Raw genomic sequence first — 72,089 nt, forward strand, 5'->3', positions numbered from 1 at the left:
TGATTGCCTTTTAATGTTCATTTTTTCTACCCTGGATTGGCATATAACTTGCATTCGTCCTGTGCCAAACCCTGCCGTGTGCTTGGACTATGGGATTATAGCTATGTACCAAAATGCCTAGACTTTATAGAAATTTTAATGTGAAATGTATTTTGGACTTTACAGAAGAGACTATGGTGATCTTACACACACACACACACACACACACATACACTCACATACACGTATGTATATAAATATATGACATATTTAAATATATATTATAATATATTATAAACACATATAATATATAATATAAATGTATATTTAAAGTTTAGGAAGTTCCTTTTCCATATATAGAGAAGGTAAATTTAAGAGAATCTTGTAGGTTGTTGTTGTTGTTGTTATTATTATTATTATTATTGTTATTATTAATTATTTTATTATTTTAAGAATTATGCTTGCGGAGGCCAGATGCATCACCCTTGCCCTCTCCTCAGAGCTGGAGCAACAGGCAGTTGTGAGCCACCTGATATGAGAGGTAGGAGCAGAGTTCAGGTCCTCTGGAAGAGCAGCACCACCCTTCACCTCACGGCCATGCTCCAGCTCAGGAAAGTGTGTCTGTGGCAGATCTCTCAGAGAGCATGTCAGTTTTACTAGCATCTGGGTCCTGGAATGAGCCAGCCTCTTGTTCCTCCGTGGCTACTTAGAGGAGAGGACATAAGGAAACTGTACCTGGGAGGGAATCCCAAATGAGACACTGCCTCCGTCAGGTTGTAGTCATGTCTGTTGGGTGTTTTCTTGATTAATGATTAGTGGTGGGAGGGTGCAGACCACTGTGCGTGCTACCACTTCAGAGCAGGTGGCCCTGGGGAGAATAAGCAAGCAAGCAAGCGAGTCAAAGATCAGAGTTCTGGTAGGTTCTGCCTAGAGCTCTTGCCTGGTGTGGCGGTTTGAATAGGTTTGGCACCCATAGATTCATGTGTTTGAATGCTTGGCCATAGGGAGTGGCGCTGTTAGGAGGTGTGACCTTGTTGGGGTGGGTGTGGCCGTGTAGAAGAAGTGTGTCACTGTGGAGGCAGGGCTTTCAAGTCTTAAATGCTCAAGCTATGCCCAGTGTGAAACACAACCAGTCTCCTCTTGTCTGGCTTTGGATCAAGATGTAGAACTCTCAGCTCCTTCTCTAAACATCATGTCTGCCTGGATGCTGCCATGACGATAGTGGGCTAAACCTCTGAAATTGTAAGCCAGACCCAATTAAATGTTGTTCTTCATAGAAGTTGCTTTAGTCACGGTGTCTCTTTAAAGCAATGGAAACCTTAACTAAGACACCTTGATTTCTTTGATGATGGGCCATGATGTGTAAATTAAAACAAACCCTTTCTTCCCTGAGTTACTTTTGGTCAGCGTTTTATGATAGCAGTATTATTATGTCAAATAGTCATCATTTCTAGACAGATTTAGTAGGCTTCCTGAATGTGCTGTGAAGGATGTAATAGCTGCACCCCAATCGAAGGGCAGAAATTTAAGGCAAAACTTATCCTCTATCAACATTAGCACTTTGCTTGACAATTGGTTCTATCAATGATGTAATTTAAGATGGATTCTAATGTGGAAAGCTATGCTCCTGATGATATAGCTGCCAAGCTTCTAGAAAAACAAAAGGCACCAAGCCATCACCGGTGGCAGTGAGTGTGGCTGTGAAATTCGGTTGCTCTGGAGATCTTTAGTCAGTGTCCCTTGTAAGCCTTTAGGCGCATAGACAAATCCTCAGGGCAAACTCACCCTACACATCGAGGACATAAGATCTCGTTCCAGTTCAACTTTCTGGGCCATAGATGTACAGAGAACTATACTCAGGGGTAAATAGAAGAAACTGTGACGAGAGAAGAAATGCCTCAGGACTGCTCGTCATCCTGCACAGGCCCTCGGGTGAAAATGGAGAGTCATGTGCGTCCACAGGCTGGACGGGCTAAGGAGGGATGCTGTCCCCTGAGCAATGCCCTGTGTGTTCCTCAGAGATCTGAATGTCAGAGTGAAAACAGAGGTAGGCTTTTCGATAAACAGCCTGCGCATCTGTAAAGTAAAAATGCATTTTATGTTGTTAGTGTAAGAAAATGAGGGCTGTGCCGTAGAGTAGACTCATAATTAAAAAACAGGCAGCAGATAGGAAAAGATGTTGCTGTTTTTAAGATGTAAGTTTACAGTTCCCTTGTGTAAAGTTCAGTAAGATATGGTATGTAGTATATATGAGGGAATGAGAGGATGAATGAATAAATGGAAGTTCTTATAATATAATGTAGTACACTGAGTCCCCTACTATGGTAGTTTGAATAAAAGTGGTCCCCATGGGCCCAAAGGGAATGGCACTATTAGGACATGTGAACTTGTTGGAATAGGTGTGGCCCTCTTGGCGGAAGTGTGTCTCCACCTCTTTCTGCTGCCTACAGCTCAAGATGTAGAACTCTCAGCTCCTTCTCCAGCCCCATGTCTGCCTGCATCCCATGATGCTTCCCACCACAAAGATAAAGGACTAAATCCCTGAAACGGTTAAGTCCACCCCAATTCCATGCTTTCCTTTATAAGAGTTTGCCATGGTCATCGTATTTCTTCACAGCAATAGAAACCCTAACTAAGGCAGAAGTTGGTACCAAGGACTGGGGTATTGTTGTGATAGGCCTGAGCATGCTTCTGTTTTGATGAAGGTGAACTTTGGGACATTGGGTTAGGAAAGCTGTTGTATGCTTTAAGTGGGGGCTTATTGGGCCAAAAGAGAAAGAGCTTGAAAGGCAGTGGTGCTGATGGGGGCCTGGCTCCAGAAGATTCAGAGGAAAGAATTTTCAGTGTGTGGCCTAGAGACTGTTTCTGTGATATTTTGGGAAAGAACATGACTGCTTTTTGCCATTGTATGAAAAGTCCACCTTAGGTTAAAGTGAAGAGCTTTGGCTTAATTGCATTGTCAGAAGAACTCATTTTTTCTTATTTATTTATTTTTATTTTGTTCGTTTGTTTGTTTTCGAGACAGGGTTTCTCTGTGTAGTCTTGGCTGTCCTGGACTCGCTTCGTAGACCAGGCTGGCCTCGAACTCACAGAGATCCGCCTGCCTCTGCCTCCCCAGTGCTGGAATTAAAGGCGTGCGCCACCATCATGAAACAGCCTAGTACAGTCTCTGTCATGTGTTAATTAGCGTTCAGTCTTATGCAGATCTATAACGAAAAGGAGCAAGCTGAGCAAGGAAAGCTACAAAATGTACTATTTGCGGAGGAAAGGTGGCAGCAGGAAGTGGAACGAGATAAAGAAAAGCCGGATGTTAAATGGAATAAAGGGAGTGGTAAGCTCAGGGCAAAGCCACACCCAGCCTGTGTGTGAACTTGTGAAATAAAAGTTTAGGGCCAGGGGTGGTGGTGCACACCTCCTTTAATCCCCGCACTCTGGAGGTAGAGGCAGGTGGCTCTCTAATTTTGAGGCAGCCTGGTCTAGAGAGTTCATTCCAGGACAGCCAGGCTTAGGTAGTGAGGAACTAAGGAAAGCTGCTGAGGCCAGGCATGTGTTAGTAGTGTCTCTGCTGTGAAGATGGAGCCTGGGTTGCCTTGGAGACCTCAAGATGCTGGAGATGCCAGAGTCCTGGGGTACCTGTCTAGGAAAGCTGCTAACAGGGAGTTCAACCAAAGAGAAAGTTTGCCCAGCTGGTTTTTGGTCTTGCTTTGGTCCAGTATTTCCCCATTATTCTCTTTTAGCTCCCGTTGGAATTGTAATGTATATATTGTGCATTTGTGTATATTGTCCAATTATATGTTGGGAGTATGTGATCTGCTTTTTCATTTTGATCGTACAGGGGATTACAGTTAAGAGATTGCATGATTTTCAGAAGAGACTTTGTACTTTGGACTTTTAAACAAGTTTGGGGTTCCTTATAGACTATGGAGACTTTTGAACTAGGACTAAATACAATTTGCGTTATGATGTAGATATACGCCTATGGGGGCCAGGGAGTAGAATGTGGTAGTTTGAACAGAAATGGCTCCCATAGGCCCGTAGGGAGTGGCACTATTAGGAGGTGTGGCCTTGTTGGAGGAAGTGTGCCTCATGCTCTTTCTTCTGCCTATAGATCAAGATGTAGAGCTCTCAGCTCCTTCTCCAGCACCATGTCTGCCTGTGTGCCGCCATGCTTCCCGCCATGAGGATAATGGAGTAAACTTTGAGCTGTAAGCCAGCCTCAACTAAATGTTTTCCTTTCTAAGAGTTGCTGTGGTCTCTTCATAGCAATAGAAACCCTAACTACGACGCCTACGTACATGATACACGCTTATTTTAACCTCCCCTAGCCAAAGGAACAACATAAGCAGAGCTCATATAATCTATGCAGTTCTGAGTTCTGACTTCTATGCATCTGATACCACACTAAACCCTAAGAAGTCATCAAATAACCTTACTTTATTGATTGTACTTTTATTTTAAAAAGGAAATGTTGTACTTAATGTTATCAGACAGTTATCATAATAAAAGAGGACTAGTGTTATTGAAGTTTTATTTGCCTGGAAACCCTTTGGTTGCATGAAAGGAAAGTTTAAAGAAAATATTTTACCTCTGAGTTTCAGTTGGGAATGTCACCCAGATCTCTCAACCCAGCTTTGAACTCGAGTCTAAAGAAGATGTTTGATCGTCTTTGTCTTTCAACTTGACAAAACGTTCTTCTCCTTTGAAGTGCACATTTTGTTTTATGTGTGATTGTCAACCAATTTTAGAAATGTAAAGCTCTTGGGGTTAAGATAGGAGTCTTTTTGTTTAACTGTTGAACACCCTTCCAAATGTCTACCCTACTGAAGTGCAACTCCAAAAATGCTGCTCGTAAACCTTTATTCTCCCTGTGCTGGTTTGGAAATAGTGGGAAACACTAGGTGTCTTCACTGGGAAGATTTAAAAATAACGTTGTTGAGTTTTCATTTCGATCCAATGCATTGGCAATGGTTTATATTCACTAAGAGACTGACATTCCATCTGGGGAGATGGCTTGATGAATAAAGGACTTGCTGTGTAAGCATGGACACCCAAGTTCCAAGCCCTCAAACTTGTGTGAAAAGCCTGGCTTGGTCTGCAGTGTCTGTGACCTCAGTGCTGGGGGTGGGACATGGGAGTGAAGAGGAGCAGGAAAGTCTCTGAGGCTTGCTGGATGCCAGACTGGCTCTAGGTTAGGCAAGCAACCTTGTCTCAAGGGACTAGGATGGAAAGTGGTATATACTTGACAGCCTTCCTCTGGTCTCTGTGTGTAACTTCAGACATGCATGTGCAACACACACACACACACACACAGACAGAGAGACTGAGAGACAGAGATAAGACACACAGAGATAGAGAGGGAGACAGAGAGAGAGAGACAGAGAGGGAGTGATGGAGACACACACACACACACACACACACACACACACACAGAGAGAGAGAGAGAGAGAGAGAGAGAGAGAGAGAGAGAGAGAGAGAGAGAGAGAGAGAGATGGTAGAGAGACAGAAATGGCAGAGAGAAGGCAGGAGGGAGAAAGTTACGTGGCTGATACTTAAGAAACTTAGAAGGTCTGAGTGAGGCCTTGAACATGTAATTATGGTCTTATGGGGACAAAGTCATACTTGTTCTCAAATGATCAAAGGATCTAGAAATAATCAGATTCTAGATATTTGTAGAACAAATACTCCTCTCTCAGAGAGAGGACCAGAGAAAGAAGACCAATATATACTTTGCTAGTCAGGATGTATAGGTACTTTGCAGGAACTTTCTAGATTGAAAACCAAGAAAAATTTTTCCAAATGCTTAGAACTTGCCACCTTTGTCCATTATTCACTCTCCTGCTAAAGAGGGTGAGTAATGGGCAAACAGGAGCCATAATGAAGATAAAAAGATGACAATGAAGACCAACGCAAGAGAGAATAATAATTTACTAGTACCCATCACATGAGTGACACATAGAACAAAAAAGAGGGCCAAGTCCTGGTTAAAAATGATCCCTTCTGACCCAGAAGTTACTCCGCAGTAAGAGGCCTCTGACGTTGCCTTGCTTTTTGTTAATAGACGTGAGCCTACTCTGACTGTGGGCAACCAACTCTGCCTATCGCCGTTTGCTTTGGCAGAGAGCCATGCCAACGGCAATCTCGCCATTAGGAAGCATGCACTAAGTGCTAATGTAGCCATTAATAGGTAATAACATAATTATGTGCAGTTCAATAAATGCAATTGTATATCGCACTACATCGTGGATAAAATAGCATTAAATGATAAAATCAGATCACTTCCTCCTCTGGGCTTTTGTCATTCACTCAGTTGCCATTTTTAAAAGGCACTTCATTTGGCTGGCTTTCAGAGTGTGAGACACTGACCTCTGTTTATGTTTCAGTGCTGAGGGAAATGTGGAAGTAGGTAGGATAGCATCCACCGAGCCTGCTGCTCTGTTAGCAAGGCACCATCATCACATCACGGAGGTGCTGCCCTTTAAGGAAGGGACACTCATTGCTCTCAGCAGATGTGGGGAAATAAGGCAAGGCAAAAGGGCTGTGACAGAGAGAAAGGACCAGATGTTCACTGTGTGTGTGTGTATGTGTGTGTATGTATATATGTGTGTGTGTGATGTGTGTATGTGGTGTGTGTGTATATGTGTGTGTGTCAGTGTATGTGTCAGTGTGTGTGTGTACGTGTGTGTAGGTATATATATGTGTGTGTGTGGTGTGTGTGTGTGTGTGTGTGTGTGTGTGTGTGTGTGTGTGTGTGTAATCCTTGCAGGTCTCCTAGGCTCAGAAGCAGGGCAGGATCTTGACTGCTCGTGGCAGAAAAGCCTGGAGGATCTGGAGACACACATGTGTCTCTTAGTAGCAGGAGCACAGGAAGTGGGTTTTGGGGTTTAGGGCACCACTCCTCCTGTGCATTCGCCTTAGGGGCTCCCAGGAGACGCTGCCTGCCACTGAGCTCCAGGATGCTCTACTGAGCACCAGCTCCTAACACCCATCACTCTTCCTTTCTGCACTATTTTATATAAGTAGTGGTAAGTGCCCTCAACCCTCAGCCTTTGCTTTCCGGTTCCTCTTACCTCGGCCACCCTTTCTAGCCTCCTTTATTACTTTCTTTCTCCCACATCTAAATGTTGTCAAATATGTAAATGCGCACATCCCGCCTCCTCCTTGTCCGCTCCTGGCTTCCTTTCTATCTGCCAAATCTATTTTCGAAGTTCTCTTAGATGGTCCAAAGCAAATGCACCCATGATTTTACACAATTCTACCTTTAGGGATGTAGGTGAACTAGCTTTGAATTTGTGTTTCCTTGCGGATGGACAGCACGCCTTATAAATCCTATGCTGTGGCAGGAGAATGGGGACTATAGAAAGAGACACCAAAATTAACGGGAAAGAAGACAGCTGGCAAAGGATGAGGATTCCCCTACTACCAGGGCTAAGTGCAGTAATCAGCTGTGAGGACAAAGTCCCAGTACACAAAGAACAGACTTTGTGGTATGTTAGGTTTCCATAAAGGGGCATGTGCCTTGTGTGCCTTGTGGGTTTCCTTAGCTCACTTGCTTGTTTGTTCCCATTGCTGGGAGTCTCTGCCTCCCCTAACAAATAATTTGTATTTCTCTTTCTTTCTTTCTTTCTTTCTTTCTTTCTTTCTTTCTTTCTTTCTTTCTTTCCTTCCTTCCTTCCTCCTTTCTTTCTTTCTTTCTTTCTTTTTTTCTTTCTTTTTCGAGATAGGATTTCTCTGTGTAGCCTTGGCTGTCCCGGAGTCGATTTGCAGACCAGGCTGGACTCGAACTCACAGCAGTCCACCTGCCTCTGCCTCCCGAGTACTAGGATTAAAGGAGTCCGCCACCATGCCCAACCTGTATTTCTACCTTTAACTACATACCCATGCTGCAGTCTGTTGTCCTGGGGCAGGAGAATCTGCAAACTGTGTGGGTCTTCCTGAGACTCAGATCTTGGTAGGAAGATATTTTTTTCTCCTGTTCCCACAGTTCATCACCTCAGTTCAGGACAGAGTTCTTCATCGCCATCCTGTGTCTGTTGCTTGCTTTAGCCAAAGTCAGCCCTCTGCTTTCTCGTGGTAGTTTCTTGTCCCTTGCTCCCTATCTCTGTAGTCCCACTTCTCCTCCTTGTATCTAGGGATGAGCTTGGCAGGTGTGTTCCCGTCTACAGAGTCTGCTCTAGTAGCTGCCCACGAACAAAGTGCTCTTTGCTGCCTTTGAGTGTTTTCCCCCTTAATCCAAGAACAGTAGCTACTGTGATCTGGGGAAAGCACTTTCAGATTTATTTCCATACTCCTGCCTTGGAGTGAATTTTTTAACATGATCTTCAAATTACAGGAAGAGAAAAAAATTTGTAAAATATTATGGGGGATGAGAATTTAACACACCAGAAGGCAAAGAAGGGAGAAATCCGTGTAGAAAAGGAGATTTACTCTAAATCCTAGGGGTTACGAGCTATGTAATTCAGGGAGCCGTCCAACCCCATTCCAGATTTGAAAGGCATTAGCCTCTTACGTCTGGACTGACAGGTGGTGGCAATAGGTGAAGGCCTTCTCCCTGGGGTTTAGTGTCAAAGCACACACTCAGTCACATTCGGCCACACCACTTCTTGGTAGGCGACTTCTACCAGGTGACAGGTTAGGCCCGCAAATGGCTTGAGGTAACAGCCCTAAAACTGACTGAATGATATAATCATTTTCCTCACCTCAGAAAGACTTAAAGCTCAAAATTTAAAATAAATAAAATCTAAAATATTGTTTGTAAAGGCAAAACACGCACACGGGATATATTACATTTTCCTCTTTAATTTTGGCTTCCAAGGAGGAAATTTAAGTTATAGTTCTTTTTTTTTTTTTTTAAATCATGATTTTAAGCTGGATTCCTGGCCTTTTGGTTGTCTTTTGTTTGTTTGGCTGTCTGTGATGGGTTCCTTCAGATCATAGGCTGCTTTTGAACTCCCCATGTGTCCACGGATGATCATGGGTTTCTGACCCCCTTGTGTTTACCTCCTGAGCACTGTGAATACAGTCGATGCCTTCACACCAATTTGTGCCTTATGAGATGCTGGCGTTGGGAGTGTATCTCAGTGATGTGCCATCTACCTAGAAATGGTCTTTAAGCTTGCAAAAGTGTGTTGCTAAGCAAACTTCCTCTACCCACTTTCTCTCCCCATGAGGGCAACAAGTTCTCAAAAGGAGCCTGCCATAAATTTGAATCATATACCGACAGTATAAAAAAAAAAAAGACATGTTTATCACTGGCTGAACATAAACAAAAAATGACAGAATTAACAAATCTCCCCACAATGATTTCACTATTTACATAGTTTTTTTTTTTTTTTACTAATTAAGCTGTTTTAAAAGCAATTCTTTCCCTGGCTTTTTGTTTCTGACAGAATTGTTATGCCCTTAAGAAAAAAAAAAAAGATGTTGACAAAAATCTTTTCCTTGGTAACAGACCGAACATTGACTTGAGACATGTTGTCAGTTAGCTGTCTGTGGAGCGAAGGATAAAAGCTTTGCGTTAGTCCGTCTCTCCGGGGCATTCCACTCACTGTTCCTCTATTATCCTCACCGCAGCCCCGAAACGTGTATCATATTTATTCCACTGTACAAAGCAGACATATAAAGGCTGGGCTGTTGATACAGATGATGATTTTGGACCTCAAATACTAACCCACAACTCTCTGAACTCAGAGCTTCTGTTTCATCGATTTATCCTTCAATTCACTTGATTTTGTACAAATAGAGTGGAGCTCTTTATCTCCTACATAAGCGGTGCCACTGACAGGAACAAAAACCCAGCTGCTCGTGTTTTGATGGACGATGGAAGCCGAAGGGGTGGCAGCCCTTTAAATTAAAGGCTGTGACAAAACTTCCCAAGCACACGAGTATGAGTCCTTTAAATACTGCTGACAAATGACAACTGGTGGCATGCTGCTGGCTCAAAGACTTCGTAACCTGATAGCGGAACTGTTTATGTGCAGAAATGATACAAAGATGCTTTCACGATCTCAGGGCCTTTCTGGAAGATATTGTGGGTCGGGAGATCTGGCAAAGCCACCTTCAGGGAATTAAAAGATGTCCACACGTGGTGCATCCTAGCCTGTAAAGCGCATTGACTTAAGTTTCAGGGAATTTGAGATTGTGAAGGATAGAAAATACTTTTTTCTCTTAGTGGAGATAAATAATGTGGGGTGTTGTCTAGTGAATTTTGGTGCTCTAGTTTGGAATTATTATAGAAGGAAAAGCATCATTATTTCATAATTACTAAAGGCTCAATAATAGGATCTTCTTTACTGGTCAACTTTTCCTCAGTATCTACTTAGCATGCTACCCAGGATGTGCCATTTGCAGACCAAATGAGTGTATCATTCCTCATAGGAAGTTTGCAAACAGTTTTCAAATGGAAGCAATACCATCCCGCCAGTGGGATGCTGGGGAATGCATATGCATGTCTGGAAGTCTGGCCTTTGCTGTGTAGGGTCAGTTTACGCATATCATCCTGTGAGAAGAAAAGCACCGCATACAAGAAAGAATTATTCCACACACTCTATGAATGTCCACAATGTTCCTCTCCAACTTGGAGAAATAACTCCTAAACTGATGGTTCCAAGATCTTTCTCAGTTGATTTTCTGGATCAGAAATGATACATTTTAATGTGTGGCACAAACGAGGAAAGCCCCAAGTCACTGGACCCTTCCACATCATTGCTATTCTGCATGGTGCCCTCTCTAAGAATCTGAATATGCTGGCGTCTGCTTGGTATGCACATTGTAAGGCTTGTGCACCTCTAGCAAAGAAATGTGTAGGGTGTCCAAAATCATTATGTCCTGGCAAAGAGATAAGTTCATTGTCTCTAAGAGCCAGTTATATGCCTTTAGAGCACAGCAAAGAGTAAGCAACACAAACACACACACACACACACACACACACACACACACACACACACACACAATCAACTACACGTTGATAGTTATGATAGGGATTGCAGAGCCGCTGTGCAGCCTGAGTTCCTCCCTTGCTGGGCCTCCTCACAGGGCTCCTGGAGTGTCCTTAGGGCTCTCTTAGAGCTAGTATTCTAATAACCATGGGAGAAGTGGCAGTTCTTTACTCTATCGGCCACACAAAGCCACAGTGAGGCAACGGTCACTTGATGTAATCTTGGCTGGTCCTCACCGCAGCCATCTAACCAGCTTTCTGTAGCTGATCAGGAACGAGCTGATTACTGGTTCATAGATCCCAGCTGCCCAGGATTCTGGAGTACAGTCCAAGCTGCTCTACCAGTCTTTGATTTAAGGAAAAAAAAAATGAGAACATGAGCTAGAATTATCAGTCCCCAGGCAAAGCTGGTGAACATCCTGCCCGGCATGGTTAAGAGCCACAGTGTAGATGCTACTATGCATTTTGAAGGGAAAGACTGTGATTACGTGATGTCCACCTGAGCAATCCAGCACAGAGTCCTTATATGAGGGGAGGCATGGGTCTCGCAATGGCCACCTACGTCTTAGTGAATCAGGCCACTGGCTAAGGATACAGCCATTTTTCTCTTTCTTTTACATTTTTTAATTTTTATTTTAAAAATTTAATTGATTGTTTGGGAATCTCACATAACGCACCCTGATCACACTCAGTTCCCAGTCCTCCCAGGTTCCCCGCCCCCCTTGTAACCCCCTTAACCTCCTCTCAAAAAAAAAGAAAAAGAAAAAGAGCAAGTTCAATTTTGTGCTGCCCATATACTCACTGAAGCATGGTCAAACTCTCCGTGGCCAAGCCCTTAAAGAAAACTGTGTTCTCCTCCTCCTCACTCCATTCAGAAGCCGTCAGTTGTGGAGAGCTATGCGTCAGCATCCTTATCATAATCTTTAAGAGTTCTCTTCAATGGCTTCCTGTCTAGGCTGTTACTTTATTGGAGGTGGGGTGAGGTGGGGGTAAGGGTGGTCACAGAAGCCTTCTGTGTTTCTTTCAACTGCGAGTCCGCAAAACCCTTAACTCTCAAAAGAAGCTTCCCTGTCCTTTACAGTCATTGGGAGCACACATCATAGAGACTTCTACATGGTTTCTGTTGACATCCACGAGGGCCACAGACACTCACATGTCCCCCCTGTGGTAGTACGGCCCATGGGCATCAACACAGATCTTGGCTGCAGCATGGACCACAGACAGCAATGTGGTCCCACTGACATCAACATGGCTTTGGGCAGCAGCCCAGATCATAGATATGGGCCTTCAGTGGTGACGTGGGGCACGGACATCAACAGATCCCTGGCTGCAGCAGGACCACGGACTCCAACATGGCCTCAGGTAGCTGCACAGGTTACATTTATTTTCTAGGAACCGTTAAGAATCAAGGACCAGAGTCTTACCCGGTGCTTCCGTTTGGAGCACAAATAGACAAGCGGCCAGATTTTAGCCCAAGACCCACTTCAGACTTCTGACCTCTGGAACTGCGCTGAGGTGATGCCTATCTGTGCTCTCAGTCAGCATGTTCCTGGGGCCGTGTTGGAGCAGCCATTGAGAGCTCAGTAAAGGGGGAGAAGGGGGCATGGTTCTGCTTTGTGGAGTGGGACTAGGCATTCTCCCTAGGTGGTGCCTCCTCTGCCAGCCCAAAGACTCCCAGGAGTCGGCGCTGTGTAGGAGTGACTACATGTTTATCACCTGCAGCTTGCCTTTGGCTACTTTGTGGGATCCTCTTACTTTCACTCTTCTCCACCCCGTTTCTTCCACCCTTTCAACACTCTTAACTCTTCATAGAGGAAAGAAAAGAGATCCCTGAAATAAAGTCAGGGGTCAGAGGTGGGTGACATTATCATTAGACTACTTCCTGCCAACTATGGGTGTCGCGTTCCTTGGGGTCAGTTTCATCTTTGCTGTCAGAAGATTTAATTCTTTCTTCTTCTTGTCTCTTCTTTTTGCACATGACTACTTAACAAGTTGCAAACAACAGCAATCACCAACCAACCAACCAGCCAACCAACCAACCACCATGCCTCTTGGGGCCTTAGCATTTATACACCTTCTGCAAAGTGCCCAGAATTCCAAATATTATATAATCACAGAAACTCTCTGCAGCTTGCAGAAGCATGCCTCTCTGTGTTAGGGCACGGGGCAAATCATAGTCAGCTGCCACGAAGTAGCCCCATATCCCCACACCTGCGATTAAAACAGAAACACATTCTTATATTATTTCTGTGTTTTTTTTTTAAAGCAAAGCAAAATTCCAAAATTCTCAGCACAATCATCATTGATTGCGTGTTTTCTGAGCTTTTGGGCTGTGGTCCTGCTCTGCCCCCATGAGAGGCTCAGAAGAACGCTTGACTGCATAGCTACCTTGACAGAGGAACAGGAGAGGGAGAGACAGGGAAAGAATCCATTTCAATTTTCCTTTCCAATGGTAGCAACAGCAGAGCCCGCTTGAGACTGGTGCCTTTGAATTGAGGAGCTCTCAGGGCACTTAAGTGGAGGCTGCCTGGTGCTTAAACAGTGCAGGAGTATACAGCCTGCAGCTCCAGAGCCAGGAGCAGGAGCTAAGTCTCACAGGCCTCATAAGTGCCCGGAGAAGCTATGAGAACAGAACAGGCCCCTTGTCAGCAGTGTCCATAAAATAAGTCAAAGTTGTGAAGACACAAAAGTTTGTTACCAAAATAAAGCTATATTAATTATCAAAAAAAAAAAAAGACTGGAAAACTGGAGTCATACTTGATGCCTGTAAATTAGCCTGTGGAGAGTGAGTTTTCTCAGAGATGGCTTGGAAGAAGTTATTGACACATGGAGCAGAAGCAAGCAAATGCTTCAGTGCATTGAGATTTCCTTTTCCATTCTAGGAATTGAACTCAGAGCCTTCTGCATCCCAGATTAAGCTGTCCCTATGAGCGACCTCAGTCAGACACATCTATTCATTTCCACACTGACCAACACAGTGACAGTGAAAGTAATGGCAGTCACTCAATGATTATCAACATATTTTGCTGTTGGAAGCCAACATCTTCACATTAAACCAAATTCTCAAGTCTCAATTGTGCTATGTCTCTCTTGATTGGATCTTTGAGCTCTTGGTAATTACAGGATTTTAGACACAGCCATCTGTGCCACAAGCATGACTGCTCAGCCTGTAGTATTACAGGGAGCCTTTAATGACTATCATTGTGCTGGCTAAATCAAGAACAAAGTGGAAAGAAATGAACACCCAAGTGTGGCCTATCGAAAGGAGATGACATGTTGTAGGGAAAGCAGGACCAGAGACAGATGATAAACTTGAGAGAAGAGGACAGTGGACATTTGTTTCACATTCATCTTTGAGAGTCATCTGCTGTCAACTGTTTGGGTGTTCATAATGAAAGAAGTGAGAGACAGCCAAGTTGAAAGAAAAAAAAACTGACTCTGTAGATGAAACAATTTTTTGTAGCGAGAACTATAAAGACGCCACCCAGGAACTGTTAGAACTAAGAAACAAACTCAGTGATGTTTCAAGGCAGCAAACCAACAGATGACAGATGAAGGGATAAAGAAAATGTGGCGCATACACACAGTGGGATTTTATTCAGACAAAGAAGAATGAGATTCTTACGTGATGAGGACGGAGCCTGCTACTCATCTGGTTGTGTGGATCACCAGGCTTGTGTGAGTCATAGAACCAAACTGCACAAATTACAGTGCTATGGGCTTGGAGTTCAATGTTCCTATTAATGAGCACCACCTATTATGTGCGTCATTTAAGGCAGAGAAAACACATGAAGCAAGCTTGCACATTGATAAGACGGCGAAGCTGTTTTAGACAGAGGCTCTTAGGAACTTGACCCCCATATTCCTCCCAGGAGCATAGTCAGTAATTTTTGCTAAATGAGTCTAAGGACTACAGAAAATAGCCAGCATGAAAGGATGATAGACTATACAGAAAAGCTTCATGCGAAAGGGAAAAGGTTAGAAAATTGACAAGTCAAGATAACAGCCATGGCAATGCTAGCAGAATGATGCTGTATGTGTTCATTTTAACTTAATTCTCAGATATTTAGCATCTCTCTGGTAAAACTTATCTTAAATTTAAAAAATACCACACGTTGAAAAGACTAACAAAATCCATTTTTAAAATCTTCTATTTAGAGTCAACTTACAGCAATATGCAAACATTAATTCATTGCTCTAAAGCTTTACTTCGTTTATAGAAAAACAAAACAAACAATGAAATCTTTGTTTTGTCATGAGTCAGCTTGAGTGCCTACTTAAATCACCAGATTTGATTATTAATGGCTTTCCTCCAAGTCAAATTTATGCCTACAAAATGTGCCAAAGTCTTAGATGCACATATTATACTAATCGAGCTCTGGGATGGATACTAGAGTTTATTTTATCTAGTTTCCCATTTGATGCTTTTCGCAGAATCCAAGAGAAAGGCTCCGATTATTTTAATGCATCCAATAAAGAGATGTTTACAAGCACATGGTGCCTGATTGGTCCATTACAGTTGTTGTAACTGTTTCTTCTCTCCACCCTCCCTCCTTTACCCACCTCTCTCTCAGTGTTGTATATGTGTGGTGGATGAGTCATATGTGAATGTATGCTCGTGTGTGTGTGTGTGTGTGTGTGTGTGTGTGTGCGCGTGCAAAGAGACCAGAGGAAGACACCCCCCTTTATCACACTCAACCTTATTCCTTTGAGACAAACCCTGTCATTGAACCTGGGTCTGGGACGGCAACCGGCAAGCCTTGGTGATATTCCTCTCTCTGCATCCCACGACAGTAGGGTTACAGGAAAGTGTGCAACCATGTCTGGATGTTTATGTGCATGTTGGGGATTTGAACTCAGGTCCTCATGTCTGCACATGTGCGGTTACCTTCTGAGCCGTCTCCCCAGACCTAGTTGTGAATACTTCCTATGCGTACCTATACTCCAATCATAATCTTTCTTTTAAAGTATAGGCATAAAGGCCGGGCGGTGGTGGCGCACGTCTTTAATCCCAGCACTCGGGAGGCAGAGGCAGGCGGATCACTGTGAGTTCGAGGCCAGCCTGGTCTACAAAGGGAGTCCAGGACAGCCAAGGCTACAAAGAGAAACCCTGTCTCAAAAAAAAAGTATAGGCATAAATCAAATTTACTTTGTAGAATATAGCTCTTCAGACACCGTACGGGGCTGGGGGATCAGCCATGTTATTCTTGGGGCTTCTCTTCCCTAGGCTAACCATCCTTAGGAACAAGTCCATTTCTTATCAGAACACGTCTCCAAGCCTCCAGGCTCTCTCTTGTCTCCTTGCGCCCTGCTTTAGCCGTGTTCCTCTTGGTGCCAAGAAACCAGGAACCGAGCAATAGGTGGAGCCCTGCAGCCTCAGCGAAGGTGTGGCGTGATGTTCTCCGCAAAAGAAACCCCACAAAGCTCTGGTGTCTAGCGGCTTCTTGTGACAAGTAGTTTTAATTGTCAACTTTACTTGGTACAGTCGTAGAATCACTGGAAAAGGGAGTCTGTCCAGGGACTGTCTGGGTCAGGCTGGATCTAGACATCCATCCATCCATCCATCCATCCATCCATCCATCCATCAATCAACTGGTGTGGAAAGTCTCCGCCCACAGTGAGAGGCACTCCTTCTTCCTCAGGTTTGGCTCCTAAACTGTATAAGAAAAAAGCAAAATGAGCACTAGCATGCCTGTGCCCCTTTACTTTTCCCCTTACTGCTTCTGTTTTCAAGCCATCTTGAGTACCCCTAATGCAGGGTCCTAAAGCCTTCTACTATGGCACTTCCCATCCTAACTCCCTCCTTGAGGACTTCCCAGATGACTTCCCAAATCTCATGGCTTCTCGGTTTGTCTGCAGCTGGAGCGATCTCTCTGTCTGTGGGGTTGTGCCATGCCAAAATGTTGTTCGGTTTTTTTTTAAACAAAATTCCGAATGTCTCATTCTACCAATACAGACTCGGGAGCCAGATGCAAGGGTGAAATCCTACTAGCTCAGAGAGGCAGAGAAAGCCACCTAGCTGACCTTCCTCCTCTGTGGACATCACAGAAGGAAAAGGCCCCTTCTCCAAGCTGTCTTAAAAACCCTTTCGCTCAGTGTCCGTTCTTTCTACTTCCTGTGTGTCTCTCTATCCTCCCCCAGACTTCCTCTCACTCTATGGTTTTCTTTTTCCTATGTTCAGGTCCTGTCAACTGATTCCTTGCTCCGCTGCTTGACTCAGGATTAACTTTATTTAATCCTGTTTACAGAAAACTGGTGTATTCAAGGTGTGTGCTAGGACTGAGCCAGACCACAGTTGAAACAAGTTTTCCTAGTACAGAATCTTGGGGTTTACAGTGTGATCACATCTCCTGCAAGGCATCCGTTCTATCTCTGCTCTTGTCGGTGGGCATGAATGGATGCTTCTAGTTCCTTCTGCACGGACTCCCTGCAACGATGGACTGTAACCTGGCATTGTTGGTTAAAACAAACCTTAAATTGCTTCTGCCCAGGCCATTTGGTCACAGCAACAGGAACAAGGACACTTCCAGAATAAAGAAGTTTGCTTCACAATATGACCTTTTATAAGCTATAAGATCAGTCCATTATTAAAATAAGAATTCACTTAAACGCATATCTTATTTAAAAAAAAAGACTTATTTATTTTTTATTTATCAGTATACAGCATTCTGCCTGACTGTCAGAAGACCTGACCACTAGAAGAGGGCACCAGACTTTATTACAGATGGGCATGAGCCACCATGTGGTTGCTGGGAATTGAACTCAAGATCTATGGAAGAGCAGACAGTGCTCTTAACCTCTGAGCCATCGCTCCAGCCCTTAAATACATATGTATATTTTGTTTCTAGTTTTCTAAATATTTTTTATCAATACTAAATTTAAAAAAGTCATTCTTTTCTTTTTTAATGGCAACCAAGCTTTTATATTTTAAGTTCTTGCTCAGCCTACTTTCATGGAAATTGTGTTTGTCTAACACTGTTTTCTATAGAAAGACTCCAATTCAAACTTTTCAAATTCTCAGAAGTATGCTTTTTTCACATCACACAAAAATGTTTGGGCGTGTGAGTTGACCTTGTGCTTTCATCCTGTGTGGAAGGACTAGTGTTTTCATCGGTTAGAGCTGCTTACGAGCCGATGTGATGGTTATGTTCCCCAAGACTCCTGGCTGAATAATCAAAGCAATCAGCCTTAGTGTGCTTGACAATGCAGACAAATCTGTGAACACAACATTTCTGTTGTTGTTACTTGTGTTTTAGAAAAATCCCCGTGCATCCAGATATCTAAAGCTACATTTATGTTTAGGTTTTTATTACAAGTGATCTTATTATTCTTTGGAATGGTTTAATACTGAGTGAAATACTGAAGTTTGGAATTAGAGATGGAAGTGGAAGCGAGCACATTATTTGACCTTTTTCTTTCTACGCAGTTTTCAGTTTAATCATTTTTTAGTTTTCTGTATTTTTACCTTTCAAAATTCATATGGGTAATTTTTTTTCTTATCATACCTTGACATTAAGGAAAAAGTAATCTACATTAATTCTATAAATAATAATTTACTTATCTCCATCCATATTTCTTTTTTTTAAACTTTATTGTAGAAGAAAGATGCAAATGAAAAAAATGACACATTAAACTTAACCAGATGTAAAATCTGTGTTGGCATATGGTTGTAATTCTAGTACTTGGGAGGTAGCGACAGACAAATTAGGAGTCCAAGGTCAACCTTGGCTAATCAGAGAATCCAAGGCCAGCCTGAGATGGGACTCTGCCTAAAAAAAAAAGTATAGCAAAGAAGAAAAGTCTTGGATGCTGAAAACTCTGAGCCCATTTAGGAAGCAACGAGCTTGTGTGATGCTGATAAAAAGTTTCTGATGAATTGACATCGTCACTATTCTAAAATATTCATTAGTGACGAAATGAGGCTGACTTGGAGAGTTCTCCTGGGAACCCCCGGCTGACGCAGCTGTAGGAAGGAAGAATCAATGGTGCTTCCTAGAGTGTAGGGTGCTATTTATTGGTCTCATTGGCTTTTAGAACTCACATTCTGGCACTCTATAGCCAAGGAAAAAAATGACAACCCCTGATAGAAAGTTGAGGGCATTTAAGACTTTAGGGGAGGCATGAAGAGGGGAGCTATTGACTTAATAATCCAACCATCTAAACATGCTCATTTATAATCTAAATGAGGCTTGAAATTTTCCATAAAAATGGTAGTTGCAGTGTCAGGTCTGCAGTGCAGAGGACCTCAAACTTCTCTCTGTCTGTGGGGGGTGCTATTATGTCCTGCAATCTCCGTGATGTCACCTGCTCATTAAGAAATCACCGGGTGCCCATGTGATATGATGCACTTCCATCTGTATTGCAGAACAGTTTAGCACTGGGCACATCTGCTCAAAAGCCATTAGCTCAATCCTGTGTTGAGCTGTTGTTTTCCACTCCCAGGCAAATTAATGTGTAGATCACTGCAATGTATTAAAACCCATTTAATTGCTCATTGATCAAAGACTAACTGTGAAATGTGTACACGTTAATGATGGGGTTTCTGCTACAAAACTGAAGGAATGGAAATATTTTCCCAGGCAGAGAGAAGAAGGTGAATACTGGCATATATGTATGGCCTGACTCTTCTGTTTTACATGAAATACTGTCATAAAGATATTATGTAGGTGTGATTTGCTCATAAAATCAGTTTCTTGTGTATTAAATTTAGAAGTATAATATCAGAAAGTTCAAATAGTGTTGAACTTACAGATTAGTTACTCTAATGGATTTTAAAAGGAGCTGCATAAAAGCTGCCACACTGAGGAATTTAATACCACTTCAGACTTTGCCAGCCGTGTGAAGTCATAATGTTTAAACTTTTACAACCTGTTACCTTCTCCTGTCACCCCTCCCTTTTCTTAATCAGAATCTCTTTCTCCTTCTCAAATAGTCTATATGTCATATCTGTGCACATATATGCACATGTTCCTTAAATGTGAAAAGTGTCATATTTGCCTTTCTGAGCCCACATTACTTTGCTTAATAATATGATCTCCAGTCCTATCAATTTTTCTGCAAATAAAATGTGCTCTCTCTTATGGAAGAAAAAAATGCATTATGGGTCTGTACTTTTTTTTTAATCCATTTGTCTGATGATAGACACTTAGGCTGACTCCACAAGTTGGCTACTGTGACGTGTACAGCAACAAAGGTGGACGTGCAGAGATCTCTTCTGTGGTCTGGCTTACCTTTGACGGGTAAATCCCAGGATAATAGTGCCAGATAATATCATTGTAATCATTGTGTTTCTATCCCTTATCTGCCTCTGTCTCTCTGTTGTGTGTGTGTGTGTGTGCACAGGTGCACTCCTCATGTATGTGCTTGTGAAACCTTCCCTCTTGAAGTTCTCCTAACTACACTAGCTTTTAAGGCACAGATGTAAGTTCCCACTTTCTCCTCTTCGCTTCTCTTTCCTTCTCTCTCTCTCTGCCTTCCATCCCCTCACCTTGTGTCTTTTTTTCTGGATCATTCTATTCTACTCTCAATGGCGTTGCATAGGACCTGCATTCAGGAACACAGCCTCCTCTCCTTTGATGTTCTCTGTGTTTAAAAAAAATAATCTTTTAGCTCATGTTCTCCCTAGGAAGTGGGATAAGGCTGCCATTATAAATACTTTAAATCAAATACATTTGTCCCAATCCTAGAACTTTGGTTTTGTAATTACCAAAGCAATATGTTTTTCTTAGTGTACAAGCTTTGAAAGTAGAGACAAACAAGAAGAGCCCCCCCAAAAGAAAAATTACAATTACAGTTATAAAATTATAATCTCTTTACTCAGAGATAACTTTATTGGTGTCTTTTGTGAATTTTTCTGGAGCTGTGTGTGTGTGTGTGTGTGTTTATGCATGTGTGTGTGCACGTGTGTGCATCCGTGTGTGCATGCATGTGTGCGTGTGTGTGTGTGTGTGTGTGTGTGTGTGTGTGTGTGTTTAGCAGAAAAGGTCCCCGTGCCCAAGTTGCAATATTCTCACTTGATCTTGCATTAATTCTGGTTACCATCGCTGTCATGAGACACCATGACCAAAAGCAGCTTGAGAGGAAAGAGATTACTTTGCTCACAGTTCCATATAATGGTCCATCGTCAAAAGCAGTGAGGCCAGGAGCCCTGGGAGGGGTGCTGCTAACTGGCTTGTTCCCCATGCTTCACTCAGCCTGCTTTCTTACAGAACCCAGAACCTCCAGCCCAGGGGCGGCCCCATCCACAATGGGCTGGGCCCTTCCCTATCAATCACTAATTAAGAAAACTCCGGACAGCTTGACCTTATGAGGGCATTTTTCTCTTTGATGATTATACCTTATGTCAAGCTGTAGGGCATTTACTTAATCAGCCATCACAGACCTCATATATTGTGAATGTTTCATGCCAACAAACATTCTTTATAGCTATGCTTTGGTGACAGCAGTATCCCACTGCCTGAACTATTGCTGATTTATGATCATAAGCTTAATGATCATCCTAAAATACCCGAGAGGATAGACTAAAGGAGGAAAGATTTATTGTGGCCCACGGTTTCAGAGGGTTTGTACCAACGGTTACTCAGTCCTGTGAGTGGGCATTACACAGTGGTAGTGGGAGAATATGGAGGAAGGAGCTGTTCACTTCCTGGTGGACAGGAAGTGGAGTGTTAGAAGCAGAATCCAGGCCCCAGGTACAACTTTACAAAGCAATCTTCTGGTACCCCACTTCCTCTACTTAAGTTACACCCCCTAAAGTTTCCAAAACTTCTCAGAATAATGCACTTGCCTGAGAACTCACTGTTCAGTACGCAACATGCAAGGAGATTTTACAGTCAAGCACAGGAGACACTGAGATGGCAATGCCCCTAATGTTGGTCCATATATGTGTATGTGTGTGCATGCATGTGCTTCCATGTGTGTGTGCATAAGTGTGTATGTGTGTGTATGTATGTGTATGTGAGTGTATGTATGTGCGTATTCACCATGACATCCACATCAATGTATGTTTTGTTTTGATTTGATTTTTTTGGGGCAGTGTTTCTCTGTGTAGCCTTGGCTGTCCTGGACTCACTTTGTAGACCAGGCTGGCCTTGAACTCACAGAGATCTGCCTGCCTCTGCCTCCCGAGTGCTGGGATCACAGGTGTGCGCCACCATGCCGTGCCCACATCTATGTAAAGGTCAGAGGACAACTTGTGGGAGTTGGTTTGGCCCTTTACCATGTGTGTCCTGGAACTGAACTGGCCTGAGGAGTTGAGTGCAGGTACCCACTGAGTTACTTGTAGGCCTCCTTAAAACTGGTTTAAGACAAAATGGAGATGTCTTAGGGACTGAGGGTTGATTGAAGTGGTAAAATGAAACGTTTGAGAACTCTACTGAAAATGATGTTTTGATTGAGCCCCAGTTGTTTCTGCTCTCAACTTTCTAACTCAGCAGTGTGAGGGCTCCAGGGAGTGTCCAGGGAGAGGCAGGGACATCGCCATGGCATCCTGATGGCTGTCAGTGAGCACACCGCCCCTTTGGAGATCTAGCCGTGTTCTCAGTTAGATATGAAAGGACAGTTCTGCCTCTTTGCTTTGGGGACTGGATTTAAAAGTATGCAGCTTGTGCTCTGCACATTTAATTAAATGTTTAATCTGAGCTTATAAGGAACCACTGTTTATTTCATCCAGTCAGATTTCAATAGATCATTAAAAATTCCATTAGGTGTGATTGTTGACACTCTGATAAGGCAGGATAAGGCCTCTCGGGACCTGAACTTGCAACTCTTCTTTGGCCTGTTTCTTGTTTACTTTTCATCCTGTCATCTCCTGGCTCGCTCCTGACTCTGTACTTTATGAGTTAGTTAATCCGTTTAATCAGTGGGTCAGACTAATAAACCCCAGCCCACGCTCACCAACCTCTCAGCATAAACAGATGTGAATAAATATATTATCTCGGTAGAGGACTGGCTGTCTCGTGAAGTTACCCATATAATAATTGCCGTTCTATGTTTTCTGCTTTGAGATGAGAAGAAGTCTGTCTGTGTAACTTCATCTGTACAGTTGCTACTAACACAAGACTCTGGGGGAGATGGCTGGATGATGCAGCAGGTAAAGGAACCTATGGCCAAGTGTGAGGATCTCAGTTCGTCCTTTGGAACACTAGTGATGCAGAGAAAGAACTGACTCTTAAGCCTGTCCTCTGACTTCCTTGGGGGTCCCGGGATAAGTTGAACACACACATGCGCGCGCGCACACACACACACACACACACACACACACACACACACACACACACATACACACAGTAAATATAAATAAATAAATAAATGCATATTATTTTAAGAAAAATTAAAATTAGGTTATATGACAATGACAATCATATTAATAATGATTAAAATAGTAAACAGTAAAAAATATGATTTATATAATCTGTGCCTAGAACTACACTCACATTTATATCCATCATCTTTGTAAGATAGATCCCTATGGATCTCATCTTTATTTATGCTTGAGTTAAATGAGACACTGAAGGATTAAATAATTTGCAGAAGAGTCAGGATTATTGAATGCAACAAAGAAAATGCTTTGCTTTACCACAAAACTCACCCTGCTCCATTACGCTCAGCCTTTCTGTTAGTTGAGGGTCGTTTTTGCCCATCATGCAGTCTGTTGCGCTTTGCTCCTGCATGGACAGAGCAGCGAATCTCAGACTCGGATGGGAGGCCCTGCTTCAAATGTGAAGGCAGGCTCAGTGGGATTTTGCATTTCTCCCAGTTCTGGAGGAAGTTACTTTCTCCCTTCTCCCCTTCACTTGAATCCTTGGTGCAGCATATCTAGAGGCACTTTGTCACGATTTGGCTAAAGAGTTTGTGTAACTGAAGAGCTCTGGATGGAATGGGCCTCGTCTGGTGTGATAGTTGCTGCTTGTTCTTGAGGAGGGTATGCATACATGCACAGATATATGTAAACAGCACCCCACTTCTCATCTTGTATTAGTGGAATGTCAGAAATAAAAGCGACTTCTTGAATCAATTACTAGTCCAACAGACACAGGCATAGCTTTGTGGCTTCTAGAGAAAAAAAAAAAGACTTTACCAGGAAGATGGCTGATGGGAATATTCTAGATGCAACCAGGCAGCTTAGGAAATACTGACTATAGTTGCCTTAGTTTGGGTTTTATTGCTGTAAAGAGACACCATGACCAAGGCAACTCTTTTTTTTCTTAAGTTTTTTTTTACATATACATTTATATTATTACACATATATACAATAAACTACCTACAGCAAGAAGAACCATGACAAAATCAGGAATTATATAAATGTTACAATTCTTAGTGTTTGGGTATTTGTATTTGGCAGCCTTGAAGAAAACATCTTTCCTATCTTGGTGGCTCTAAAATTCTGAATGTAAATCAATATCTATCATATCTCATCATTATCAACTTAAAGCATCTATCTAGACCTAAAAACATCTTAACTCCTAAACAACTAAGCTTAATTGTAAAACTAAACTACCTGGTCTTTAACCCCATCAGAGATTTGAAAAGGGATAAATTTGATTACCTGAGTATGCCGGGAATGCAGGTTAGTAGCTTTCCAAATGAGAAGATGACAGAGACAGTTTGCTATCTGAATAGTCACCCCAAACTCTCTGTAACATTGTAGCATCATCTTCAGCCTTCTGACCCAATATATCTGATAGGCATAGTTGTGAGGCAGGAACTATTGAGGAGGACTTGCTTACCATGTCTTGGCAGAGTTTGGCCATCAACTCTGCCTGCATCCAAGCTTGCCCATTTTTAGGCAGAATTCTGTCTGTGGTAGAAACGAGGAGTTTTCCCCAGTGGCTAGTTTGCCACCTTTGAAGCTATCTCCGTAAGGAGGTTCTCTGATGCTCATCATCCTCTGTGAGGTAGGCTGGGTGATGTCAGGAGTTAACCAGGGGCGGGGCTTCAGGAGATTGAGCTTCAAGGCAGCGTGAAGGGAGCCACTGTGACTTCTGCCTAATGGCTGGACAAGGATGCACTGTGGTGAGGCCAACATAGGCTTGTAAGTGACAATGGCACAGTCTCAGTCTGTGGGTTGGTGAAAGGGAAGGGAAGCAGTCACTGGGTCTCGCTTCCTAATAAAGTGTCTGATAATCCAATTCTGAGGAGATTGACTTGTTGAGTCTCAAGCCAGACCACTGAGGAAGCTGTATTGCCACTTAGACTGCACTTATCTCATTTTAGGGTCCCGCTGGCCCCGAAGGCCCCATGGTTGCCAAGATGAAGGAACCCATCCGTGGCTTGTTTGCCCAGACTTACATGACATCTCTGGTAAAGGAGGCCCAGGAGACTGAGGTCATAATGAAGTCCTTATGTGATTCTTGTCAGTAATAATTGATGACAAAGGCTCAGGGTTTCTGCTTAGATTCCTGATGGGGGGTCTCGGGCAAGCTGTAATTGGGAATCTGAGAAACTTGGTCAATTTTTGATTGATTTTTGTATTATCATCGAACCTTCTGGTGAACTTGATTTTTAGCCTTCAACTGGAGATTTTAAATAATGACAAATGGACCTATGTGTCTACATGAATCGGAAGAGTGAAGTTGTGTTACAAGCAGAGAGAGAGAGAACTTTACTCCACTCTCTGAGACTCTTTTCCTTTTTAGCCATTAGTGGATGCCATGTTCATCTTTAGAAGGCATTGGCGAAACGTCTCAAGTGGAGAAATGCAACTTTGGGATAAGACAGTGAGAGATGAGGTAGAAAACAATGGCTGGCAGTCATTTTCTCATGTTACCTCACTTCCTTTTGTTATTACTCAATACTGCATCGTGTTTAATTATTTAGTCTGAAATCCAGTACCACAGCACACACTTGTGTTATAGCCTGGAGGGGAACAGCATTTGGTGTTCTCTGTTCACAGTGCTGTATACATGGTTTGCGCGTGACGTGAGCCCTGGAGTCACCATTCTTACCGGCTGTGAGGCAAAGTGTGACCACAGTATGGCCCTGACCATTATGTAGTCATTCCTTTACTGTGTGCCATTTGAGTCCCCTCCCCCCTCCCCCCCCCCCGTGAGATTTCCATCATATATATATATATATAAATATGTGACAGCTCTAAGCATCTTTTAATCAATCACTTTGTTATCTTTGGGGCTATTTCCCTGGAAATGTCCCCAAGTGTATCGTTACAGAATGACACAGAGTAAAGAGATTTACACAAATAAATAAATAAGTAATCAACAATAATTACAAGGCCCGTTGTCAGAGTGTTTCTCAGAAAGCCTGGACTGATCTTCCAGCCATAGCATTATTTCCTCTGTGTCATTGTGATATAAAATTTAAGCTCTTTAATTATTTTTCACTGTCAGTTTGATAAATGGAGCTTACCCTGTTGCTCATGTTTTCACCATCTTTTTTCAGTCCTCGTAAAATCGGGACGTGGATTTACGGCAGAACAAGAGCGACAGCTTTTCTACACTTACCCACGGATGCTACTTCACAGTGTCTTGGGCCCATTGTGTGAGATACAGAACCTAGGGATAGTCCACAAAGCTGTTGCTCCCTACAGTTCTACAGCCAGACAGAGGAGGGCACTGTTTGTTTGTATGGAGGAGGCAGCCCAAACACACAGGAGCCAGTTAGGGAGAGGGATGGCTGCCAGTCAGTCCTTCACACCTCCGCTCTGAGGCCACTGTGGTTATGCCTGCAGCTCCATCCATGCCTCAGGATTTCCATGAAGCATTTGCTTTCTTATAATTCACTAAGATTTTCAGGGTCCTGGCTGCCCAGGAGGCCAATGGAATAATTTACGCTGATGACATCAGGGAAGTGGTATCTGGGTGGGTACAAGGCAAAACACCAGTTTAGCCCAGAGATGCAAGCAAAGACAAGGACCTGGGAAAGCACGGGCTGTTAGGGTTTGAATAATGGCAGAAGTTAGGAACTGACGGGGGGGTCGGAACGGCAACTAGTTTGTGAGCAGAGCTTGAAACAGGGAAGATTCAGGACCAGCATTCTTTTGCATTTCTTAAGGGCTTTCTCTCTCTCTCTCTCTCCTTCTTTCCTTTCTTCCTTCCTTCTTTCTTTCTTTCTTTTTCATTTTTGAAGTCACATACAGGTGCTGTATGTATGTGTGTGTGTGTGAGGGGGGGTGGGAGGGTGGGGGGATGGGCGGTGTAGCCCAGATGTCAGATCAGTTGCCTAACATGAACGAAGCACTGGGTTTGCCCTGCAGCTTCACATAAATCAGCTGTGGTAGAATTCAACTGTAATCCCAGTACTTGGGAGGTAGAAGCAGGAGAGGCAGAAGTTCAAGGGCCATTCTTGATTATAGCACGTGTCCAGGGACAACCTGGGACATATGAGAGACTGCCTCAAAAAACCAAAGAAACAAATATGCCCCCCCCCCCCCCCCCCGACAAAGTCATTCATCAAATAACAAGATGTACTTTTATTAGGAAAAAACTGTCAGAGTGCTTTCAATCTGTGGTAATTTCCTCTTGTTTGCTTCTTCCCCTCACTGCCCCCATGTTTTAAGACTAACCCTGTCAAACGTGAGAGTGTTGTTGCAGGCATTTGTAAACATGTTTTCACATGAAATAAACATTCATCTTCTCTGAAAGAGGGAGCTTAGATACATAGTTCTTGAAATTAGTTTCTAATTTCCTTTCCACTATCATAAGATTCATTTCTGCTTCCAGGAGTTCAAAACGGTATACTTTATACATTGTATATCAGCCTGCAATATCAATCCCAATGATTTAACCATTAAACTAATGAGAGATAATTAGATCATCAACGTCTACTATTATGAAATGTAAAGTGAATGCCAGGGTACTTATAACATCATGTGCAGACTTAAGTATTTTTGTAGGGAGAATGCTGAAGGTAAAATTGGAAGGTCAAATTTTATGAGCACTTAAAATTTTAGAAGATAGTGGATCAAACTATTCTCGAAAAAGGGGTGAAAGAAGATCCTCAAGACGCACGGTCACTGGAGTCCTTAAGACACACAGTCACTGGAATCTTTGAGACACACGGTCACTGGAGTCCTTGAGACACACAGTCACTGGAGTCCTTAAGACACACAGTCACTGGAGTCTTTGAGACACACAGTCACTGGAGTCTTTGAGACACACAGTCACTGGAGTCCTTAAGACACATGGTCACTGGAGTCCTTGAGACACACGGTCACTGGAGTCCTGGAGACACACAGTCACTGGAGTCCTTAAGACGCACGGTCACTGGAGTCCTTAAGACGCACAGTCACTGGAGTCCTTGAGACACACGGTCACTGGAGTCCTTAAAACACATGGTCACTGGAGTCCTTGAGACACACGGTCACTGGAGTCCTGGAGACACACAGTCACTGGAGTCCTTAAGACGCACGGTCACTGGAGTCTTTGAGACACACAGTCACTGGAGTTCTTAAGACACACGGTCACTGGAGTCCTTGAGACACACAGTCACTGGAGTCCTTGAGACACACGGTCACTGGAGTCCTTGAGACACACGGTCACTGGAGTCCTGGAGACACACAGTCACTGGAGTCCTTAAGACGCACGGTCACTGGAGTCTTTGAGACACACAGTCACTGGAGTCCTTAAGACTCACGGTCACTGGAGTCCTTAAGACTCACAGTCACTGGAGTCCTTGAGACACACGGTCACTGGAGTCCTTGAGACACACGGTCACTGGAGTCCTGGAGACACACAGTCACTGGAGTCCTTAAGACACACAGTCACTGGAGTCCTTAAGACACACGGTCACTGGAGTCCTTGAGACACACAGTCACTGGAGTCCTTAAGACGCACAGTCACTGGAGTCCTTGAGACACACAGTCACTGGAGTCCCTGACAGTACTGGACAGAAAGAAGACTTCAAAGACTCTTGCTTGCCAAAGCTTCGAGTGGCTGGTTCTATCTGCATAGTTCCCTTAACTTGCTATAGTTAGATCGTTATAGACTGATTTTATTTCCTTACTGAGATTCTTGGCGTTCCAATGAAGACGTATTAAGCCTGAAGCACTTACCATGTCTGTCTTAGATTTGAGTGGAAGGCTATGGTAGGAGGTGCTAAGCATCTTATAGATCTGTAGGAGATATGGAAGTCATGCCCTCCAGACCAGTGAGGTCCAGGCACAGTATACCCTGTGTCTTGTGCAGGCCAGGCTGGCCTTGAGTTGACTATGTAAAACCTTGCCTCAGCCTCCTGACTGCTGGGATTACAGGCGTGTGCCACCATGCCCACTCCCTTGACGTCTGCGTTAGATTACTTTACTCTTTGGTGACATTTTCCCGTGTGGCCCCAGGCAACTGGGATAAAATGCAAAAGTCTCACCTGACCCTTTCATACTCCAATTTCTACCTCTCATCCTCCTTTTTCTGATCCCCTCCCCCCACCCCACCTGTTAGGCCTCACTTTGACTTAAGTGACCCACCGAGGGTAGCTCCATGTAAGTCCTTCTGAGGTCTCTGTTATGTGCTGTCTGCACTGAAAGCTGTGTTTTAACAGACCTTACAAACACTTAACAAACCTCACAGAGCCCAAGTAGGGCAGACTTGGACCCAAATTGGACAGAACCATCAAAGGCCAAGAGCACAGGTGCAGAACTTGAAAAAAATTCAGCCAAAGTCCAGCTAGAGGCTCCTCCATCCAGCTGTGGGCTGGGGGCCTTTTATCTTGGGATTTACAAAAAAGAAGACAAGGAGAAGGGAGACAGCGTTTAAGGCATGCCCAGCACCTGCCTACCTGAAGTGTCACACTGGCCTCCATAGCGTTAATAACATTTCCCAAGGCTAAAAGCTTAAGCCAAGGCTAGTACAGACTGCCGGTTGCGTCTCATCCACAGAAGTCAGGGTGTGGCAGAGCCGTCAGTCTGAAGATGCTCTGAGAGAGGCTTGCTTATAGAGCTCAGCATCTGCTGTCCCCGCAGGGACTGCACCTTTGGTGCTCCTCCCCCTCCCCCACTAAGCATAATATTAGTCTGTTGTTTCTTCTCCTCCTCGCTCCAGCCTCCATGTAGCTGAAGAATAGGAGGGAGGAGCACATGAATGGAACACGGCGAGCAGGCAGGCTGGGTTCTCTGCTACCTCGCAACCACCCCAGTCACGTGAGGGAGGTGGGGTGCATAAGCTCCTATGACTCATAGAGAAATATGGAAGCCAGGTTTCCTCAAAAGCCGGGAGAGTTGAACTGCTGAGCAGAAGCCTTGCTTATTGCACAGTGACCTGAAGGTTCATCAGGGGACAGGTGTGAAGAGTTGGCTCAGGTGGAGTATGTGTCCACAGTAGGCAGACTGAGCGGTGCAGTCATGCTACCCTGAGAGCTTTAAAAAATGCAAACCAAGTAATTTAGACTCTATGGGATGGCGGCTAAAGCATTAGGGTCTTTTAGGGTCCCCAGTAATTCCAGTGTGCGATCAAACAATGACAGACAGAAAGAATGTGGCATTTGATCATAGTCAAGAGACCACTTCATATACTGGAGGGCTCTCTGTCTGTCTGTCTGTCTGTCTGTCTGTCTGTCTGTCTCTGTGTTTGTATGTGTGTATATATAGGCACCTGTGTGTGTGTGTGTGTCAATTCCAGAATCTTCATGACTTTATAAGCCTTAATCTTCCTTAACATCTCATGTAAAAACTTTAAACATATTTAGTTGTCACTCATTTTAAATGATGCCTCCAATGTGTGACTTAGATGTGAAATGGCCCCATATGCTCATGTGTCTGAAAGCTTGGGGCCCCAGGTGTTTTGAGAGGTCATGGAGCTTCACTGGCAGATATATGCCTCTAGATATATGCCTCTAGGAGTGGACATGCCTCCTGTTTTCCTCATGCTCACACTAAGTTCCTCTTCACTAAGATGTAAACAAGCCATGCCCCAAGGTCCTGCGGGGCTGTGGGCTGAGATGTAGCTGCCGTGAGTCCCCTGCCAGGATGGATGGTGCCTTCTAACAGTGAGCTAAAACGAGCCTCTCCTGTCTTCACCTGCTTCTGTCCCATGTATGGTCACAGGGGGAAGATGTTGACTAATATGTAGGGACAAAAATACTAACATGTAGGGACAAAAATAGAAATGATTTCTTGCAGTTGTAGGGAAGTTATCTGCTGTAGAAATGTCGAAAGCTGAATACTACAGGATGACATTGTGAATTGTGAAATTCTGCCATCAAGGGATGGGTATCTCTGGGTTTTCTGAACAATAATCTTCATGCACCATGGTATGCATACTAATGAGAGGGGTGGAGTCACAGAGGGACCTCACCACTCTCTACAAACCGGGGAAGCAGCTGGACTGGCTTGATGGAGTCCAAGTCCAAACACCGGAGGGCCGGCAGCATGGCCCTGTGAGGCACCGGAGGATGGACACTCCTGTTCAGAGAGTGACTTTATCTTAACCCACCTCTGTTCTGTTCAAGCAGGCCTTCCAACAGATTGAGCGACGCTTACCGCCCTGGTGAGGGCAAGTCTTGATGCAGCCAGTTGATCTAATGCTAATTCCTTCTGGAAACACTGTCACAGACACACCTGGAAACCATGTTTCATCCACCATCCCTTAGCTGATCCAGGTTGACACATAAAATTAATCATTACCCTGGGCTTTACGAGCTTTGCAGGAACTTTTGGTTGAGCTTAGCTGTCTGGCTTCAAAACTAAGACAAGCACGTTGGAGAAAATGTCAGTTTGGCAGAAATGGCAAGATCTTCCTTTACATACACACACGCACACACACACACACACACACACACACACACACACACACACACACACACACACACTTGGGAATATATATATATTTCCAATACAAATATTCTCCTAGATGGTGTTTATTGATTTTTAAGGGCTGAGTGTTTGGACTGACTGCTTCAGAAATCACTCTGGGAGCCTATTAACAGTATCGATTTCCTGGCCCATGACCAGACCTTGGGAACCGACGCTTCTGGTGGGAAAACTCAGGGTGCAATACTGAAATAAGTGCCCCCGGGAGGGTCTGATGCCCAGCCAGGTTAGGACTGTACTGGAAATGCCAGTTGATAATGAGACCTTCAACGAAGCAGAAGCCTACATACAGTGAGGAGAGCAAGGTCTCAGTCAGGAACAAAATGGCTGTTAACGGGCCATGCTAATGACTGCTGCAGCACGCTCTCAGGGAAGCCTGTCAGTGTTAGGACGTGATAGTTCCGAAGTAAACATCTTGTATTATTTTTCAGGAGGGGGTAGTCACTGAGAAACTTCCCTGTATTTTTGTAGGGTCACAGGGAGGCATCCCCTGGGGAAGTATTCACAGAAGATGGAAGTTGGATGACAGAAATTCTGAATTATTGTTCATTCTCGGCCATATTATGGCTGCGGACTCTTCTCTTGAGTTCTTAAGTTTTGTGTATTCTACTTCTTCCCCATAGTAGCAAAGGGATAGAGGAACACACACACACACACACACACACACACACACACACACACACACACACACACGCATACACGTGCACATACACACACGCACACATAAATGCACACACACACACACACATGCACACACACACGCGCACACACACACACACGCATATACACAGACACACACACACATGTACATACACACACACACACGCACAGAGGTCAGAGGACATTAGGTATCAGACTTTGGCTTCCAACTCCCTTGAGACAGGATCGCCGTCATTTGCCACTGTGTACTCCAGGGTAGCTGGCCCTGGAACACCCAGCAATTCTTTGCCTCCCATTTTGCTGAAGGAATGCTGGAGAGCCAGGTGCGTGCCTGGCTGCATGTGGTCTCTGGGCTCCAGACTCAGGTCCTCCTGTTTTTGTGGCAAGTGTTTTATGTGGCAAGTCATCTCCCCAGCACAGGTAGAGTTTTGAAATAAAATTCTAGTATTATCACCTACTAGCTTTTGTGAATGTAGCCAACACTGTGACCTCTATATCAGTAAATTCATCAGCGCAGAGTTCATTCCTTACGGGGTCCGTGGGAATTGAACGAGTGTGCTTAAGCACACATTCACCCAACTCCCAGTCTCATCTATGAATCCATGGCCTTGGTACCCGGGATATAATGAGTGCTTGGTGGGTGGCAGGCACAGATAAAGAATGGCCCAGGCGTTAAGTCACACAGGGTTTCAAAGCTGTAGGGAGGTGCTAAAATATTTCTGGAAATGTTTTAGAACAGAGAAATTGCGGTTACCAGAAGTCATGTCAACGATCACTTTATGTGGTTGGGAGCAATTCTTTTATAAGCTGCTCGGAATGGGAGTACAGTTGGCAGGCGTGGTGTTTCTCGGTAAGTCTGCCTGTCCTTCCTTGCTGAAGAGAGGTGACACCTGTTGTCCTTGTGGCCCCTGTTACTCCCAGAGCTCTCAGGGTGGAAGCTAAACCACACGGCCATTCTACGTCAGGGCCGTTGTGAGTGTCAGAGCTTTTATTGCTATGATAAATACGGGATGGAAGCAATTTGAAGGAAGCTCTATTTGTGCTCACAGTTTTAGAGGTTTTAACCAATGATATCCTGGCTCTTTTCTTTCCTGTTTTATGGGTAGTTACTTCACAGTGGGTAGGAGGGAGGGACAGCTGGAGTGAGGGGTGAGAAAAGGACCAGGGCATGAGATATGTCCTTGAAAGGTATGTACCCACTGACTTTTCCCCTTTATTTTGACCCCACTTCTTAATGTTCTAATACTTCCAAATAAGACTTCAAACTGTAAATCCATCAACAGATTAATCCACTCATGGAGGCTGAGCTCTGACAGTCCAGGCACCTCTCAATGATTTATTATACTAGTTGGGGATCATGTCTTCAACCTACAAACTTTCTTGGGGGGAAGCTTCATATTTAAACCCTAAGTATCATGTTCAAATAATGTTAATTGATGCCAGAATTACCTTTTGATAGAGATGAATTTTTTTTCTCATGTGCAGTTTGGAAATCCATGTGGTGTGTGCAAGCCCGGAGTAAGGGCACAGTCATTTTCCACATTGGAGAGTCTGAGAATTTTGTGGCTTTAATCCTTTCACCACTCAATTCTCAGTTCATTTCCTCATTGAACAAAAAGTAGTTAGAAGACACACACACCCTCTATGGCTCAAGCTAGCCCTCATAAAAATGCATATATTCAATAGCTCAAGAATAACGCATTAGAATTATCTGCCAGGAACCGAAGTGCACCAAGTACAAGGAGCTTCAGATCTCAGTCCTTGTGGTTACTTAATTCCTATTTGAGTCATTGTTCCCAGGGACACAGAGGTGCTGTCATGGTTCATGCCTCAAATACCTGCTAACTTCTGCCTAACCACATGGTGAAAATGAGATCCTCAACTTTGAACGTTGAGCGTAAAAGAAGATTAATCTCTGGGTGGTCACCCATGGGTCTCTTCTGTGACTTCTAGAAAGCTAATCGTAGTAACTCTGAAACTGGTCTCTTCTTTTCCTTTTCTCAAGACTGTTCCAAGCAGTAGGGGCTGCTGGGTAAGTGTGACACCATCGCATTGGTAGATCGGGTTGGGTTTTTTGTTTTTCTAAGATGTCGTATGAGAGAACCAGGTCTACAGAGTGGTGGCCTGTTCTCCTTCTGATCTGCGTTCTCTCCTTTGATAACCTGCTCTGGGCTGGAGGTTTTCATGTCATCTTTGCATGGGTCAGGCAAAGATCTATACCTTCAGTGCAAAATTCTTCCCTGAGCCCCAGGCTTGGAAACAAGAGCTGCACCTCTGCAGGGTCAACAAAGCCATTAATCATGCTCTCACATGCTTGCCCCAAATTGAAAATTTCATCTTCCCCCAAATCTATAGAGTCTTCTCCTGTAGGGCTTGGGTTTTCTATTCTCTCAGTCACGCAGATGAGCCATATTAGAGTCCACTTGCCTTCCTAGTTTTACCTGTACTGTATCGAAAATTCCTGCTCATTTTAAATCTCTATCACCACTACTTTACCCTAGGCTAGCCTCATGTCTTGTGTAGGTTGTTTCCGCCATCTCCCATGATGCTTTGTTTCTCACACTGCTGTCTGTGCTCAGAAAGACTTTCGTAGTCTGATACATAGCAGCTCAGATTTCCACTCTCATTGTCCCTCTGTGGCTTCACCTGGACAGATGTCTCTCTATCACCCTTCACGTGGACAGATGTCTCTCCATCACCCTTCACGTGGACAGATGTCTCTCCATCGCCCTTCATGTGGACACATGTCTCTCCATCACCCTTCATGTGGACAGATGTCTCTCTATCACCCTTCACGTGGACAGATGTCTCTCCATCACCCTTCACGTGGACAGACGTCTCTCCATCACCCTTCACGTGGACAGATGTCTCTCCATCACCCTTCACGTGGACAGATGTCTCTCTATCACCCTTCACGTGGACAGATGTCTCTCCATCACCCTTCATGTGGACAGATGTCTCTCCGTCACCCTTCACGTGGACAGATGTCTCTCCATCACCCTTCACGTGGACAGACGTCTCTCCATCACCCTTCACGTGGACAGATGTCTCTCCATCACCCTTCATGTGGACAGATGTCTCTCCATCACCCTTCACGTGGACAGACGTCTCTCCATCACCCTTCACGTGGACAGATGTCTCTCCATCACCCTTCACGTGGACAGATGTCTCTCCATCATCCTTCACGTGGACAGATGTCTCTCCATCACCCTTCACGTGGACAGATGTCTCTCCATCACCCTTCATGTGGACAGATGTCTCTCCATCACCCTTCACGTGGACAGACGTCTCTCCATCACCCTTCACGTGGACAGATGTCTCTCCATCACCCTTCACGTGGACAGATGTCTCTCCATCGCCCTTCATGTGGACAGATGTCTCTCTATCACCCTTCACGCGGACAGATGTCTCTCTATCACCCTTCACGTGGACAGATGTCTCTCCATCACCCTTCACGTGGACAGATGTCTATCACCCTTCACGTGGACAGATGTCTCTCTATCACCCTTCACGTGGACAGATGTATCTCCATCACCCTTCACGTGGACAGATGTCTCTCCATCGCCCTTCACATGGACAGACGTCTCTCCATTGCCCTTCACATGGACAGACGTCTCTCCATCACCCTTCACGTGGACAGATGTCTCTCCATTGCCCTTCACATGGACAGATGTCTCCCCATCACCCTTCACGTGGACAGACGTCTCTCCATTGCCCTTCACATGGACAGATGTCTCTCCATCACCCTTCACGTGAACAGATGTCTCTCCATCACCCTTCACTCGGACAGATGTCTCCCCATCACCCTTCACGTGGACAGATGTCTCTCCATTGCCCTTCACATGGACAGATGTCTCTCCATCACCCTTCACGCGGACAGATGTCTCCCCATCATCACCCTTCCCAGTCCCACCAATCTAAGACCATCACTCGAGCTGAGAGCTTCAGTGGCCTCTTTGGGCCTGCAGGAGAGTACATACCGACCTGTCCGCTGGTAGTCTCCTGCTAGAGAAACTTGCACTTTGATCTTGCTCTAAAGGTTCCTCAAACTGAGCAAGCAAAACTCCCAGGACATTGGTCTCTCTCTGCTCAGTCTGTCTGGATAACTGCTAGCCTCTCAGCATTGTACAGTGTCTGACAACAGTAATTCCCCAAATACATTTGCATAAAAATGACTGAAAGAGAAGCATTTAGTTCTACTGGGATTTTCTGAGTGTCAGTGGCAAGACTTAGAGATTTACTTTAAAAGACACTTAGTCTTTTTTACTGTTATTTAAAAATCATATTACACAATTCACTGCGGGTTCTCCGTTGGCATTGACTGGCTCTACCTTCCTTCTGTGGTGAACTGGGGCCCCTCCTGGTGTCACTCACCTACTTCCTGGTATCACTCACCTACGTTTGTTACAGGTGCATGCTTTGGAGTAAGGAATGCCAGGGCCCTGTAAAAGCGAGTCGCTTTATCTTCTAAGAAAGTGCTCTCTGCTTAAGGCTTGTGCAGTCGCTCTGGCTTGCAAACGTGAGAAGCACTTGGACTGCTGCGTAGGGTAGAATGTACACTTTGTTTTTGACGTCTATTGCTAGCAAATCTCTATCTTCCCTAGCCTTTCAGGACTGCCAGGGGGATTCCTTGGAAGTCAGTAACCCTGGGTCCTTTCGAAAGGGAACGAATGGGATCACAAACTCCCCCCCCCCACACAAAGTTTCAGATGACTAATATTTTATGTTCAAAGGCTTTACAGTCTCTGAAGGGACATGTTTGCTGTCTTAGTACCTATGCTTTTTGTCAGCCATACTGGGGAGACTCACCCCAGCAATGCTGGTGTGTCTCTTTGTGGATGGAGCCTTGGGGATGTCTACTCTGGAAAGGTAAGGGTCTTGACTATGCTACAGATATGGTTCTCTGCATGAGCCAGGAGTTTATGAAGATCAGGAAAAGAACACACTTGAAAGCATGGGCATTTTAGAAAGAAAAAGTTTAGGGAAACATAGCCAAGTTATGGGAGCTCGATGTGGGAGAAGGCATTCTAAAGCCTCTTCGCGGTGGCAATATATCTGATTCTGGCTTTTGGAGTTCATTCCTGACAATGCTTAAAGGTTAAGCAAGACTTAGCCATTTATGTGAAAGTCAGATCTCCTTCTCCACTTAACGGTGGAGAATGTCCTGTCCATCGGCTAATCTGGGTAGGGATTCAAAGTTTACTGCCTATATTTTCCTTGGCTGGTGCCATAGTTTGAGGAGGACCCCAAGGCCCAGGTCTGCCTGTCATACAGTTCCTCTTGTAGTTTTTCAGGACGATGGGGAGGCCTGATGGCACTCAGAGGAAGGATAACAGGTCACCAAGAAGAGACTCGATACCCTATGAGCACATACAGGGGGAGGAGGTCCCCCTCAGTCACAGACATAGGGGAGGGGAGTAAGAGGGGAAGCAGGAGGGTGGAGGGAATGGGAGGAGACAAGGGATGGGTTAACAATTGAGATGTAATATGAATAAATTAATAAAAAATAAATAAAAAAGACTTACCCATTTAAATACATTATAAAAACTAAATAACATATATGAATTGAGTTACTTATTTTTCTTAAAGAATTTCCTTTTATAAATAAAATTTTAAGTTCTTTTTTTGGTGTGGGGGGTATGGTACCTTGTGTAGATCAAGGATGGAATCACAAGGCCACAAACATTCTAGTTCTAAGTGAGTACAATTTGCCTGTTGTTCTTAGCGTGCTCTTTCAAGATGTCTTCAGGAAAACACACATAATACCTGTAGGCAATTTTGACTCTTGTCTGTTGTCCTGAAGTTTCTTGGCTCTCAATTATCAGGAAAACCAAGCTGATAACAAGATGAGGAGCATTTCCTCATCTCATGATGCACTAATTCTCACTGTCTTTTTATACTTCCTCAGTTATATAAAACTGTGTTAAGTAAAACATATTACTATAATTAGACTTTTTAGGTAGCAGAATTTAAAATTCGTATCTTCATACATGGCAACACATTCTTCATTTGATTTCTTTGTCTTTTCTTATTTTTTCTTTTTCGTACTAGGATTGAACCTAGGGCTGCATGCATGCTAAACCAGGTACCCCACTAAATGAGCTATACTCTAATCCCCTGAGATTAAAAAAAATCACTTAACAATGTAAAAATGGTCTTCAGCATATGGGACAATGGAAGCAAGTGGTAGCCCTCAGCGGTGTTCGTAGACCTTCGCTGCAATCCCAGATCCCAACGATAGAAAACAACCCACGCTTTCCCACAGTTGAGGAAGGACGTGAGACAGCACACAGCAGGTTTTGTGGATTCAGTTTTCCTTGGCATTGCATATTTTCAGAAATAATGGCTTATGCCTACGCATGAGAGAAACCATCACTTTGCAGTCTAGGTGTGCGACAGTAACGCGTTACCCAGGGACCTGGCACCATTGGCAGGGACACTGCATTAGATTCCTCCCTTCAGGATTATGTAGGACTGACGATCAGCTGGCATAGGTGGCTTGATTTCACAGTCCAGTCTCTGTCCCTGCGTGACACTTAGAGCCTGGGATAAATGTCTTTTTAACTAGGCAAGTCTCCGGCTTGTTTGTATAGTTTAGGATAAGCTAAAGAGAATTCTCTGGAGGGAGTTGCTGGGCTTCCTGCCAGTCTGGTTATATTGATTCAATCCAACCATATTTATAATATGTGCTGATGAATAATGTCATATCTGTTATGCTTAAGCTATTTCTTTAGTCCCCAGAGCCCTATAGCATGGCATATCCTGAGAGCTTAGTAAGTAATTGGTGAATTTACATAAACACAAGCCACTGTCCCTCCTCCAATCTTTTATCAAGAATTTATTGAGTTTTTTCGCATGTAATTATCTTGTGTGTGGGTGTAACACTGTGAGCTGGTGGAGGTCAGAGGATAACGTGTAGGAGTTGGTTTTCTCCTTCCATCACTTGGGTCCTGAGGATCGAACCCAGGTACTTGGTCTTACTGGCAAGCGCATTTACCCACTATGTCCTCTCTCTAGCCTCTTATTCAGAACCTTGGGGTTGAGAGGAGAGGTTCAAACATTGACCTTTGGGTGTGGTGCTTTGGGTGTGGTGCTACAGGTCAGGTCTCGTGTCATCTGGGTCTCTCTTCATTTGCAAGTCATAAATAACCTGCCTAGTTCCTTACAGGAGCTCTTGGGATGTGTGGAGGCCAGCACTCCGTGATCTTCAGCTCGGTGAGTGTTACTTGAGTCTGACCTTTACCTCTACTATGGCTCTCTGCGATACGCACGCACGCACGCACGCACGCACGCACGCACGCACGCACGCACGCACGCACGCGGAACTCCCCCCAAGGCTTCTGCAGTGCACACAGAAGGGTACTATATTGGGCCTGGCAGGGACCTCTTAGCTGTAAGGATGTTGGCACAGTTTGGTCTAAAGAGAGTTCTCCAGGAGTGTCTGAGTAGGCTTCTTGTTTATGTGGCTATTTTTGAGTGCTAGACTGCTTGGTTCATTATACTTCTTTTACAGTTCAATAGGTAAATGCATTCTGTTCTTTTATAATGCTGGTGCAAACCTGTATTTGATCGTCAAAATAGAACACTTTCAACCCACCTCATTGTCAATAAAAGTCAAGTGAAAAATCCATCTCCGTTAAATTCACCTATTACCAGCAAATTGCATAGGTAGTTTGTTATATAATATGATCGGGTTTTGAGAAGACATTGTACAATGTACTATGCATATATTCATTTATGTGGGTGACTTTTTAGTTCCTGTGAGACTGAAACGTCCCGTCATGCACTGCGGCTTGGGTTGTGTTTGGAGAGCAGCCATCTTTGGTATCCACTAAACACCCTTTCTTTATGTTCAGACAAGTACGTCTTGCTCCTGCCTCACCCTTTTCTGGCTTCCTTGAGGTGAGCAAGTTTTTCCCACCATACCTCCTTTCCCACCTGCCAGAATCCCTTGACCAGGACCTTGTAGCATCTGACTATGAGCCAAGATGCACTCCTAGTCCTTTAAGTTGTTTTTCTCACGTATTTTGTCACAGTGGTGCAAAAGCCAACACACTGAGGTCTGACACGGTGCCAGAGGATTACTTCACAATGTTCTAGAAGGTCACTGGAAACTTAGGAGGAGAGTATCAGCACCATGTTTATTTGCTTTTTCCCCCCAGGAGAATTATTCATATATATACCTGACAAACTACAAAGGGAACAGGTTAGGAAACCAGTTTCTCCTTCTCTCATTAAGATACTGATGATATCACCTTCTTCTCCTTACTCAGATGGCTAAGGAGCTACTTTTTAGCTGGTGAAAATCTTTGCAGTGTCCTGTTGTTTTTGTTGCATGGGGCACGTTCTTACTCTAGGGACCGTGTCTTGACTATGGAAAGTCTAACATGTTTGTGTCTTAATTTCAGCCTTTCTCCAGAGCCTGTTCTCATACTCTGGAGGTCAGTGAATTTTGAACTAGAGACTCTTTGAGGTCTTAAGCCCTTTGGGAAAATCAGGAGTAGAAGGCGGAAAACGGAGCTCCCATTTGCATAGGTGGGTCATATCTCCTGTGTGTTGCAATTAGCAGCATCCCTGCTGCAGTGGCTCGGGGCTTTGCCACGCGGAGGAGGAATGATGGCAGATGATGGGAAACACCGAGCAGAGTCTGGTCAGCTCAGCCGGTGCTGAGTGAATCTGACCTTTCCCAATTACTCTACAGAACACACACACGCGCGCACACACACACACACACACACACACACACACACACACACACACACGGGGGGGGGGGGAGAGATTGAGAGAGAGAGAGAGAGAGAGAGAGAGAGAGAGAGAGAGAGAGAGAGAGAGATTGGGAGGATGGGCAGAGAGAAAGGAGGGGAGGGGAAAGGGAAGAGGGCTTGGGCAAGGGAGTGGGAAGGGGAAGGGAGGAAGAAGGGAAGGGAGGGGGGAGAGCAGAGTTCCCCACAGAGACTCTGCATGTGTACACAGCAGGGGCACCATCTTTGGTCCTGGCAGGGACCTTGGTACAAATATTTTAGTATGCTGCCCATATTCAGGTCTTTCCAACCTACCCAAAGCCCATGTTAAGGAAATGGGGGGGGGGGACACAATGAAATACATCTCAAAGACATTATGCAACTCTAACTATCAGTGTAGACAGATGGCTGACACTTCTGACTTTCCTGAGCGCATTTAGAGGAGTTGTTTCTGTAGCCTGTGAAGGCATTGTTGGCAGCAGGAGTCAGTGATCTTCACTTAGAGTGTGTCTCGTAAAGTCTGAGGTAGGAAGCAGGGGTGCTGACATTTTATTTTGTCATTTTCCTATTAAGATGTCAAACATAGTTTTTAAGAGCAGTTTGTAAGGATTTCAAAGGACTCTTTATCAGCTCTCATCTCTGTCTGAGTTGCTGACACCTTCCCTCTGAGCACAGCTCAGAGCCACATCTTGATCCGCTGCTGCCTCCATGGAGGGGAAGCCTGCTATGCTGTTCTGTACCGGTAGAACATTTCATTTAAGTAAAATGTGGATCTTGTTTGCTGTTTACTAAAAGGATGTGGTTGAGGTTCAATTGCCTAATTTGTAAAGCAAGGCCTTAGGGAGCTGGCCCAGCTGTGCAGCCGAAACAGCAGCAAGAGCCAAAGGCATTTCAGATTTCTTGGAAAATTGTTTTCCTATTAGAAAAAAAGAGTTCCGGGAAATGCTACAGCTTCAAGGAAGACAAAAGCTTTTGGAGGAAGAAAATTCTGGAAGAAGCTAGGTATGTTCTGGAAGTGTCTCCAGTGAGTTCTATTGCCTGTTCGCTGTTGGACATTCCACAGAACACCTCTGGGAAAGAAGTTTATTTAAAAAATAATGAAAGGAATGGAATTAAGAGTAAGAACAGGAATCGAAAAACAGAATAAAAGTGGCTTGGAGTTGTAACCGAAAGAATTTTAAGGGAAAAATCTATCTCCTAACAGGTAGAGAAATGGGTAGATTAGATTTTCCATGGGACAAAAGGCCAAGATGAAACAGAGTTAATTTAGGAGGAAAATATTCTGAGGATAAATCCTCAAGAAGTTGGCGCGCTGCTCCTTACTGTCAGTGGTGCTGAAGACTTGACAGCAAAATGAATGGATGACCCCAGGGCTATTTTTATGGTTCTTCTACTAATGAAGAAGCTCCAAGCACAGGGCGCTGCTTTGAGGTAACCATCTGAAAGGACACACACAGCCCATCTGCCCTACTGTCTGCTGGCACTGAGTGCTTCGGTTTATCCATATGCTCACTACAGCTTCTGAGGAGTGGCATGCCCCATTGAAGGAGATAATATGAACTTGCAAGCTGGAAAGTAGAAGAAAATGAAATGACAAACACACACTTTGGAATTGTATACCTAAATTCACCACCATGTATGTTTGGCAAAATATTGGCAGCGGTGCTCAACTCACTGAGAGGAATATTTCTTTGAATATCAAGGATAGAACACTACACAACGTTTTACTGAAATACAGCACTGGAAAAATCATAGGAATTACTCCAGAAACATAGCCCATCTCCCAGAACTAAGGTAAACCACAGGTTATTCTATCATCTATTTATCTATCTGTCTGTCTGTCTGTCTGTCTGTCTGTCTATCTGTCTGTCATATATCTATCTATCTATCTATCTATCTATCTATCTATCTATCTATCTATCTATCATCTATTATCTGTGTGTGACTGTGTGTGAGTGTGAATGAGTGAGTGTGAGTGTGTGTGTGTGTGTGTGCATATTATAGCATGTGTGTGAAGGTCAGAGGACAAGTTGAAGTTGGTTCTCTCCTACCTTGTGGGCTTCTGGAATTGTCCTCAGACCATCAGGCTTCCTGACCAACACTTACCTGTTGAGCTACCTCTGTAGCCCAGATTATTCTTGTGTGAGCTTCCAGAATCTTCCATGGGCCTGACTTTGCAGTTAAAGTTGTTGTGTCTTACTTGGTATTGCATCTAAGTACGTCTCGCTTTCCTGTAGTCACGTCACTAAGTGACACGTTAATAACTTAGTTTTATAATCTTACATGGAGGAAGTAATAAACCATGGAATTAAAAATTGGAATGTGAAATTCATCTTTATCAGTGATGCCCTCCTTAATGTAGTCAGGACAAAGCTATATATAATATTATTATACAATTTTTAAGGACATTCAATAAAATAATATCCAGAGAATGTTTCCGTTGGAAAGAAATTTGGAATTCTCCTGTCTTCAATGCTTTGTCTTACCAACTCAGCCTCATTCAGCAAGAGCTAACTGTCTTCAAATTGATCCTGGGATGACCCAACCGTAAAAACGGAACAGTTACTATGGAGGCTGCAGAAGTTCACATGCAGTATGCTCAAGCCTATGTTTAAACACCTGATGTCATAGTCTTTGATTCTGGAATCTATGAAGCAGGTTTTAGCAGGTAAGAAAAACATATTTTTTCCTTTCTTTATAAAAGTTCCAAGAAAGGTCAAGCAGAGGGCTGGGGTATATTTGTTTCTGGGGTCTGACTATGACAGTAGCAAAGTTGAGAGAGGGTTGAGCCAGACTTGCAGACAAAGACAACCCCGACAATTGCAGACCTCACCCTCTGCTGTCCAGAATGCTATTTCCCACTGAATTTAGGCTACAGTGCTTCACACCCAGAGCCTGTGTTGATTTTTGGACTGCCGTGCCTCATCGCACGGTGCCTTCCTTGAGAGGGATCCAAACAACCTCAGGTGAAGTGGTCAGCTCTGCGGAGGCTAGGAAAAGATAAAGATGAGGGACGCTGGATATGGATGTCAGCTGAGTTGCCTGCTGTCACCGAGGGAGTCGGTGATAGACACCACGTGCTCCTGACTACTGAGCTACACCTCGTGACATGAGCACTCCAGCCGTGGACTCTGTCTGACACCTAGAGAGAGGGGCTGGCTGCGATGATAACAGCACAGTTTGCCTCTTCTGGTTCCGACGCAGCTGTGAGCATGGAAATGCTTTATAAGATGACTTTGATTAGGGATTTTGTCATTGTTACTTGAAGGCACATCTGTTTGAGGAGGGACGGACTGACACCAGGGAAGATCGGTATGATTATCGGTTTGTTGAAAATGGCTCAATTTTAAAATAACAGAGACAAAATGTAGAAATTTGCTTTTTCATACCTACATTACTTTTTGATATGTTTCAACTCTTAGTATATTTTAATATATTGTTATGTATGTTTGTTTTCCTGGCAGGTATGTAAATGCCTATGTGTGTTCTGTGCCCTCAGAGGCCAGAAGAGAGTGTTGGATTCTTTGAGATTGGAGGCATGGATGGTTGTGAGATGCCAAGTGGGTGTTGGGAACTGACCCTGGGCCCTCTGTAAGAGTAGTATATGCTTTTAACTGATCGGATATCTCTTCAGTCCCTGTCGTATTTTTATTTTTAAAGAAGAAATGAGGAACCATACCACAAATTTTGAAGCAGATTTGAAGAACTTAGGATGTCAAAAAAAAAAAAAAAAGATGCTATTTCCATTACTGTAAAGAAATGTTTGGGGGAAAAAAACCACCAATGAGCTCCAATCCAAAAATAGTGTTTGTAAAATTAAAATATACTTAATAGGAAAATTTACAAGTCCTAGTCATAGTTCCATACATAGTGACAAATATTTAAACCTACATGTTACTGTGTGTGTGTGTATGAGAGAGAGAGAGAGAGAGAGAGAGAGAGAGAGAGAGAGAGAAAGAGGAGAGAGAGAGAGCGCACACTGTTTTACAACCCAGTTAGCAGCAGAGGTTCATGCTTACAGGTAATTTTGAACATTTACATAATTATATCATCTTAGGAATTGATGAGACGAAGAAGTGCATACAGTGGACCTTATTTGACTTTTGTATCATTATCTAGAGATGGCCTTCACCTTTCTTGTCCAACTTCCTGGATACAATATCAACAACGAATATTTCACAGAGTGTTACTGGAGCATGTGCTTTGATCAGCGGCAGCTCCTTTGATCCCTATGTTAGTGCCCCAGTTCATAGCCTGATGTGGATGAGGACATCTCAAGGACCATCATGGCCAATTTTATTGTTTTCTTTACATTGGTGTCAAAGCAAAAGGGTTTGGGAAGAAGAAAAGCAAGCTTAAAGCCAGAGGGAGCTGGTAAGATCTAATGCAGCTTTGTGTGGCAACACCTGTGTTTGTAGTAGCTCGCTCTGGCCCCTCCTCTTCCCTCACAAGTGCTCTGACTCCAGACAGGGAGGGACTGCACGTCTTTAGAGGACTTCCCATGCCTCTGAGGACAGCTCCCTACAGTCCTTAAGGGAAATGGGATCTGGCTCAGCACTTGAGATAGGGCGTGACTTTAGTTCTTCTAGCCTTTTCTGTCATATTGCACATCCCTATGAGAGCTATTAATTTCCAGAGAGCTATAGCTGAACCACCATTTTGTCATCATATAGGAGCCCTGTAGAGAGAAAGATGAACTAATGACCTTTACGGTCTATGACTGTGCAGCTCACTGGTGAAATCGGAAGAGAGCCAAAGAGATGATGTCACTTGAAAAACAAAGTCTTAATTGCTTCATGCTGTTGGGGAGAAACACACTGACAGCAGCAGTATTAAGGAGATGGGGCCAATTTGGTTCACAGTTCCAGGTGATAGTCCATCACTGTGGAGAAATCAAGGCGGCAGAAACAGGAAGCAGTTTGTCACATTGCATCACTGGCAACTCATAATGGCCTGCTTGCTTTTTCACTCTTAAACGATCCAGGATCTCCTACCCAGAGGATGGTGCAACCAACAATGGACAGATGTTACCACGTCAACCTGTTTGGAAAAAATAACTCTCTCCCAGGTGTTTCCACAGGGCAACTAGTTAGATTCTTTCCCATTGAGATACTCTAATTGTGTCGAGTCAAGAAGCAAAAACTAAGCATCCCACGTCAAGACCAGATCACATGATTTTGTGACTCAAATCTTGACACAACATCATCAAGAACACCAGCTGCGCCCCCATCTCCTGTCATTCCTAAGCAGGAACGTGCCTTCCCTCTGCTTTGCGTCTACATCTTTATTTCCTACCCAGACTCCGAGACACTTGTTAAATGGCATGCACACTGACTGAGGCTAATCAAGCTTCAGAAAAGGGCGGAGGTGGAGGTGGCCATGCAGAGCATATCTCCATTAGCACAACTATTGCAACCTCAGTGAAGAAAAACTCTCACTAAATGCGGAAAGACCCATATCCACACGTATCTCTTTCAGATACAGTCCAACATGTCAAACGGAGGGAATGCTTAGCCAGCCAATAAATTGGTGGCTGTGATTTGGCAATAAGAGCGATATTATTCCTAATTAAGAGTTCATATTTGTGTCTGATCCCAAGCTCCGGTCTCTCACATTTTCCAAGTGTTTCTTCTATTACAAGGCATGCTGTATTGAATCTGCAGTACCCTGTGTCACACAGGAAGTTGAGACTGGATTGGGCCAATGCATTTCTCTTTTTCTATTTTTTCCTTCAGAGCTTTGGACTGACTCATACCTGGCCATGGTGTAGATAATTTCCTGATTTTTTAAAATCTGAGTTTATCTTTAAGAATGCCTGAGAGTCTCGGGAAAGTTAATGCAGAGAAAGAAAACAACACACTGTGAGCAACATCTCAATTGCCAACTGTCATCCTCAAGGTCACGGACCCCTTGGTGGCTCGGGTCCCTTCACAGAGCTCATCATAGAGCTCCGTACATGCTAGTCCCTCTTGGTCCCTCTGTAGGCTCTGCCAGCTGGCTGGCATGCACTCATGGCTAGGCAGCCTCTGCTATAGCAGAGCATTACAGCAGAAGGAAGGAGCCCTCCTCCCTGCCTTTCCCTGCCAAGCTCTCAGGGGATTTGTTTCCATGTGATGCAACTCAAAGATCAAACAAGGGGAAGCGTACCTAATTAATTTCTTGTGTTGGTTCTTTTTCTGCCACCACCACCACCCCACCCTCAGTGCTAAGGATGGAACCCAGGTCCCTAGGCATGCTGGGAAACTGCTTTATAACTGAACTACATGAATACTCTTCAGTTCCTGATCTCTATTCTGAGTATGATTTATACTAACACACATTCCTCTGAATTCTAGAACATTCTCTAAGTGACACTTTCTCAATCTTTTAAGCAGCCTTTGACATAAATAGGATAATAAACGTGCTCTCTATGACTCATAAATGATTAATAAACTCAAGTTTTTTGAACTTGTGGTGATGACTACTCAGCTCTAGCAAAGGGTGAGATGTGAGTTCACACTGAGGCAAGGAGAATGCAAATGTAAGGGTGGTAAAGGCTATATCCCTTCCCACCTGGTGCCTCATATATATTTATTATATATTATACATAACAATATATTTATAATATATTCCTCATATATATGAGTAATTTTTATTTCCGTAAAATTCTCTCTTGACATTAAAAATTCTTATTAAAAGGGAGAAATACATTGTGCATAAAAGATAATATGTGTATAAAAGATAGTATGAAAATCCATCCCAGGATCACTCATTTTCATTACCTAGAAGTAATAACTGTTAACACTTTGTTTATACTTTCAAGCATTATTCCTACACACAGGTATATTTACAACATACAAATATCAGTATATTATTGTGCACCTCCTTTATATCATGTAGTGAAACAGGTTGTGGATATATATAAATATATATATATATATATATATATATATATATATATTATATAATCTCAAACTCATGACTTCAATTGCTACATATGGTTTTTAGCTGTAAAGAATTTTAACTATTCCTCATTGATGATGATACTTATGGTTTCCAATTATTTTCTTATTGTGAACAATGCCACAATAAATATTCCCATGAGTAAGAATATTATATGTATTCTTGTAGAATTTTTCACAATAATGTTAGGGCTGGGGCTTTTCTTGGACCAAGTAACCATGTCTTTAATACAAGTCCCTAAAGGAAGAATTCCTTTCAAAATGGTAATTTCACACATTAGCTATTTCTATATAATAGTTTTAGACAATCATTTATTCATAGGATGACATATTGCTTTCAGCCTTGGCTCCACTGAATAACATGTTATGTGGGAGAGCATAGAAAATGCCAGCAAAAGACTAGTAGGCCTAAGCTGTCCACCAGTTTAACAATGGTGCATGCAGAAGCTCTCCTCGAGCATGTTCAGGAGGTAAGGGGGAGGTTAAAGAGAGGAAGTGAGAACATATAAACATCCGGTCTTATGCCAAGTCAGCTACCACTCCCACTGGGCAAAACAGCTGTATGGTATGCGTAGCCTGGTGGAAAAGTACTAGCCAAGTGTGAATAAGACAGCCTGTGCCATCAATAGCCATCCATGTCTCAAAGGCTTCCGGCTAGGGACTGAGGAGATGGCCCAGTGAGAACCGTGCCATGGAGGGGGAAAAGTGTAAGCATGAAGACGTGAGTTCAGATCCCAGAATTCATGGTCATGTTGGCATATGCCTACGTGTTAACTAGTTTCATGTCAACTTGATACAAGCCAGAGTTGTCAGAGAGGAGGGAGCCTCAGTTGAGAAAAATGCTTCCATAAGATCCAGCTGTGAGGCCTTTTTTAAAACTAGTGATCAATGGATGAGATCTTATGCCTGGGCTGGTGGTCCTGGGTTCTATGAGAAAGCAGGCTGATGAAGCCACGAGGAGCAAGTACCCCTCTTCGTCCCCTACACCAGCTCCTACCTCTGGGGTCCTGCCCTGATTCAGTTCTTGTTCTGACTTCCTTTGACCAACGATGTGGAGGTATAATCCAAATATATCTTTTCCCCCCCTCAAGTTGCTTTGTTCATCACAGCAACAGTAACCATAACCAAGACAGCCTAAAGACACAGAGTGAGGGGAGACAGGTGGATTTCTGAGTCATGCATTTGGCAGCGGACTAGTCAAAGCAAGAGTGGGCTCCGGGCTCAGCAGCAGAAGACCGTGACTAAATCCAAACCAAACCAAACCAGAAACAAAAAACATGGAGGGATGATTGAAGAAGACATTCGGTTGCTAGTCTCTGCTCTCCACATGCACCAGCATGGAGGAACACACCTGTACACATTCATGTACCACACACACACACATATGTACATACACACTCACACACACCGGGGAAAGCCCCACAACGGAGAGCCAAAACAAGCCCTCCTTTGGTGTTAATGCAAGTGTCTTTGCGGCGGCAGAAGAATTAACACATTGCTGAATTGCTCTTTTTCGGGATGAAGTAATGCTGTACTGTACAATTAGATCCCAGCAATACATCCCAATTTTCTAGTGTGAAAAGTTGAGAACATAGCCCAGTATTACTTGCGTGACCTTTGCCTTTTGCTTCCTATTTTTGTCATTATGTTCAAAGACTCCTGGCCAAGTTCATTTTTTTTAATCATTTGGGGATTGTAGAATTTTTCTCAACTATTCATAACAATTGGATTCTTTTTATAACTTTAATTAAAAGCAATTTAATGGCTCTTTTTTTGTGTGTGTGTGTTAATAACTGGGAAGGAATCAAGTTTTCTGCACTGCTTTTTGTAAAATGCCTTCCACACTCCAACCTCCTCTTTCCTGGGTAACTTTGTTATCAGGTCAGTTTTTGGACTGTGCTGTATTTTCTGACCTTACTCATCACTTGTGATTCCTGCCTATTGATTTTGTTCAGGATTCAATAAGGATACAAATTTTAGGCTACAGGTTATATTTCCCCGTATTTGTCCACTAGCTCCTCCAATTGAATGCTGCTATTGAGAGCTTTCAGGAAGATGATCCTATCCCTCATTCATTCACTTAAATATTTAAGGACTTCTGCACCAGGTAGCGGGACTATACAAGTACCTACTATTATATACACAGATATTCCTCCTGTGGGCTTGAATTTGGTAGGAGGCCATCACCAATCCACACAGAGTCTGTGGCTGTGGTGTGGTCCTCAGCAGGCAGTCTTGTAAAGATGGCTTCACTCCCGACAACACTGGGGACCCAAGAGCACTGGGATGGCTGAACGTGAGAGAGCTGTAAGCACTGAAGGCAGCAAGGACACAGAGCAAGATGGCTCGGGAGTAATGTATGAACCAGGGGCAGAAATATGACATTCCTCTAGATGTTTCCATGCAAGGGAACCAGGGGCGGCGTTTGCCTGGTGGGACTTTGTGGCCACTTTTGGTATCTGTAGGTTTAAGGCCAGTTTGAAGCTGGAAGTTTTAAAATGTCTTGGGATGAAGGGAGTTGGTCATCCATGGCGAAACAGTGGAGGAAGCCACAGCACAGTTCTGAGAGTCACAACCCTGAGTGCCGAAATCACAAACATTGATTTCCAAAGGATCGAGGTCTCGAAAGCCTAACATCGCAAGTATACGAATCCCACGAGACCAAACCCTCACGTGTCGGCATTCTAGCATCTAATTTCTTGGAAAACTCAATTCTTCCTATTCATTCTCTCTTTTTAAAGGTCACACAAGAGAAGCCAGAAGCTGAATTCTGGGGAGGGTTGTCGGTACAGTTTTGCTTAGTGTGTGACGGCAGCGTTATGTTAAGTAGCAGTGAAGTACCTGAGAAACTGGAACCGGCGCTATTTAGGATGCGCCTACGAGGAGGTTTCGACTAGAAGATAACAATGTCTGAGTCTGATGGAACGGATGGGGCTGATCCTGCTCAGTATGGGCGGCGCCGCACAACAGGTCTGGGCCTGTAGAGGAAGAAATAAATATACAAAGGTGAATTGGTTCGTCTTTGCGAACTACGATAGGTTAGTGTTTGTTTGTTGGTTGTTGTTGCATTTAAAAAAATTATTACATTATTTATTTGTGTGTCTGTGTGTGTGTGTGTGTGTGTGTGTATCAGCACCTTAATGAATGCTAGAGGACAATTTGCAAAAATCTATTCTCTCCCCCTACCATGAGTGCCTGGGGCATCCAACTTGTATTGTCAGGCCTGGCAACACTTTGACTTGCGGAGCCATCTCCCTGGGCCCATAGGGTAGGGGTAGATTTTTGCTGTCTTGGTCATCAGAAGCCTTGGCCTCAAAAAACTTACGCCAGTGGCTCGTGGGCCCCTCAGACCTTCGGTGTCAGATAGACTGGTACCATTACATAGAGCCCATTGGTTCTAAGGGCTTTGGGCTTGCCCTGGCATACCTGGGTCTCCAGCGTTTATGCAGCCTGGTGAGGGATATTTTGACTAACCGCATCGGGCAATTCTCCAAGTAAGTTTCTTGTATTTAGATATGTGTGGTTTTGTCTCTCTGTGGAACCCTGATCAACACAGATTTGCTACTGGAGCAGCACTGCGTCACTGATTTGTATTCTACGTCTTACCATATAATAAAGAAAGAGTGAGGTTCTTCCCACGAAAGAGCAACAACTGACGTGTATTAGACAGCTTCTAGGGAAGGATGAAAGTGTCAAAGCTAATTATTATCAGTGCTACGGCCATAGAAACTCAGGTGTAGCAACTGAGGAGTAAGCAGGCCTCTAAACGGACAAGGCAGAGTCACACAGTGCAGGTCTAACCACGCCCCAAACGAAGCTACAGTGGCTCAACGGCCCAGAGAATGGAATGCTGACTAGGAGCTCAAGAAAGAGCTCTCCTTCCGAATCCTCAGTAAAATTGCCCCTTCTATATATAGCTCCATGATTTAAAAAAAAAAAAAAGACCCTTTGCCAGGGAATAAAAATAAACACTACCAAGTCCAGGGACCTTCTGAGCCAAAGACACTTGAAGATCCAGAGGCTCTACTGTTTTCAAAAGCGCAGTGAGTCTTTCTGTTCTTGGCTGGGGATTTGATTCTTCAAGAAGAGAGACCTCCTTTCCTGTCACTAAAGCCGGTGTAGAAAAAGTGGTTCCATGCTTCATTTTGGGTAAGGATGGCGCCTTCAAAGCCTCCCACTGACACAGTGAGTCAGCTATGTGCAATTCATGTTCCTGTTGGATCTAAAATCTCAATAACAAATCTGACTTTATACATTGATGAGTTTAAAAACATGAAGCACTTCTTTCATTTTTTTTTTTAGTTAGCATGCAGGATAATGGGTTTCCTTGTGATTTTCCATATTTCTCTATATATATTTCCTTTCATATACAGAGATATATATGATTACTATTTGTTCTTTTTTGCCTGCTAACTGATAATAGAAACTCAGGCATAGCAACCAAGTAATAACCAGGTTTTCTAATGGACGACCTAGCCTTCAAAACTGCAGATTAAACCACTTTTCAGTTGAAACTGCAGGGGCTCAAGGTCCAAGGAAAGGAAACTCTGCCTAAGAACATGAGGAATGCCTCTGCCCTTCCTCTGCCTCTTGCTGCTACTCCTAAGTAATAGCTTCTACTTTCTCTTCGCCCCTTTCCCTTACCATCAGACCTTTTCTTGCCTTCTCACATCCCCCTCTATACGTTTATGTCCCATATATGTATATCTGTGTGCATCCATCAACCCATAGAGCGTATGTGTATACATATATAATGTAAGTTTAAATCTATATTTTGCATGTAAGAACATATGCGCGGCCATATGTTTTTCTGATATGGTTCATTTTATTCAATGATTGCTAATTCTGTATTCTTGCAAATGTCATCACTGCACTCACACATGGTGAATGACTGAAGCATAAAAGTGTAAAAGCCAATTTCAGTTGTAACAACCAAACATTAGCCAGTTTTTAAAAAATGGACAATATATGTGTGTGTATGCCTTACCCTTCCGTGTGTGTGTGTGTGTGTGTGTGTGTGTGTGTGTGTGTGCAAGGTGAAAGCTGTAGATCTAGTTTCATTCTCTTACAAGTGAATATCTATTTGTCATAGTACCATTTGTTAAAGGTGTATGCTCTCATAGCTTTGCCAATGACTATGTGACTTTAGCTGTGTGGGTTTATTTCTGGGTCCTGTGTATTGTATTCCGTTGGTCTACAGGTGTGTTTTGTGCCATGCGGTGCTGTTTCTGGTACTATGACTCTGTAGTATCATTTGAGGTCAGATATTATGATAACTCCTGCACTGGTCTGTCTGTTTAGAGTTGATTTATCTAGTTGGGGATTTTTTTTTTGCTTGAATTTAAGACTACATTTTTAGGTTTTACGAAGAATTTCGATGTTGGTAACGCCAAATCTATGGACAGCTTTTAGTAATATGGCCATTTCATATTATTATTTCTGCTAATTAGTCTTCCCAGCTCCTATTGTCAACTTAATGCCTTTAACTAGTGTTTTCAACGTAGGGGTCTTGTGCCTCTTTGCTTATGTTTCTTTACAGAGTGTGGCAAATGCAATCCCCTGTACGGCTGTCTTATCTGGCAGAGGAAGCTCTGCCTTACAGAAACCTGAAATGGCTGTGGGGCTTGGACAGCTGCAGGGGCCTGTGCTATAGAAAGAGCCGGCAGCAAGTTTCCACCAGGGCCATCTGCCTTACCTTTTGCCTACAACTCCTGCTTCCCCTTCCCAGTTCCGGGAAGCCACACAGCTGGAGCTGTTTTCAGTGTCACAGCGTCACTGTGTTTGCTATAGTTGACATGCCACTGTCTTCATTCATTTCTGAACTGAGCTCTGCTCCCTGCAACGGGCTCTGCTTTTTCTTCTATTTTTTTTCTTTTTTTCCAAGATATATATTATTTTATTAATTTATTCTTGTTACATCTCAATGGTTATCCCATCCCTTGTATCCTCCCATTCTTCCCTCCCTCCCATTTTCCCCTTATTCCTCTCCCCTATGACAGTTCCTGAGGGGGATTTCCTCCCCCTGTATATGCTCATAGGGTATCAAGTCTCTTCTTGGTAACCTGCTGTCCTTCCTCTGAGTGCCACCAGGTCTCCCCCTCCAGGGAAAATGGTCAAATATGAGGCACCAGAGTATGTGAGAAAGTAATATCCCACTCTCCACTCTACTGTGGAGAGTGTTCTGCCCACTGTCTAGATCTGGGTAGGGGTTTAAGGTTTACCACCTGTATTTTCCTTGGCTGGTGCCTTAGTTTGAGCGGGACCCCTGGGCCCAAATCTGCCTATCATAATGTTCTATTTGTAGGTTTCTAGGACCCTCTAGATCCTTCTACTTTGCCATTCTCTCATGCTTGTCTCATCTAGAGTCCCAATAGGATGTCCTCCCCACTGTCCCAGTTTCCTGGTAATTGAAGGCTTTCATGGGACATGCCCTTTGGGCTAATATACAGATATAAGTGAGAATATACCATTTGAGTCTTTCTGCTTCTGGGTTAACTCACTTATTATGATCATTTCTAGCTCAATCCATTTATCCACAAATTTCGGGAATTCCTTGTTTTTAATAGCTGAATAGTATTCCATAGTGTATATGTACCACAGTTTCTTTATCCATTCTTCTATTGAGGGACACTTAGGCTGTTTCCATGTTCTGGCTATTATGAATAAGGCTGCTATGAACATGGTTGAGCAAATTTTCTTGTTGTGTGCTGGAGCATCTTCTGGGTATATTCCAAGGAGTGGAATAGCTGGGTCTTGAGGAAGCCCTATTCCCATTTTTCTGAGATAGCACCAGATAGATTTCCAAAGTGGTTGTACTAGTTTGCGTTCTCACCAGCAATGAAGGAGTGTTCCTCTCTCCCCACATCCTTGCCAGCATGTGGTTTCGCTTGAATTTTTGATCTTAGCCATTCTGATGGGTGTAAGACGGAATCTTAGAGTTGTTTTGATTTGCATTTCCCTGATGATTAAGGAGGTTGAACATTTCTTTAAGTGTTTCTCAGCCATTTGGTATTCCTCTGTTGAGAATTCTCTGTTTAGTTCCAAGCCCCATTTCTCAATTGGGTTATTTGGTTTGGTGGTGTTGAATTTCTTGAGTTCTTCATAATTTTGGATATTAGACCTTTGTCAGATGTAGGGTTGGTGAAGATCTTTTCCCAGTCTGTAGGCTGTCACTTTGTTCTCTTGACAGTGTCTCCTGCCTTACAGAAGCTTCTGAGCCTCATGAGGTCCCATTTATTAATTGTTGACATTAATGCCTGGGCCGTTAGTGTCATGTTCAGGAAGTTGTCTCCAGTGCCAATGTTTGTTACAGGCTCTTCCCCACTTTTTCTTCTAAGTGACTTAGTGTCTCTGGTTTTATGTTGAGGTCTTTAATCCACTTGGATTTGAGTTTTGTACAAGGTGACAAATATGGGTCCAGTTGCATTTTTTTACATATAGACATCCAGTTAGACCAGCACCATTTGTTGAAGATGCTATCCTTTTTCCATTGAATGGATTTGGCTTCTTTGTCGAAAATCAAGTGACCATATGTGTGTGGATTCATATCTGGGTCTTCGATTCGATTCCACTGATCAACCAGCCTGTTGCTGTGCCAGTACCATGCTGTTTTAATTACTATTGCTTTATAGTACAGCTTTTTCTTATCTCAATTCTTTTCCTTCACCTGGCACACAGAGGCAGCATCGAGTTTTCCATCTTACCTGGAAACCCAACTCATCTGTGATACATTTTTTAAAGTTTTTTTTTAATGCTCGGGTAGACAATACAGACCAAGATGAGTTTCTGTAGAATTCCCAGATTGCAATGCCATTTTTGGAATTAAGTGAAACCAAGCCTTCTAAAAGCAAAATTTTAGGTCGTAAATGAATACAACTTTTTTTTTTGTCCATGCAGGGCCGTGTATTTAATAGACAGCTTAGATGACAGCAGGTGTCCCTGGGGTACTGTAACTGTAGACAATAGAAAATTCAGATAAGTGTATTGGTTATTCATTACTGCGATGATCAAAGCTTCAGCGGAGAAATGAGTCACTAGTTTCCCAAGAAATTCCTTCCCGCTGATGCCATTCTAGGAGACTGCAGTGAACTCAAGTCACACATGCCTGAAGAAGTCTGGCAAGCTCCTGACTGTTTTGAAAACGATTGCACACACAGGAGGATAATGTGTTCAGTCACCACTATCATCCCCCCCCCCAAATCTGTGATGTGGATGTGGATGCATAGAGAATGGTGCTCTGTGTGCCCCAAACAATACAGAGGCATGCCGAGGGCAGGGACGTAAGAGATGATGCTCACATTGTGATGTATGAGTTGTAGAAGAGTTTCCTAAGAGAGCCCATGTAAAAAATGAGTATGCGTGTAATCTTCAGGGAGAGCTGTGCTCTCAGGAAACGCAGATGGACATCCACCTTGATACAGGACTTAACATACAGTAAGTGGCCGAGAAAGGCGGTTGGTACTTAGGGACCACTGCCATGGAATTTTCCACATTCGTTTCCTGTCAAGCAGCTTTTCACATGTTGAATTTTCATGTTTTTTTTTTATATGCTTCTGGGATTGAACAAGGCATTGCTCCACAGGACTATGTCTCCAGCCCTGTTTGTTTGTTTCCTTGCTCTCACCCTTTGCAGCCTAGACCAGCCTTGAGCTTTCAATCCTCTTGCGTCAGCCTTCTCAGTAGCTCTGCTATGCTCTTGGCCAGCAGGCCTGGAAGCATGCTCTTTTCTTTTACTTTTCTCTACCATTTTAAAAGGTCAACTTTTTTATTTTTCATGATTTGCTAGGCCATGTGATTCATCTTTTGAATAAATTATGTAAACTCCTTCAGGCCACTCTAATATGTTCTATGCAGTTTTAGAAACTAGATCATGTAAAAGTGATTTCACTAAGTTGACTCAGCCCATAGGCATTTGGCTTACATATAAAACTATATTAGTAAAGGAAGACATATATATATATGTGTGTATATATATATATGTGTGTATATATATATATATATGTAATTATAATTGCCTACTTTACTATGTAGAGTCGCCCAAGTTTCTATTTAAAAATATAAATAAATAAATGTCTTTGGCAAAAGAATAATATCTGTCTGTACAGTGCATAAAAAGATATACATGTAAAGATGACAAGAAAAGGGCACACAGTGACAGAATGAGGGGCCATTTAAGTTAGACAGTGGGGAAATACTGCATGAGAAGATGGCATTTAAGCAGCAGCGTAAGCAGGGCCTGCAGGTATTGAACACGGGGCCCCCAGGCAGGAGGAGCAGCAAGTGAAAAGGCCCCGGGAGAAAAGGTAGCAGTTACAGGTGAAGAGAAAGAGGCCAGATGACCCAAAACAAAGAGCAAAAAATGAAGGCTAGAAGGTGAGATCAGTAGAAGAAGAGAGGGTTGGCTCCCATGGGACCTTAAAGGTCAACTTAAGATGCTGGTGTCCCTCGGATGAAGGTGATCTGGCTGATGCTTAATAATGTAGTGATTTAATATAGATATTCTGGTTACTTGCTGGTGCCTTTTTATTATTCCATCATGGATCCTTGGATGAAATGCTCCCAGTTTTAAGTATTTTCCTCTCATCCTCATTTGCAGCCACCCATCCCAGTGCCAAGAAAGAGACAGAATCCTGCGACTCGTTGCTCAATGCTTTAGAATTCTTTCCAAAGCTTCAGAGCTGCTGAAAAAAATAATCCCACCTAAAAGAGAATAATTTAAATTTGTACTCAGTCCCTTCACCTAAATAACTTGTCTATAGTTGGGAAAAAATGAAGATTATTGTCCATTAGTTAAATGAGAACTTCTTTTCACTTGGACACCTGAAGTCTGCTGGGCATCAAACAACAGTCCCCATGCTGACTGCCTTCTGTCTTTGAACTGCCTTTCACTCTTTGCCTGAGATTACAGCATGAGGATGATGTGTAAAAGAAAAACACAAGCTTACACGGATGTGCTAGCTGGCTTTGTTCAGTGATTTGAAGGAGAGAAATCTGTTTCTGAATCAAGTGGCAGGTGGTGCGACACCCTCGTTTGACTGTGAGACTGTGATCCAGAGAGTCTCTTACGGGAAGCGACCGAACGAGAGGCAGAGGCTGGTTCGACGCAAACGCCAAGACAAAGTTTTATTGGTCCACCTGCACCTGAGGAGGAGGCAACCCCAAGTAACCAGAGCACTGGGTTCTTATACTTTTCTTAAAACCAGATTTGAAATAATCCTATTGGCTACTTAACATGACCTTTAATTCTATTGGGTAGCTCTATAACTATGCCTCTGACCTTTAATTCTATTGGGTAGTTCTATACCTATGCCTCTGACCTTTAATTCTATTGGGTAGTTCTATGACTATGTCTCAGCCCGGAGGTGCTCAGTGTCAGGGGGGATCTTGCTGTTTGACTGTCTCGGGGTGGGGGTGAGTAGGGTAAGTTCCTGTTTGTGCAGGCTAGAACTGCCAGCTCTGCAGGGTGGAATTCCTGAGGGTCTGTCCCATTTTGACTCCGCTTCGAAACGGAGTTAGGCTGGATCTCTCAGTACTTTGGAATATGATGAGCATCATAAAATCTCCTTTTGGAGGTCGCTTCATGAATGGCAAGCTAGCCACTGGCCAAAAATGTCCCAGTTCTCTGCACAGATAATATGCTGTCCAAAGTTAACAAGACATGGACGCAGGCTGAATTGACCGCCAAGCTCTGCCATGCCAGGCTAAGCATGTCCTTCGTATTTCCTGCTTCACAGTTGTATCTGCCAGATATACTGGGCCAGAAGGCTGACGATGATAATCCAGTGTCATAGAGAATGGGTGACCGACCAGGCAGTAAACTGTCACTGTCACCTCATAGTTTTAGAAGCTGTTTGCCTGCAGTTCCTACTTAAGTAGTAATTTGATTCCTTCCCAAGTGTCTGATGGGGTTGAAGATTAGATAGTTACAGTTTCACAGTTAGGCTTAGGTTGTTTAGGATTTAAGAAAACGTTTTTAAGGTCTAGAAAGATGGTTTTTAGTAAATGTATTTTTTGATGAATACAAGATATGGTAGATAATGATTTAGGTACAAAACTTTAGACCCACCTAGATATGATAGATAGTATTTTCTTCAAGGTTGCGAAATACAAATGAGCTTAACATTTTGAATATAACTTTTATATATGGCTTCCTCATTGTTTCATAACTGTTCTTACTGAATGTCGTTTATTATAAATAAATAAAGTCCATATGCATTTGAAAAAATAAAAAGACAAAGAAGTAGCAGAAAAAAAAGGCTTAAGAATAAAACTCTAGGTTGCTAAGGAAACTACTCTCTATTGAATAGAGGAGAACCGTGAACTCTTCACTCCGGTCGCCTTGCTGCAGGTCGACACCGATGGCCCCGAATAAATAATTTGACCACAGCCATGTCTGCGGTCCTTTGTGCAGATGGGAACTTTCTACAACATTAAAATGCAGTGGTTACTAATTCACTTCTTTGAGAGTGCTATCTTGTCCCATAGCCTTGTATTATTAAGACCCACTTCCTACGACTTCTCACGGCATATGCCTCATAGGGCCGAGGTGACTCGGATTAGTGCAGTTCAAAAGCAAGTGACTGAGAACTGCAAAGCCTCAGGGGATAAAGTACTGAGCTTGAAGGCTGCAGTCTGTATTGCCAGAATCCACCTAAGATCTGGGTGAGCATGGCAGCCTGATTGTAATCCCATGGCATGGAGGAAAGAGACAGGTGTCCTTGGGTCCTGCTGACCAACAAGGCTTGCCCAAATGGGGAGCGCCCAGTGTAGTGACAGAGCTGGCATTAGTATATGAAGAAGACAACAATCAAAGAAGGTACCAAATCTCACAGGTGTGCACCTACGCGCGCACACACACACACACACACACACACACGCCTACACATGTGTACACACAGACATGAAGACCACACAAACATACATCTGAAAAGAAAGCATGTATTTATATTTTACCCTTCTAGGTTTTTAGCAGCTATTGGCTTTAGAGACACTAAAAAGTATCGTCTCCTATAGCCAGGCCCTTCCTCATTAATTGCCTCAGAATCTCCAGAGAGGCCAGCGGGCTGTTCTTATGCAGTTATGAAGACCGTTTGGCTGGGCAGACAGTAGACAGAAGAAAGAAGCTCTCCTGTTAAATATGGTCAGTGGTAGAGTGTTTGCCTAGCATGTGTGAGGCCCTGCATTCAATCCCCACCTAAACCCCCAAACCCCAAACCAAGAAAAGCATTCTCTTGAAGATTGCATTTTCTAAGTATCCTACATTAAACTTGAACTAAGCAACAATAGCAAGTATGTGCGTGGGAGAATCTTACAAAGCCGTTGTTTATTGCTTCTCCTAATACAACCCGTTACGAAGGCACTAAGGAGAGGTGACCTCACTCAATTGTTTCCCTACACACACCTTCCCATCAGAAGTTTAGGCAGCTGTCTTTGGAAGACGTTGCAGGCCTGTAAAACACAGATTGTTGTTGAAATAATAGAAGGAAGTCTCACGAAACATAATAAAAAGCGATCAAGTGCAATGCTGATTGTGTTTGGTACCCAATAAATATCCAATGACTCCAACAACACTGTAGAGCATCATTAAGCATGACTGTTCACCGAGAAGCGAGGTTAAATTAAAAGAAAAATGCAGATAGTTGAGTATAGGAAAGTCTATGTGTAAAGTCTTAATAAGCAAATCCTCCTTTTCTTTTAATTTTATTTTTAAGGACCTGTAAGAAGCTCCCAAATGCTCAGGACTCTTCAGTGCTGTCATGAACAAGAAGGGCTGGGACATTCATTACAGTATTGATCACGAAGGTCATTGGCTTTCCCGGTAAAATCTTTCTTCATTGATTATTTTAATTACCCTTGGGAAGTTGTGCTCGTGGGTGAAGATGGTGCCCTTCCCAGGCAGAGAACACCATCCTCAGATGGAGGGGCCATCTCTCCTCCGATCATTTAGTCCTCTCAGGATTCAAAGCACGGAAGTGGATAAAGATTCAGGGGTCCAGTGTTAAAAGTGCCAGGCACTGGTTTTTGTCGTTGTTTTGTTTTGTATTTTTGTTTTCTACCTTTAATTCATACCTCTATCATCACAGCAATTTATTCCCTTCCCCGGTTGTTTTCCTAAGATTGGCATCTCTCTGGGTGTCCCAGAAGCCATGCCTGTGTCCTCTAGTTCTTAGCAAATATTTTGAATAAATGGGGTTATTTATCCATCAACAGTGACATTAAATTAAAACCAAAGGCAGATCCAAGATATCCTGGAGTATGATGTCATTGAGGTGACTGTGAATGCGTAACTTCAAGACAGATGTGACCCCCATGAGAAGCAGGAAGGAAAAGTCTGTGCAGTTGCTAACAATTATATCCTGGTCATTTTTTTGTCTTCTGGAAATTCAAGTGCATTCACATCTCAGCTAATGTATTATAGTGCCAGTAGAGCAAAAAGTGTTTTAGACTGCTTAACATCTGAGAGAGATTGGAAAAATGGTGTGGTGACATGAATGTCAGCCACATGGATGAGAGGTTAGTGCTGATCTCTGGACCCGACACCAGAAGGGTGAAAAGAAGTGGTACATGTCTGGGATATCGGTGTAGCAGTCTCCTTGTGAGGTAATTTAATAGAGCAATGGGTTTCCCTTTTAGAACAAACCTAGCTAGGGTTAAGTTGATACTATTTGGAGTTAAACCAAATTGGGTTTGGGAGGTGCAACAACATAGTGGCAATTTCAAATGGCTCAACATCCTTTTTTTTTTTTTTTGGTGTGTATGTGTGGGTGCTGTACCCCATGTGTGAGCATGTGGAGGCCAGAGGCTGGTGTTCAGTGCCTTCCTCTACCACTTGTATCTTTCCTTTTGTTAGGACACATCTCTCACTGGAGGCTGAGTCAGCTGTTCTGGCTAGATCAGCTAGCTAGCAATGGCTGGGATCTGCCTACCTCTGTCTCTCCAGCGCTGAGATTACTGGCATGTGTCATTGGTCCCCAAGCTTTTTTGGGGGGGGACCCAAACTGCTTTTGGAGCACTTTGACACATAGTTCATATGCAGAACACACACAGACGCTCACAGAAAGGGAGGAGAGGAGAGGGAAGAGACTTAGCTTCAAACATGGTTCGGGGCTAACCCAATCTTACTCCTCCTGGCTGAGCAGCCTTCCTAAATTGCTGTGTCATCTACTCCCTGCTGACAAGAAAGAAGTCTCCCAGATTCCCTCTGCCTTGCTAAAAACCATTAGTTGACATTCCTGAAGCTAGCCACCAAGGTCTAGTCCCTTTTTGAAGCAATGCCTCCTCCCGAGGCTGGCTACCAAGGTCCAGCTATCAAAGTATTGAAGTCCAGCAATCCAAAGCCCCATTTGGCTCATCTAATTAACATGACAATTAAAACTATATACCTTATCCTAACACAGGGCTTCCCCCTTTATCTTTATAAGCCACCATTTTCCTATGGGTCATGTCTGTCTCCTCTCTATCCAGAGGCAGTCCTTTGTCCCTCCAGAACATACCCCTGTCTTCTCTTCCTTGTTCACTTGTTCCCTTCTTGCTCTCTCTAGTCCTCTATCTCCTGCCTTTGTTTATTATTCCCTGCCCTTTGTCCATCTGGGGCAAATCAATTTCCTTTGTGTCAAGAACTTGGTCTTGAGGGTCCTGGGCCAATAATAGTCTCTTACACTATGGATGCTTTTTACCTCTTTGATGGAATCGGAGCATATGTACACTTGTGTTACCCTGTTTGGGGGAACGTTTCCTAGGAATGTGCCACTGTGGTTGGTTTTCAGTTGCAAAGATACATTATCAACGAACACGAAAGCATAGAGCTTTCCTTGATGTAAAATGTACCTTTATCACCTCTACTCTATATTTCTCAAGTTCGTATAATTGCTGAAATGTATCTTTTATTGCAGACAATTGCATAGCCCAGAAGTATTTTTGCTTTTAGCAGCTGGAAAGATTAAACCTGTGTCACGTTACTTAGTGGGCTCTTTCTGTGTAGCTGTGTTTGTTTGGAGGAAAGAACATAACTTTCAGGAATATTCTGAACGCCTACCACACTTAGAGCACCCACAAGTTGTGCATGACAGGCACTTGTCAAGTATTGTATAGATGGTGGGATACAGAAAGATGACTTACTGTTCTCACTGTGTGTGGAAGGTTTACAAAGAACTTCATGCCTGGAGATGGAAAAGGGTGGATGGGAGAAGCCTGGAGAGCGAACAGCTGCTGGGTTTGACCAGTGCATGCTAGATAAATGGATGGAAGCAACACACTGAACCGCATCATATGCACAATGAGCACACATCAACAAAATAAACACATAAGATAAACTAAAGCATACGGGAAGTTTTTTAACAAGCGCGCCCAGCATACTCAGAACAGCATACCTTTTCTAGCCTTCTGAACAGAATGGTATCTCCCTATACAAAGAGGATAGTGATAGCCAGAAACTGTCCATACGAGCAAGGAAATCACTTTCCTTGCATGTATTTAAGGTGTGACTACTGATTTCCTTACTTTTCTCTTCAGTGTGCCTGGAGTGGATCTCTGCCGCTGGATCAGCCTCCTCATACACACAGATCACAGTTTCTCCAGAACTCAGGCCTCTGCCTAGAGAATTGATTTCACGTTTGTTTGAGTAGCTTCTTTGAATGAAACTGAAAGAAAATGAGGGGAAGGCAGAAGTTCCCTGGGGTAGCTGAGAAACGTACACAGGAACAGGAAAAGCTAGAAGTGAAGGGAGATAACGCCCAGTGTTTAGTTGGTGAAATTGAGGACATTTGCAATCCTGGCTCCTCCTGGGAACAGGAATGGGCATCAGAGGTTAGAGGAGGAGGTGGTACCACACAGGGAAGCACTCAAACCCTAGGAGTTCAGCAGGGATGGCAGCCTCATTGCAAAAAGAGTCAATGTCCAGCTTCCGGTCCACTGCTCCTAGGGGGTTACTGTCCATCTATAGAGTTAAAAGTTTTTGCAGATCTCCCTTCAGTTTATGTAGTAACTGGCAAGCTTGCTACATGTTAACAGAATATTTTACAATTAATTTATTTATTCATGTTACATCCCACTCATAGCCCCTCCCTTCTCTCCTCCCAGTCCCACCCTTCCTCTTCCATTCAAGATGCCCTATTCCTCACCCACCCCAGCTCGTCAACCGATTCAGGACTGAGTTTATTTTCTTCCCCTGTGGTCTGGTAAGGCAGTTCCATCAGGAAGAAGTATACAAAAAGCAGGCAACAGAGTCCATGTCAGAGACAGCCCCTGTTCCCCTTACTAGAGGACCCACATGAAGCCTGAGCTGCCTATTAGCTACATCTGTGTATGGGGCCTAGGTCTAGTCCATGCATGGTCCTTAGTTGGAGCTTTAGTCTCAGCAAGACCCTCTGGGCCCTGGTTAGTTGGCTCTGTTGGTCTTATGGGGCTCCTGTCCCCTTCGGGTTCTTTTATCCCTCCCCTCACTTTCCCTCCAGGCTCCCTATGCTTCACCCAATGTTTGGCTGAGAGTCTCAGTATCTGTTTTGAACTATTGCTGGATGGAGCTTCTCAGAGGACAACTCTGTTAGGCGCCTGTTTGCAAGCATAGCAGGGTACTATTAATAGTGTCAGGGATTGACTCTCTTCCGTGCGGTGAGTCTTGGGTTGGGCCAAGCATTGTTTGTACATTCCCTCAATCTCTGCTCTATCTGTTCTATCTTTATCCCTGCATGTCTTGTAGGCAGGGTAAGTTTTGGGTCAAAGTTTTTGTGGGTTGGTTGGTGTTCCCCTCCTTCAGCTAGAGTCTTGTTTAGTTAGAGAGTGTGTTCTTCAGTCTCTATGGCCCCTGCTACTGGGGGTCTCAGCTGTAGTCCCACTTATATCCTTCCAGAGGCCTATTCTGACTTAGGCTTTCAGCTTGTCACAGAGATGCCCTCACTCACAGTTTCTCTTTTCTCTGCAGACCTCTGTCCTCCCACGCCTGCTCTCCCCAGGTCTGATTTTGCCCTTAGTTCTTTCTGCACTCTTCTCTTTTCTTGTTCTCTTTCTTCAGTCACTGCCTCTATCTGTTCTATTTCCCATTCTGAGTGAGATTTAAGCATCCTCCCTTGGGTTTTCCCTATTACTTATCTTCTTTGAGTCTGTGCATTGTAGTATGCTATCATGTACTAAATGGCTAAAATTCACTTATGAGTACATACCATGTGTGTCTTTCTGGGTCTAGGTTACCTCACTCAGGATGATCTTTTCTAGTTCCATCCATTTGCCTCCAAATTTTACAATTTCCTTGTTTTTGATGGCTGAGTAATATTCCATTGTGTAAATGTATAACTGCAAGTCTACATATAGAAAAATGCAAAAGACCCATATTTTTTATCCTGAACAAAACTCGAGTCCAAGTGGATCAAAGACTTCAACATAAAACCATACACACTAAATCTGTTAGAAGAAAAGGTGGGGGAGGAGCCTTGAACTTAGTGTCACAGAAGAAAAATTCCTGAATAGAGTACCAACAGCTCAGGACTTAAGATCATCCATTAATAAGTAGGACTGCATGAAACTGAAAAGCTTCTGTAAGGCAAAGGACAATATAAAAATCTACAGATTGGGAAAAGATCTTCATGAATCCAACATCTAACAAAGGACTAATATCCAAAATATATAAAGAACTCAAAAAATAAACACCAACAAACAAAATACCCCAAATAAAAATGAGGTACAGAGCTAAACAAAGAATTCTCAACAGAATATCAAATACTGAGAAGCACTTAAAGAAATATGCAATGTCCTTAGTCATCAGGGAAATGCAAATCAAATCAACTCTGAGGTTCCATCTTACACCCATCAGAATGGCTGTCATCAAAAACTCAAGTGACAGCACATGCTGGAGAGAATGTGGAAAGGGGAACACTCCTTCATTGCTGGTGGGAATGCAAACTTGTACAATCACTTTGGAAATCAATCTGTCTCTTTCTCAGAAAACTGGGAATAGTGCTACCTCAAGACCCAGCTATACCATTCCTGGGAAAACACCCAAAAGATACTCCAGCACACAAGAAGGACATTTGCTCAACTATGTTCATAGAAGCTTTATTCATAATAGCCAGAATCTGAAGACAACCTAGATGTCCCTCAGTCAACGAATGGGTAAGGAAACTGTTGGTGCATTCGCAGAGGAATATTTTTACAGCACTTTCTCAGGGATGGAAGAATGACTCAGGGGTTGGGAGTACTTGCTGGACCCTGGTTGGGTTCCCAACACCCTGATGGGGGCTCACAACCACTCATAACTTCAGTACCAGGAGATCTGACACCTCTTTCTTACTTCTGTGGGCACCAGGCATGTATGGTGTGCACAATACATACATACAGATGAAAAATTTAAAATCTTGGCATTTTAAATAAATATAGTGCATTCCTATGACCTATATAACCTGGTTTTTATAAATTTGGTCGATTTTCCTGTGTGCTATTTTAGTAATGACAAACAATATAGAAATTACTATTAAGTTTCTTCTAATAAGGAATGGATTGTAGCAAAACTTAAGAAAATAGAGCTTGAGTATTCCTCTCAGTGTTTGGCAGGCATCAAAGTGCACATGCATACAATGATTCACTTATGAAGTCAAAGGAGGTCGATATACTACACAGGCAGAGCCTGAGCTTTCGTCAAGGGGATGTCCTGTGGCTGGGGTGTGATCCAGCAACTCCCAGGTAACCAACAGGAGACAAGTCAAGGCTGTTCATATACATTGTGTACACATGCTCAGATGTCTACGTCCCCATTTTGCCATTTTATAAACGTAGCTTGAGGGTTAAGACCAGGAGAGATTTATTGCTCCAGTGAGACACCCAAAAGCATAGCTTTAAGATCTTAAGTGGCTCCTTGATTCACCAACAGCTATGGTGTGAAATGTGAACAGTCAAATCGTGTCTTCAGATACTGTCAACACATAGTAGAACCCATCACACCCGAGTTTAGCTCAGTGAGCTGAAGAAGAGTCTATTGGAGCTCCTTTCAGGAATATGGGTGATGGGTTACTGACAGTATGGGAGACTCCAAGTCAACCATAGCATTTAGCACTCCTGTATGGCTGATGACTCAGCAAGGCTGCATTTCTGTTGCTCCCTGTAGAACATGCAGGAAGGTCAGAGGCTTGGAGAATCTCCCCGTGACCCCAGCAACTGTTACTGCTTTTGTAACCTTGGGGAGAGCCTTCCAAACCTTGTAACTCTCTGAACTTCTGGAGCCTTCTAAATTTCATCCATGTCCTCAGTCTTTCTAACCTCTTTCCTCCCTTCAGGAGGAGATGTTTCAGTTAGGAGAGAGCTACATCACAGTGGGTAGTGTGAAAACCTGTGCCTGCTTAACAGAACATAACACTGTGCTGTTTAAGTTAGAAACTTAATTTCCATAACCATTAATGTGTTATTTTAGAAGTTCCTTCGTGTGGGTTCATATTTAAATAGCATTTAAAAAATTTAAAAGCATAAAAGCATTGGTGTGCTTACAGTGGCATAATTGAGTTTAATGAAGTGGAAACCTAGGTCCACTTAACATGATATATTTTCCTCTGTACAGGTTGGTTGATTGTGGAATAACGATGGAACTTACCATGGGGAAGCATGGGTAGTTAGGGTAAAATTAGAATGGAATTTGGAGGAACTAATTCACCCATGCACGACTCTCAAAGTCATGGTCCATTTCAACTCCATGTGGTTCAAATTATACCTGGGTAAGGAAACTCTTCTACCAGGTCAGACACCAGCATAAGTCATGTTACTGCCCGAAGCCAAGCATCTTAGGATTCTGGTTGGTGTCTCTTGAGATGTAACTTGGGTGAATAGAGCAGAGATGTCCACGTACCTGTAGAGACAGAACTTAGCTTATGAGCTTGAGCCTTAGCAAATAAAAAAGACAGGATGTGCACATCAATTGGACTTTCAGAGACACAGAGGACACCTTCTTTGAGTGTCCTAAGTATTGCATAAGATGTGTTCACAGGAAAGGAACATGGCTTGGCTGCGTTGTAAGCAGGCCCTCCTATCTTGCGTCTGACAATATTTACTTGTTTAGAATGTGGACTGGATGCTGCCATTTAAAGGAAGTCAGAGTTTTGCTGTAAAGTTGATTATGTTTGTACAGCTATCTTTGAATGACCCTCTTCAAGAATAAAATGTAAAAGAAAGGGGCCATGTAGCCTGATTTTCACAGGAAGTTTTTTTTTTAAATTGCTTGAGCAAGGCTACTCCTCTCAAAACTCCATTATTGAGCAGAGAGGTACGTATGGGAAGCGCACTGTTGCCCTGTTTACTGCATGCCACTCAATTACTATCTTCTGAGAGTAGAAAGATTTGAATGCCCCGACAAAGTACTGGGAACATTTCATGTAATGAAGTTTGAATAATGGCTTGAGAAGGCTCTGACAGATATCGTTTCGTGGAGAATGATACCAAGCATCTTTGTAGGAAGAGGATGAACATAGAAACAAGGGGCTGAGCTGGTGGCTTTAGGGGCTACAGGAGCCTGTCTAGCATGTGGCAAGATCTAAAGACATCCTTGGCCAGTCTTCCTGGCATAGCGTGTGCTATGACAGTAGCACTGCCCAACTTCTGTCCGTTGACACTCAGCCCTGCTTCTCAGCCTGCCTCCTCTTTCCCACACGTGATGACTCTTCTAGAAACCACCATTCCTTTGCACTGCTCACTGCTGCTTCTCTTGTGCTCTGCTTGGCCATGCATTTTCAATAGTTCACCAGTTCTTGTTCCTGTAGGTGACTTAGCAGAGTTTGAAGTGTGGGAGAGAGAGACTGTGTGAGTCTGTGAGGCAGGATGGCTGTGTTACGTTTGCATTGTTGGCACTGGGAACTGAATTTTGGCCTCAGCCCCAGCCACTCCACTTTGCTATATTTAAAATGGCTAACAGTGAGCATATGAGACATTCAATGAATATTAATCTGCTTTCTTCTCTCTAGTAGAAACTACCCTAGAGCTAACCAACCAGATTGACGTCTGGAGAGGAGAGGTGAGGAAAATAGACACGATAAAGCCACACTTTTCTTTGGCTTCTGAGGGTACTGCCAAATGTTCTAGGCAGGAAGAATATGAGCCAATCAGATTTTAAAGCTTTTAGGGACTGTCATGGCTATTCTTGGTTGTCAACTGACTACATCTGGAATTAACTAAAATCTAAACATGGCTGGACACATCTGGGAGGAATTTTTGCTGAGTTATTTGGAGTGGGGGAAGACTTACTTCTAATTCAGATCATTGAGGTGTGGAGCCCCACCTCCAATCTAGTCTACAGCTTCTGCTAGAAATATATGTAGGGCATGGAAGAAGAAAGCTGCTCCCCTTGCCTGCTTGCTCTCTCCTTCCCTAACAAGAGCATCCCTTCCTGGTCTCAGAGTCTACTTCTTCAGGATTCTAACACATACACAAGACCAGCTATGACATCCAACCTTGTACACTCAACAACTACTGGCTTCTCAGATCTTCTATTGGTGGATAACCATTGGTGGACGAGCTGGACCATAGCTGCAAGCCATTCAAATCTGTCTGTCTATCTATCTATCTATCTATCTATCTATCTATCTATCATCTATCTAGGTATGTGGAGAAAGATTCATCTATAAGAAAGGAAGTGCCAAAAAGAATGAACAGATATCCGCCACCAACATGTGGAGAATGACCTGTCCATATGAACAGAGGGTCTCTGCATGCATTGTGCTTGATGGTGCATCAGTTTGTGCAGGACCCCCTGGGTCCAGTTCTGAGGGCCTTGGTGGTCTCCTTGTGGAGCTCCTGACCCCTCCAGGTCTGATGAGATGTGATGGACTGTGGTCAGATGGAGGGGGTGGAGGGCCCCTTCTGTCAGGGACTAGGGTAGGGGAATAGGGCGTAAGAGAGAGGGAGGGTGGGAACAAGAGGGTAAGAGTGAAGGAGAAGCAATAGGGATTTAATACGAATAAATTATAGAAAATAAAAAATTAAAAAGAATTAGCAGGTATCAATTATTCCATAACAATGTCAGATAATAATTTTCTTAGGAAAAATTGGGAGATAATTTTTCTCTGTGAATGCCTGGAAATCATGTCCAGACTGCTCCAGGCTTAGTGAGAGAGAACATTTTTGAAGTCTGTCTATCTATCTATCTATCTATCTATCTATCTATCTATGTATGTATTTATCTATGTATCATCTATCTATCTATCTATCTATCTATCTATCTATCTATCTATCTATCTATCATTTATTTTGTCTTTCCAAGACTAAGTTTCTCTGTGTAGCCCTGGCTGTCCTGGAATTCACTCTGTAGACTAGGCTGGCCTTGAACCAGGAGATCAGCCCGTCTCTGTCTCCCAGCGCTGGGATTAAAGGTGTGTGCCACCACCACCTGGCTCTGAAATCTTACAAGGTTGTTCAAGTGGGCAACTCACTTATTTGTAAACCACTGAAAGTTTCCAGTTCTTGCAGTCCTTTGTACTGCACCTAACAGGGACATGTATTGTGTATACCCAGGAGCGGTGGCTGTGGGTGGGCAGCCACATTTCAGGTATTAGTGACTTGTCCTCAGTAGCATTCTTTAGTGCTTGTTTTGTCCCCCTTTTCTTTCTTTCTCTTTCTTTCTTCTGTCTGTAGAAATTGAAGAGAAATGGGGAGAACAGTCAGAGGGAAATCCTGTTTTTCCTTGTAAGAAACTCAATTCTAAAGACATCCCTCAGGGACAATGGCCCACCACAGAGAAAGTAGATTAAAAATTATTGTGCCCTCTAGGAAGAACATGTTTACTCATTCCTGAATTCAGGTCATATTAGTGAACAAGGATTAATGGCATATCCAATTAAGTTGAGTACTTGGGACCTTGGGTGAAGCATTGTCCTGACAATTACTGCCATCGGATCGTAGCATCTGTGGGAAACATTGTACAATTTGTTCTTTCTAGAGACAGAAACCTCCCTTATTCCTTAACTGGAACTCAGTCTGGTGATTCAGATTATATTGCTCTTTTTTAATCCCTTTATAAGGAACTATACTCATTTTAAACACTGAAAATAATGTGCGACCTACAGTGTCTATGCCTTGTCTGTGGGCTTTGAAAGGTCTCCTTAGTCACCTGGCCTCATACTGGGTGCTACCACTTACTGATTCATAGGGTATACACCAAAGTTAGGCAAAGGCAATTTGCCTTTGACATAAGGCAATGCATTTTTCTCTATCCACAACAGAACTTTGGGTACAGAGGTCAGAGAAGGCCTGGGAGGCACAAGTAGAATTTAAAGACTAATGTAGAAAGAGTTAGAGAATCTCACTGTAAAAACACACATGCACATACTGTAAGGGTAAGCTGACCCAGTGCTGCTGTAAAGTGGCAGGAACATTGGTTCTACTTGTGACCTGGTGGTTACCCATATGTAGGGAGGGGAAGATGACAGAGGGAGAAGCAGTAAGGGAGATGGAATAGCACCTTACCAACATGGTGACAGATATTTAAATGTGTTATTTTGTAATTTCTACAAGTCCTAACCCATGTGCATCCAGATGTAGAGGACAGATGTTCTTGTGTTAGGAAAGTGATGGATTAGAGGAGGGTGATGTACTGGGAAGCATAGAAGGAAGGGTTCACTTGGGAAAGTGTCATAGTAAAGTCATGGTAAGGCTGAATTTTAATGAAGACCTGGGAATAGTGGTTGCTGGATTCTGGCTTAGAGTCATCTTGACCCCTGGATCAACTTGTCATCTCAACCTTTTGTGGAAGTGTTTCTGTCAGTCAAGTAACAATATGTTTTTTGTTTGTTTGTTTGTTCGTTTACAAAGAATACAAACAGCAAACAAATAGAGTATTTACAAAGTTGTGTTATGGGCAAGTTTACATAGCTAGGTTGGTGTTTATTTTTGGATATTTTTTTATATTAGATTGTCATACCATCTTAATTTAAAATAGAGGACACAAAACATACTTATTTATTGACAGATATGCTGTATGGACCAGTGAGACTCAGAGTAAGTGACTTGGCAGCACAGATGATCGCAGGCCCCAAAGGGAAAGAGTCTCATAAGGAAGAATCCCAGCTGTGAAGTAAACAATTAACAGGATAAAAAGATAACCCACAGAATGAAGCAGC

Source organism: Acomys minous (genome assembly GCF_964271855.1).
Source record: "Acomys minous genome assembly, chromosome: 14".
NCBI classification, from domain to species: Eukaryota; Metazoa; Chordata; class Mammalia; order Rodentia; family Muridae; genus Acomys; species Acomys minous.